The sequence below is a fragment of the Trachypithecus francoisi genome, unplaced genomic scaffold (genome assembly GCF_009764315.1).
Source record: "Trachypithecus francoisi isolate TF-2019V2 unplaced genomic scaffold, Tfra_2.0 Lachesis_group14, whole genome shotgun sequence".
Classification (NCBI taxonomy): Eukaryota; Metazoa; Chordata; class Mammalia; order Primates; family Cercopithecidae; genus Trachypithecus; species Trachypithecus francoisi.
In genome coordinates, this window is record NW_022681459.1 from 52,925,671 (window position 1) to 52,997,489 (window position 71,819).

The window sequence follows — 71,819 nt, forward strand, 5'->3', positions numbered from 1 at the left end:
TGACTGCCAGTGTGCAACGGCGTGATGACAGAGCCTCGCTGCATTTTGAGCTGCGGATTCTCCAGAAGACGCGTATCCTTCAGATGTTCACGGCCACATGTGTGCAGCTTCTTCTATAAAGCAGCTGTGCACATCGCCTGCTTGTCTCTCTTCTCTCATTGATTTATAAGAGTTCTTTATGTATTCTGAGTGTTAATCTGATTCCTGTTTTATACGCTGCAATATTTTCTCCTGCATGTAACCTGTCATCTGCTTCATTTACAGTGGCTTTTTTTTTTTTATAACACTGTTGAAACATTTTACATAACCGAATGTTGCTTGTGATGTCTGGGTTTAAAGTTTTGATTTAGAAAACCTAACCCACTCCACACTTGTGAGAGAGTCTCCTCAATATCTTCCAATGACTGCTTGCTTGGTTCATGTTCCTTCCAGAGCGTTCATGTCTCTGAGCTCCATTGGGGGATGTCTGAGCTCCGTTGGGGGATGTCTGAGCTCCGTTGGGGGATGTCTGACTTTATCTCAGGCAGCCTCGGTGGGAGGCAGGGAGGGGCTTCCTCCTGTATGAATGAGGAGACAGTGGCTCACAAAACCCTTTCTTTGGCTGGGTGCGGTGGCTCATGCCTATAATCTCAGCACTTTGGGAGGTCGAGGTGCACGGATCACCTGAGGTCAGGATTTCGAGGTCATCCTGGCCAACATACAGTGAAACCCCATCTCTACTAAAAAATACAAAATTTAGCTGGGCCTGGTGGCATGTGCCTGTAGTGCCAGCTACTTGGGAAATGGAGGCAGGAGAATTGCTTGAATCTGGGAGGTGGAGGTTTTAGTGAGCTGAGATCGCACCATTCTACTCCAGCCTGGGCGACAGAGTGAGACTCCGTCTCTCAAGAACAAAACAAAACAAAATAAATCCCCCTTTTTTCTTATTTTCTCAAACCATTCAGATGGACTTATCAGAAGGAAATGGAAAGCCTAGAGCAGAGAAGTCTGTGTTACTGCCTTCTGCAACCTGAGGTGGGGCTGAGGGCACCGAGGCTGCACCTCCTGGATCCCTTCAGCACAGGGACATCCATCCACTGTGGCCCTGGCTCCAGAAGGGGACCCCTCGCTGGTCCAGAGCATTGAGGTCACCCTGCCCCCGCCCACAGTCCCAGCTCCCGAGATCAGCTCTGGCTGCCTGCTTCTTTGTGGGGTCTGAGATGCTCTCAGCAGAGCTACTGTCCCACCACCGTCATCCACATCCACAGCTCCACAGCTGATGGCCTCCCTGTGTCCAGTTCCTTCGCATCCACCCGGGCACCCGCCCCTTCCTGAGTGCCTGGATCCTGCAACTCTCCTAGGCATGCTTGGTCGGAGGGAGGTGCTGGCCCCCACTTACAGGGCAGACAGGATGCCTCCAGGGCGTGGGCCCTAGCCCTGCTTGGCCTCGGCTCCATCCTTCCTGGTTCTGCCTCCTAGCCAGGGCTGAGGCCACAGCCATAGAGGGCCTGTCTCCAGTGTCCACTGGGGGAGGAGGTAGCAGAGAAAAGCAGGTTCCCCAGGCTGTGCCCTCTCCTCCCTGCCATCCCTTCAGTTCAGGAACGTGCCAGGGCTCATCCTTGGCGCACAGACTCGACACAGAGGGCCCAACCCTGGTATGCAGGCACACGGGCCCCAAGGGAGACCCTCCTGCAGCATCCCAGCCATAGTGACACAGAGGGCCCAACCCTGGTATGCAGGCACACGGGCCCCAAGGGAGACCCCTCCTGCAGCATCCCAGCCATAGTGACACAGAGGGCCCAACCCTGGTATGCAGGCACACGGGCCCCAAGGGAGACCCCTCCTGCAGCATCCCAGCCATAGTGCATCTGTCCATGAACACAGGCTTTGGCTTCAGTTTCCCTTCTCAGAGAAATACTGAGCAGAGATGGTCACGCCTGCTGCTGGGGAAACGGAGGCCCGTGGTGTGATCAGGCGTAGAACTGTTTGTCATTGGTTGCCTGGGCTTTGCTGCCCAAGGACGGAGCACAGGGAGCCACGTGTGGACCTGAGCCAGGCATGGATCTGAGCTGGGTGTGAGCCTGAGCCAGGCAGTGTCCGGGTGAGTCCCATGGGTGGTCTGGACACTTGGCGATGTTCGGCCCACAGCGGACCCTGTTCTTAGACCACCAGGCTTCCCACCGGGAGAGAGAAGCAGTGTTCCTGCAGCTGGGGTGGCCGTGGGGCTCCCTTGGCTCCTGGGGAGCAGCAGCCAGGCTGGGCTCAGTAGACACCTCCTGAGCACAGTGAGCTGGGGGTTCCAGCTTCTGCCTCTGAGTCTCTTTGACGTCTGCTTGCAGCTTTACACTCAGGGCACTTGGGAGAAGGAAGGATGGAGGGGGGTCTCCCTCATCTCACGGAGCAGGCCACAGGCCCAGGGTGCTGGAGACTCTGAACCCACAAGCGCCAACAGGAGCCTAACCCACCATTCTGACAGCCCCTGCTTCAGGGCACACACACCTGTCTGCAGAGCACATGGCTGAAACGCAAGCGGCTGCGGGACGTGAGGAGGCCTCCCCACAGGCACTAGGCCAGGGCAGGCTTCCTGGGAGGTGACCAGGGACAAGGGCAGCTGGAACTCAGCTCCTGCCTACCTGGGGCTTGGGCAGGCACACAGGGCGGGCACTGCTCAGTGGATCTTCTCACTCCTGGGGGAGTTGGAGGGAGCCCTGCCAGCCCTTCTCCTGCCCATGAACCTTGGAATGGCCTGGGGCTGGGGAGGGACCATGAATGGAAGGCACCTTGCACCATGACCCTTTGCTGGAGGGGAACACGGAGGTCCACAGCGGTGTCTGTGACCAGGGCCAGCCCCTCAGTGATGGTCAGGTCTGCAGGCTGGTACGGCCCTGAGTTTCTTGCCTGTCCAGGTTTCTGCCACCATGTGCTGCAGGTCTGAGGTCTGGGGGGAGCCCTCCGTGCATCTGACAGATGTTCCCTCCTCCCCTTCCCAGCCCAGCCTCCTGAGGAGCCAGCGAGGCCCTGGTTGGAAGCTGGGCCAGGTGCACGCTGGTGCCACTCAGCTGAGGCGAGGGGCTAATGGGGACAGATTTCAGGGTAAGAAGAGAAACAAATCCATCTGCCTCCTAACCTGGCTACGTCAATCAGAATCTGCAAAAATTACAGAGGGCGGCTTCCTCTTGGAGCCCGCCTAGGGGAACCCCCGACCGGCCCCTCACGGTCAGGAACCAGCCTCACTGGCCTTCATCGCAGCCTGCCTCAGCCCTCCCCCTGCCTGGAGGCCCCACCAGGCAAGTTCCCACCACAGCCTGGCCCACTTCAGCTAGGGGGCACGGTGGGGGCTTGGCCCACAGGCATGCCCCCCCCAGAGTGACACATGCCAAGAAGGACGCTGCCTGGAGGTGAAGCCTTGAGGGGCAGGGACATCCCTGTGGCCCCTGGCAGTGCCAGCATCACCCCACATCTGGGCCTGAGCCCCCACGTAATGTCTGCCATGCTGGAGTCAGAGGTGAACAATCCGGGGTAGCCTCGTCCTGCAGACCTCTGAGGGGGACAGTGAATGCCAAGAGTGAAGCCCGCAGATCTGTGGAGGACAGAACGGAATGAACCCTGGTGCCCACCTCCTGTCCCACCCCATCAGCACTCGCACAGCCGGGCTGCCAGGTACGGAGTGGACCACCTTCCACGCAGCGGCTTTAGGCTGCAGGTTACATTTGTATCCAGGTGTGGTGAGGCCGACAGGTCAGGAGAGGGCTGTCACTGAAGAGATCATATATTACTCACAGATCCAGAGAACAAGACACCCACGCCAGGCAGGGCCACACAGGAAGGCTCCGGGGTGGCCACAGGCAGAGGGAGCTGGGGGAGCTGCGGCAGAGCCTTTCCTGTGGCTTCTTGGGAATAAACGCCAGGCCGGGCAGCAGGACGGATGGGTTCACAGGTGGGGAGTTTCAATGATTCCAGCTGGCTCCAGAGCATGGGAGCTGCCCCTAGTTAGTACCTGGCCCTGGCAATGAGGGCAGGGACCTGGTGTAGGCTCTGCTCCAGGAGGCAGGTAGACTGTGGGCTCAGGGTTGGGGGATCTGCACAACAGGAGAGTCCTTTGCCAGCTCTGGCACAGGCTAACCTGGACTGGAATGCACAGTCCCTCCCTCGTCAGCAGCACCCGTCTCCCGGGGTCCATGCGTCATACACGGAAACAAGGAAACGAGGTGGATTCCCCCCCACGGGAGGGTCTCCTCTGGCCTCCTCCCGCAGCCCCTACGAGGTGAATCCCCCCCACGGGAGGGTCTCCTCTGGCCTCCTCCCGCAGCCCCTACGAGGTGAATTCCCCCCCACGGGAGGGTCTCCTCTGGCCTCCTCCCGCAGCCCCTACGAGGTGAATTCCCCCCCACGGGAGGGTCTCCTCTGGCCTCCTCCCGCAGCCCCTACGAGGTGAATACCCCACCACGGGAGGGTCTCTCCTCTGGCCTCCTCCCGCAGCCCCTACGAGGTGAATTCCCCCCACGGGAGGTCTCCTCTGGCCTCCTCCCGCAGCCCCTACGAGGTGAATACCCCCCCACGGGAGGGTCTCCTCTGGCCTCCTCCCGCAGCCCCTACGAGGTGAATTCCCCCCCACGGGAGGGTCTCCTCTGGCTCCTCCCGCAGCCCCTACGAGGTGAATTCCCCCCCACGGGAGGGTCTCCTCTGGCCTCCTCCCGCAGCCCCTACGAGGTGAATACCCCCCCACGGGAAGGTCTCCTCTGGCCTCTCCCGCAGCCCCTATGAGGTGAATACCCCTCCACGGGAGGGTCTCCTCTGGCCTCTCCCGCAGCCCCTACGAGGTGAATACCCCCCCACGGGAGGGTCTCCTCTGGCCTCCTCCCGCAGCCCCTACGAGGTGAATCCCCCCCACGGGAGGGTCTCCTCTGGCCTCCTCCCGCAGCCCCTACGAGGTGAATTCCCCCCACGGGAGGGTCTCCTCTGGCCTCCTCCCGCAGCCCCTACGAGGTGAATTCCCCCCCACGGGAGGGTCTCCTCTGGCCTCCTCCCGCAGCCCCTAACGGCGATCACCTTGCTTCCTGGATAAGGCCAAAGGGGGCTGTGTCTCCCCCTCCTCCCACCCAGGCATGGGACTGAACCTGGCGCACAGCTGAACACATCGCCCTCTGAAATAAATGTAGAGAGGGCAGTGTCGGTGGGGGCCGGGCCGCTCATCTCCCCGTCATCCAGAGCATCTGCAGAGGCCGAGCTGCTCCGAGGATGCCGCTCAAGTCACAGACAAGCCCGAGGTCAGGTTGCCAAGGTGTGCAGCTGCGGTGGTGACCTCAGAAAGCCTGCTGTCCGGGAAGGCAAGAGAGACGGCAGCTAATATGTACACCCCTCAGAGAAGACGTCATTCTAGACCCTTCCACAGACAACCGTGGCCTGGAAATCCTAAAGGTATGAACTGGGGCGTCGCCCTCTTTCTGACACCCTCCCCGCTGTGAGGTGGATGTGTGGGTGATGGACGGCAGGGCCCACTCGCCCACTCAGGACCTCCTGAGCAAGGAGACCCGGATGCCCTCCAGGTCCTGTCCACGCCGCCCGTGATAACGACGGGTTGCTTTTCAGTTGTCCAAAAAAACACATTTTTTTCACAAATCCCAGTCTCAGCAGGCTGTCTCTCATGTGGCCTAGTTAGTGAGTCCTTCCTATTTATGGAATAAAAACCCCCATTCATGGATGGAACGCCTCTTTGCAGTCTGTGATTTCTGGGTGTGGCCGTTGTGGTCCCAGCCTTGGGAGAGTGCAGACCTGGGGCCCCCACACGTGGCTGCCCTGTTCCAGTAAAGTCCAGGCTGGCGGGAGGCTGGGGATCGTGTGTGCTTGTGCGTACCCCTACTCTGGGAGGCTTGTCTCTGCCATCTGTCAGGGGCTCATTCTGAAGCAGAGGGGGACTCCCACATGCTGTCTGGTGTCTGCAGGTGATAGTGGTGGTGAGCTGGGCCCTCAGGAGCACGGCCTGCCCACCGTGGTGGCCCTGCCTGAGACACAGCAGGACCAGCTGCCCCCCAGCCCACCTGAGTGACGCGACCTTCCCATCAACCTGCACGCCACCAGGCAGAAAGAACACCCACCCCACGCCCTGTCTTCTGCCTCTTGAGTCACCAACCACAGGCCTGTGGCCATGAAGCAGGCTGCCCTGTGCTGCAGGGAAGGCAGGAGAGAACTGAAGTCCCAGCCCCTCGCTGACTCCATGGGGAAGAAGCAGGGCCAAGATCAGAACACAGTTTGGGGACACAAGTTTGTCTACATGTGGGCAGGAGTTCTCCAGACTCCCTGTCCACAGAAAGTCCAAAGGCCCCGTCTGCCTCGCATGAAAAACGTTAGAATCGTCCCGCGCCCAAGAAGCAGCAGGAAGGTCTTTGTAAGACCCTGAGGTTGCCACTTGTCTGGTCACTTCTCTACAGGCTGACCTCTTCCTCATGGCCATGAGGGGACAGGCGGGGACCCGCAGCACGCTGGGCAGCTGGCAGACCCCACCTTCCACCCGGCCGGCGGCCTCAGCTTCTGGGGAATCATAGCCGGTCTCTTCCCGGAGAGGCCTCGGCTGGCCAAGGGACCACGCCTCATCTGCACATCCCAGTGTGGGCGCACACGCCAGCCTTGAGCAGCCTGGACCAGAGGGCGCTCACTGTGTAACTTTCTCCAGACGAGTGTTGATGGAGTTAAAATTGGATTTCTGCTCTGATTGATTATCTAATGTGATAGAAAAATATACAGTCTGGGAGCAAATTTAGATTTCAGTGAAAAATTAAACTGTTATACCAAGTTGCCCACTGAAGCATTAAATGCATTCTCTGTGTAATTATATCAGCAGATCGCAGTGGCGGTAAGGCTGTCACTCCAGCTGCCTCTCCAGAGGTGCTCAGGACAGCAGCCGCAGATGGCCGGCACCACCGCCCAAGGCTTCTGGAAGGCAGGGGCCCTAATTGATTTCATTGGCGTCTTTTCCATGGAAAGCCTGCTGTCTTTCTCTGGACTTGGGAGAAGAGACCAGCAAATACCCTTCCTCAGAACCCCTGGAATCAAGTGGCTCCAACATCTATGGGTGGAAATGAAGAAAGAACCAACGCGGTAGGAACTGTGGGCTTTCGGGTGCCCAGAGGCTTTTGGTGTGTGCTGAGTGACCTGCAAAACCAGGAGAGGAAGCCCTCTGTAAGTGACAGAGCCCAGGGCACCCTCTCCACAGAGACTCAGAGCCTTAAATTCTTGCCATCAGCAGCCTGGAGGCTCCTCAATTTGTCATCTCAGTCATTAGTGGTACAGTAATTAGGTTTTGGGGTTTTTTTTCCCAGGCCTGGAATGTAGGATCGATAGCAGAGATGAGTTAACATAATTGGATTCTGGATGGGTCTTTTCCTTCTCCCTTCGTCATCTCTAAGTGAAAGCCTCCTTGTGCCTCCCCCTCTGCCTGCCACGCTTGCCCTCCCCAGCCACTCTAACCTGGAGCACCTAGCCCCACCTTTCCTCATCACCTCCTGCGGGGCATCACGCCTATTTCACAGACTGGGTTGGGTTCTGTGTGCTCCTTTGTCAAACTGTGAATACATGGAGAGATGAACATAAAAAATCACAAGGTATGGCTGGGGGTGGGTGAAGACATGAGGGAAGGCAGCTGCCTCAGCCATTCTCAGAATCCCATCTCTGGTTTGAGTTGGAAGGCGGCCCTTTCGTGATGCTGCTCTGGCCACAGCTGGGACATAACACTTGGCCACTCCCTGCAGTGATTGGAGCCACTTCTTGCTCCAACCACACAATGACTTCTGCTGCCTCTAGCACTACCTGAATGGGCTTTGACATGAAAAGTATTAGGGAGGATTAGAATAAATAAGACACGCCACAGCCATCTGTGTGCCTCACACGTGCACACACACATGCTCTCACCATCTGGGAGGGCACCTTTTCATGCCAACCAACTCCAAGGAGTGGCTAGAACATTTTAATATTGCTGGAAACACACTTGGAGCCCTGGGGTTCACATCTGCCTCTCTGGAAGGAGCCCCGTTTCTCAGGGGACACAACAGGGAATGTGCTGGATTTTCCTGGAAAGGTGAGAGGCAATTAACTACGAGAAGGCAGGTCCTTCTCTTACATCTGTTATTAATCCTCTGCTATTGTTTGCTCAACAAATCGCTCTGATTGGGGGTCACAGGGAGTTCAGAATTGCTAGGCAGCTCTCAGAAGTGTGGCTGCCTCCTTCTGACAACTTTCCCCAGGAGGAACTCCTGAGTCTGTAGGAACCCAGGGCTCACGTGGACTTGGTGCCTTTGGACTTACTCAGTTTTGTGAGCAAAATGACAGAATGGGTAAAGCTCACTGGATTCTAGCCTAGCACCAGAAAGGAGCATGGAGTCAGGGAGAAGCAGCCAGTACGATGCCTGACTCCTGGCCTCCCCACTGGCCCATGGCTGGACTGGGGCTGAAGCCTGAGACCCTTGACCACAGCCTGGTGTTTTCCCAGGACCCTGATTCTGCTCAGTGGGTTTAGCCAAAGTGTGCCTCAGTCACTGTATGAAGGTTCTTCAGGGAAACTGAACCAGTAGGATGTACATACAGAAGGAGATCTTTTTTAAAATAAGGATTTGGCTTATACAGTTATGAAGGCTTAGCAGGCCCACCACATGCTGTCCACAAGCTGAAGACCCAGGGAAGCCCTGGTGTAATTCAGGGTGAGACTGAAAGCTTGAGAACCAGGGGAGCTGGTGGTGTGAGTTCTAGCCTGAGGGCAGGAAAAGACTGATGTCCGAGATCAAGCAGTCAGGCAGGGGAGCAAAACCTCTCCTCCTGTGCTTTGTATTAGGCAATGCCTGCCCACACTGGGGACAGCCATTGCTTTACTAAGTCCATCCAATCGAACGTTAATCTCATCAGAAGCCCCCTCACAGACACACCCAGAAATGATGTTTCACCAGTCATCTGAGCACTCCAGGGCCCAGTCAAGTTGACACATAACATTAATGGTCACTGCTACCCAGTTGCCAAACAATAATGATGATGTTGTTGGTGTTGATGGTGATGGTGATGATGGTGGTGGTGATTGTGATAAAGGTGATGGTGATGGGAATGATGATGGTGATTATAGTGATAATGATGGTGATGTTGGCACTGCTGATGGTAGTAATGATGATGGTGATAGTGATAGTGATCATGGTGATGGTCATAATGGTAATGATGGTGATGATGATGGTGATCATGGTGATGATGGTAAGGATGATGATGATAATGGTGATGGTAATGGTAAACGTGGTGATGGTGGTGGTGATAGTGATCATGGTGATGGTAATGATGACAGTGATGGTGATGATGATGGAGATCGTGGTGATCATGGTAAGGATGATGATGATGATGATAATGGTGATGGTAATGGTAATCATGGTGACGATGGTGGTGTTGATAGTGATCATTGTGATGGTAATGATGATAGTGGTGGTGATGATGATGATAGTGATGATGATGGAGATCATGCTGATGTTGATGTTGATAGTGATCATGGTGATGACGGTGGTGGTGATAATGATGGTGTTGATGATAATGGTGATCACGGTGTTGATGGTGGTGTTCATGGTGATAATGTGATGGTAATGATGATGGTGATAATGGTGATGGTAATGATGGCGATGATAATGGTAATCTGGTGATGATGATGGTGATTATGGTAGGGATGGTGATGATAATGGTGATGGTGATAGTGAGCATGGTGATGATGATGGTGGTGTTAGTAATCATGGTGATGGTAATGATGATGGCAATAATGCTGATGGCAATGATGGCGATGATGATGGTGATCATGGTGATGATGGTGGTGATTATGGTAGGGATGGTGATGATGATGGTGATGGTGAGAATGGCCGTGATAGTGGTGGTGTTAGTAATCACAGTGATGGTGATGATGATGGAGATCATGGTGATGATGATGGTAATGATAGTATGGCAGTAATAGTACCGAGTCAGCCTTTAATAGCCATAGACAGCTCAACCTTCATCAAGTCCTTCTTACACCACATCCAGTCTCTCACTTTAGCATGCCCCGGGTGGACACATTCTCCCACATAAGAACACAAGGCACAAACTGGGCCCTCTTCCACTCAGCAGCTCTTCTGAGATTCACAGTGGTGATCTTCACCCCCCTGAAGCTCCCCTGGTCCCCACATCCCCGTGTCCCACTGACCCCACTAGCCCTGGGTGACCTGGTCCTGCCACTACATTGGTTGCCCTCCTTAGAGCAAGCGTCACTCCAAGCTCCTTCTCACATTCATTCAGTCAGTCAGTCAGTCAGTCAGAGGAGATGGGGGAGAACAGGAGAGGCCCCAGGGCAGGTGTGGGCAAGCCAGGAGCACGTGGCCTCCTGGCCCAGCTGTGACAGTCCCATCCTGGCAAGACCACTGTGGAGTGACCATGTGGGATGGGTAATGGTTTGGACTTTGAGGCCAGCCTTCCCTCAAGGCTCCCCTAGAGCTGAACAGCAGCAGAGCCATGACATCCCCATGTCATGGGGCTGGCTGGCTGCTTAGAACCCTCTGTAGACCCCCAAAAGGTAACAGCTTGCAGAGTTTGAGGCCTCAATGCTCTTCCCCTCTGAATAGAAAGGGATTCGTACTGAAATCTACCCACAAGCACACCTTCCATATGCTCAGGGACTCTGCTGAGGAAGCCCAAAGCCTGTAAGGCTGACCTGATGCTCCAGCAGGTCCAGGGCTGTTTGCCCAGCACTGGCAGTAGGTAACTATTTGCCTGCCCTGCTTCACCATAAGGAACCCCCAACCCTGAGCCTGCCAAGCCTCCCAGAAATCACGTCAGAAATGCCTTCTCAGGAGCTGCCACACACCCATAAAGCTGGAATGAACAGATTCTCCATTCTGTTTCCTAGGAGAGCCCACATTTTATAGGAGACCCATGGTGTTAGCCCCTCAAAATTATGTCCTCCATGTCCACATCAGGAAGATGTGTCTACAATTCTCAGTAAAATGAACAGACTGACAATAGCAGGTGGTGGAGACAGTGAACATTCCCAAGGTCTCTGATTTTACTGGCAGAAGTATAAACTGGAACGAAGCCTTGGGAAACTCTTAAGCATCATTCCTCAAAGGTGAGCATCACCTGCCACATGACTACCAATTGCATTTCTAGGTTTCACTAAAGAAGACTCTTGAACGTGGACTAGGGGATGTGCACAAGAACCTTCCCCTGTTCTTTTCTTTCTCTTTTTTCTTTCTTTCCTTCTTCTTCTTCCTCTTCTTTTTTTTTTTTCTTTTTTTTTTTTTTTTTTTTTTTGAGATGGAGTCTCACTCTGTCACCCAGGCTGGAATGCAGTGGTGTGATCTTGGCTCACGGCACTTCTGCCTCCCAGGTTCCAGCAATTCTTCTGCCTCATCCTCCCTAGTAGCTAACAGGCACCCACCACCACACCCAGCTGATTTTTGTATTATTAGCAGAGACGGTATTTCGCCATGTTGGCCAGGTTGGTCTTGAACTCCTGACCTCAAGTGATCCACCTGCCTCGGCCTCCCAAAGTGTTGGGATTACAGGTGTCAATCACTGCTCTCGGCTCCCTGTTCTTCATAGTAGCAAAAACAGGATCAACCACTCAGGCACCTGCAAACATTTTCTAAAAAGGACCAGATTGAAAATATTCTGGTTTTGCAGGTCGTGTTGGCTCTGTCACAACCTCTCAGCTCTGCTCTGCAATGCACAAGCAGCCAGAGATAAAGCATGCAAGACTGTGCCCCAATATAGCTGTGTTTACAAAGACAGGAGGCAGCCAGGTTTGTCGCCCAAGCTGTCACGTGTCGGCCTGTGACGTACAGAACACAATGGTCAAAACAAATGAAAAACAGCAATGTAATGAATGTTAGCATTCAAAATTTAGTGAAAAAGTATAATTGCTCACTACATGTTACTCTTTCATAAAGTTAAAAACTGCCAAATCCCAACAATATAACACATGAATGCCTATTTAGAAAGACACATAAATGGAATAAAAGTACATACAAGGGAAGAATGAACACTGCACTCAGGCAGAGGTTGCCCTTGGGGGAATGGAGACATCTGGGGATGGGTTAGACAGGACCATGTTCTTAGACAGATGTCATGATCAAGATCCCAGCAGTGACCTAGGGAAGTGTGTTTTGGGGCTCTTCTTAGATTACTGCAGAATGATGGATCCTGTTCTTTGTACTTGAGATGCACCAAAAAGAGAAAGAAAGGAAAGAAGAAAAGAGGGAAGGAGGGAGGAAGGAAGGAAAGAAGGAAGGAAGGGAGGTGGGAGGAGTGAAGGAGAGAAGAGGGAGACAGGGAAGAAAGAAGAAAGCAAAATAAGAGCACAAGAGAGAAAGAGAGGGAGAAAGAATGAAGAAAGGAAGGGAGAAGGGAAGGAAGGAAGGAGGGAGGGAAGGAAGGAAAGGAGGGAGGGAGGAAGGAAGGAAGAAAGGGAGGGAAGGAAGGAAAAACTCCAGGTAAAATAATACAACAGGACAAAGACTGGCTGGAGCGGGCACAGGACTGCCCTCAACAGCAGGCAGTGTGAGGGTGGCCTCTGCTTATCAGGTGTCCGGCAGACCTTCTGTTTTGCTGTGAATTCCTCTCTGGTCTCTCACTCAGCGCAAGAACAAGAGACAGAAGCTAAAGACCCACAGCCCCAGGGAGGTGGCCTGCAAGCAGGAGTGCTGAGCAGTCCTCCTGACGGCCACCTGCCCAGGAACAAGACTCTCGGGGCTCTGAGCGAAAGGGCTCTCGCCTGTCACTGTCTAAATGGGCTGCGCAGCAGAAAAGAGTCTGTCTCTTCCTCATTAGGACACGTTTTTATCAGCTAAGTGCTTTTCAAGGACTTAGAATGCCCTGAGATTTTTCAAAGGCTGTGGGAGGGGAGCGCATTTTGCCTTTCTTATTTATCAGCTGTCGGGGTATTGGGGGCAGGAGAGTGGCAGCTCACAGATCTCTCAGAGCATCATTTCACTCTGTGGCTCCAGCCTCATCTCCCCACCACAGTTCCACTCACAAGAAAGAGACCTTAACACAAATGCATTTCTTGGGCCTGTGTGTTGAGTCAAAAAACAGCCATGAATGATAATGATAGTACGTCTTCAGATTAGGAAAACACTTCAGGCTTTTCCAAGCCTTGCCACGAACAGTTTCTTTTTAATCCTGACCACAGTCGGGACAGGGAGAGACAGCACCGTGCCAGCACTGGGTCACATGGACAGTGGGAATACTGACAAAATTCCCAGGAATTCTGGGCTGGTTGCTCACAGAATTACAGTAAATCACATAAGCTTAAAATGAAATAAATTAGACTAAAAACAAGGGTAATGGAGTTTATAAAGAACTTCTATAACTCACCATCAACAAAAGCCAAACAACCCAATAACAAAACGGGCCAAGAACTTGAACAGACATTTCTCCGAAGCAGCTCTACCGAGAGAGGGTGGGTAAATGCAGGTAGGCAACACACAACCACGTTTCCGCCAATGGACAGCAGTGGTCCCGTAACATTAGAATACTGTGTTTTCACTGCGCCGTTTCCACGTTTAGATAACAAATCCTTACCCTTGTGTCTGAACTGTCTGCAGCCTTCAGGACAGTCCCACGCTGCACAGGTGTGTACCCTGGGAGCAACAGGCTGTGCCACATCACCTAGGTATGGAGGAGGCCGTGCCATGCAGATTTGTGTAAGTCCAGACAACGACTGTGATGTTCAGACGAGGACAAAATCCCGAGGATACACTGGCCAGAATGTGCCCCTTTCGTTAAGTGACACATGACTGTACGTGACAAGACGTTCGACATCAGCAGTCGCTATGCAAATCACAATCGAGAAGAAATAAGACTGCGCACCTGCCGGGATAATGCTCATCAGCAAAACGGACAGTTGCATATGTGGGTGAGGACGGGGAGACATTGGAGCCCTCACGTTTTGCTGGTGGAGATGGAGAACGGCAGCCTCTGCAGAAGACAGGCAATTTCTCCAAAAGTTAAAGAGTCACCTCTTGACCTGGCCTGTCCCACTCCTTCCTTGGCACACATCCAGAGGAGTCGAGCCCAGGGATTCAAAAAGGTATCTTCATGTTCACAGCAGCATTTGCCACAATAACCAAAAGGCGGAGACAGCCTGAGAGTCCACCAGTGGGTGAACAGAGAAACAGCATGTGGTTTGCACCCAACGTGGAATTATTCAGGCACAAGACAGCAGCTGACAGGAGGGATAAACCCTTTTCACTCTACATGTGGAGCAAAAGGCCCAATGCAAAAGGGCAGCTGTGGCATGTTTCCACCTGCATGAGGCTCACAGGAAGGAGAGGCCAATTCACAGAGGCAGGACGAAGAGTGGTGGGTGTGGGGGCTGCTGCAGGGAGGCTGTGGAGAGTGGGTGCTTAATAGGGACAGAGCTCCAGTTTGAGAAGACAGCAAAGTTGTGGAGATGGAAGATGGTCACAGTTGGACAACATGAGGAATAGCCAGGCATGGTGGCTCACGCCTGTCATCCCAGCACTTTGGGAGGCCGAGGCAGGCAGATCACCTGAAGTCAGGAGTTCGAGACCAGCCTGGCCAACATGGCAAAACCCTGTCTCTACTAAAAATACAAAAATTAGCCAGGCATGGCGGCACATGCCTGTAATCCCAGTTACTCAGGAGGGTGAGGCAGGAGAATCGCTTGAACCCAGGCGGTGGAGGTTGCAGTGAGCTAAGATCATGCCATTGCACTCCAGTCAGGGCTTTTCTTGAGACTCAGTCTCAAAACAAACAAACAAAACAAAAACAACTCCAAAAACACATTAAGATTGTATTGAATACCACTGAATTATAACTTAAATGACAAAATTTGCATTATATATTATTGTGTATTTTATTATATATAGTATTACTTTTAAAGTTAGTATATATTTATATGGACTGCATATCCTATATAATGTATTGTACATAAGCAATTATACCAGAAAGTCACTATATTTGCTTTTTTGTAATCTGCTGTTTTTCTCTTCCTAATATAGTATGAATGGATTTCTACATTCAATATTTTTTGACATTGCATAATACATTGAATGTGATATATATATATATATATATATATATACACACACACACATACATGTATTTTGTATACCCACAAAGCTAGATAGAAAACATATGGTATACACACACACACATACACCTATACACATATTGAGTTTAAATCCAGTCATCCCATCTCACCAGTTCCTGCCTTTGCAGTGCATCTTACCACGACCCGTGTCCATGTTGTTCACATCTGTGAGGTCCTGTGTATCTGTTGTATCCAACCTCCAGCAACCACTGACTCCATAGCCCTGCACAGACAGGCCAGAGCTGGACTCAGGGACGCAGCCTCCTCAGAACTCCAGTGCACCTGCCTCCTCCTTCCAGGAATATATGTTTTATAGAAATGTTGACAAATCAGCCCAGGTCACCCAGAGGGCAGGGAGGTCCCTGCCTAGACCCCCAAGCTGTGGACGCCTCTGGGATTTCCACGTAGTAACCATCTATACTTCAGAGCCAGCGCCATTTTTATGGAGGCTCCAAAGACTCACACAGGACTCACTGTGAACGGCATGATACTGAGTGATGAGTGTCTCGCTTAACTTGACTCACACTTGTGTGCTGAGCCACACACAGTTGCTCCCGTTGAACCACTGGCTGACCTGTGCAGATGGCATGTGGTACATCCTCATACACAGAACTTTGCACTTTCATTTCAAAGAAATAGGTGGTGTCCTAACTGAAGGAAACATATGTATTCCAGGAAAGCTTGAAAGTGCAGAATTGTACACGAAACAGACATTACTCGGCAGTAATTCCGCAGTCTTTCTTAACAACTGGCACATATTCTTAGAGGCGTCTTTCCATAACAATATATCATGTCTCCCTAAAATTAGAATTGTGTTTTCGATCTTGTTTACAACCAGGTTTTATGAAATTTTCCTCTTTTCAAAAAATAATATATATATATCTTACAGGAAACACAGAAAAGCTAAAGAAAAAAAAACTAAATAAAAATGATTCTAAGGATTATTTGGGAGAATTTATGTGGACGGATATTTTGGAGAAAAAGTGAGTAACAAAGCAAGCCTGAAGATCCTTGGTAATGAAATGCCTTAACCAGCAGGCTGGAGCAAGTCCGGGGGCCTGGAATGGATTGGGAAGAGAGGCTTTTAGAAGGTGCTTAGAAACCATCAAAACCCTAATATAAAAGGAGAACAGAAACAAATACAGAAATCTGCCCATAAGTCACACAGGCTGCCACAGGGGCTTTCTACTCCAGGAGAAAAAGGAATTCAATACGTTGTCTTGAGCTAATTGGTAAATGATTTACATCAACTCACAGCTTACCTCAATGCAAACTTCCTCTGGATTAAAAAGAAAGGCCCAGAAGTCCTAGAAGTATGTGTAGGCAAACATTTCTAGAATCTTGAGGGCAGTGGAGAAGACTATTATAATAAGCAGAACAAATAAATAGAAAAAAATAAAAATACACATACAAAAAACAGACACATTTGGCCAAAAAAAAAAAAATAATAATAATAATGCGATTTCAGCACCCATCAAGAGGACCATCTGTTATTCATCACCTTATCAGTGTCCCAGTGAACATGTTTTTAGATCTTGAGACATTTCTGTTACAACAGAAAGCTTATCTGGTCCCAGTGGAATATACTTCACAAGACTGAGGTATATTTGGCAGTAGTAAAATGCTCTTAATGCAGCTGAATCTGATTTTCCATTACTTCATGTGAAATGTTCATGTCTGAATTCACAAACGAGGTGATCTGTTTCTTCTCAATTATGCTAATTTTATTCTCCTTGTCTGAATTTGGAATCATGGTTGTGTTGAGTTCATGAAAGCAAGTGGAAACTTTTTTGTTTGTTTGTTTTTGAGACGGAGTCTCACTCTGTCGCCCAGGCTGGAGTACAGTGGCACGATCTCGGCTCACTGCAAGCTCCGCCTCCACCTCCTGGGTTCAAGCAATTCTCCTGCCTCAGCCTCTCAAGTAGCTGGGATTGCAGGCAACTGCCACCACGCCTGGCTAATTTTTGTTTTTTTTTTAGTAGAGATGGGGTTTTGCCATATTTGCCAGGCTGGTCTCGAACTCCTGACCTCAGGTGATCCACTCGCCTCAGCCTCCCAAAGTGCTGGGATTACAGGCGTGAGCCACCACGCCTGGCCAGTAAGTGGAAATTCTCTGTGCCCATCCATTCTTCTGATCACTATGTATAAAACAAGCTTGTTTAACCCACAGCCTGTGGGCCGCATGCGGCCCAGGATGGGTTTGAATACAGCTCAATGCAAATATGTAAACTTCCTTAAAACATGATGAGAATTTTTTGAAAATTTTTATTTAGCTCATCAGCTATTGTTAGTGTTAGTGTATTTTACATGTGGCCCAAGACTATTCTTCTTCCAATGTGACCCAGGGAAGCCAGAAGTTTGGACACCCCTGATGTGCATGCTCTTAAACAAGTACATGAAAATAATTCGCAGCTTAATTTTTTGTAAAGACTCAATAGGGTCCTCGTGCTTTTAAGGGAAAAATGCCATGATTGCGTCCTCCATGTCCTCCTTGTGGTCACAGCATCTAATCTGGGTGATTTTCCATCTATCCTTGCATGTGTGCTGGAACCCACCGGCATGCAAAGAGAAAGAAAGAGAAAGGAGAAGGAAGCAAATAAAGAGACAGGAGACACCGAAGAAACCAGCCGTTTCATGGGAGACCCCACTGTAATCGTGGATGTGGGGAGTTGTCCTTCATTGCTTTAAAATTTCTGTGCTATTCTCCTTGCCCAGTTCCCAGATTTTGCCTGAAAGAGACTTGGATTTGCAAGAAATTCTTTTACTTACTTTTTTCTCAAAAAACGAATTTATTCTAATTGCTTCAGAAATTAAGGTTTATTTTCATTTTCCAATTTCCTATGTTGGCTGTTTAGCTTTTTTTTTTTTTTTCCCTTTCTGTTACATGTGAAAAGTAATTAACCTCTAGGTACAGCTTTAGCCACATCTGCTGGAATTGCATCATGCTATTCATTTTCATTTTGTCCACATCTGCTATAACTGGTTATACACTGTTCATTTTAATTATTAAAAATCATTATTATTATAGGAGTGTTTCCTTCTAGCCCTAGCTCCAGTGTGTGATCGAAATTTTATTGTATGTTGGTGAATGTTGTTTGTGTGGTTTTTATTTCTTGAATGAGCTGAAGTTTTCTTGGTGATTTTTTATAAAACATTTTTCAACACTGGGGAAAAAAGTGCATGAATTCATTCCTTTAACGCATATTTACCCAGCATTTACTGTGCCCTCGTGGAAAAGTCCTCATAAGTACCAAGCTTGATGCCATCTACTGCTTCTTTCCCTGGTTCCCCTCAGGGCAGCTTGGACAAAGACTGGGGATGTTCGGACTGTCCCAGCCAGGAGGATGCTGTCTTACCCAGTTGGTGGAGGCCAGAGGTGTTTCCAAAGAGACATCGCCACAACGAATCCTGTGGCCCTGGAGAGCCTCACTCCATGCTGTCTATAGAATCTCACATCAACTGTTAGTCAAAAGAATCTTAGCACCTTCCCTGACCGTGTCCATAAGTATCTGAAGTGGAAGTTGAGGCTTTCTGTGGGATTGAGGGGAGCTGCCCAGTGTGTTCATTGCAGCACCAAGAATGGATGCTGGTGTCTTCCAACTGGTGAACTCTTCATTACCCAGCCCTAGTGATTTGATTTCATACAAGATAATCCACCTGTTTCATGAATGTGCGAGTTATAACTGCCCATCTCTATGTTTAAACTGGGTCATTTGCTCAATGCTATCTTTTCTAAACTCTACTCCAAAAAGGCTTTTTAAAAAAAAAAAAATCTGTCAGCATCAGTATTTCTCAGTGGGAGGGGTGTGGTTGCAGCATTTACATTTTGGGCATAACCTTCGTATTTCACACTCCTGCTGACAGCTGCTCTTATGTTTTCATGGCTTTTGACTTTCTTCTTTTGTTTTCTCCATTTTATACACGCAAGTTTTATTTTAATCTACTGCAATGGTTTTGATTATTTACACTCAATTTATAATTTCTATTTGGGGCCACCTTTATGGTTCTGAAATCTGCAGGTAATGTTTCCATTTGTAAATTCACAAATAAGATGGTATTTATAGTAACATCCCTAGGTGAGTTAAGGAATTTTGAGTTTTGGATTACCCACACCCCTCTCTCATAATTAACTATACCTGGGATTGATGTATTTAGTATTAAGGCTCTCTTTCTTAAAATTTTTGTTTGCATCAAACGGTCCAAGCACACAGCACAGCTGTTGAGTCTTATGTCTCATAGATGTACACTCTGATTTATGATCAGACATCGCATTCCGTGGTGGTTTACCTGGGACAGAGGAAGTGTCTTGGCCTGGGAGCCACAGCCCTCTGCACAGAGTTCGCCCCGTCTGCACTCCTCCTGGGCGTTATCACAGACAAATAAACCCAACAGAAGAAAAGTTACAACTGAACACAGAAAAATATCAGCAATGCTCCCCCAGGTTCTTTCCTCCACCTTCTGCTTCCCCAGTCCTGTGTCTCAGTGTTGGTCACGTTGCAAGATGCAGGATCGCATTCCAGCTCCCCTCCCCAGGGACTCTGCACACCCCTCTCTAAGAGGAGATCCCTCCCCAGGGGCTCTGCACACCCCTCCCTGAGAGCAGTATTTTCAGGTACTCTAGAAGGAGAAGCATCCAGAGCCCAGAGTTTTCCCCCGGATTTCTTGGTAGTGCGTCCTCGCTAGAGCTCTTCGTGTTGGGCTGGGGAATCAGGTCTGGCTGCATTTTATTATTTCCAGGAAGGATTCCCCCTCCACAGCTGGCTTGGACATGTTAATCTCCAATACTAACACCCAGGACGATTCCGGAGGCTGTCTCTGCAGGGTGAGTGGTGTAGCATCCAGCCTAGCGACTTCTACCCCAAGTGTGCTCCCTCGGGACACCAAGTTTACCCAGAGGTGCCCAGCCTGGTGAGAAAGGAGACAGCATGAGGTCAAGACACCCTTGTTTCCAGCTCTTCCTCTTCAGGCCTCCCTGAGAAAGCACCTCCCCACGGTGTCTCCCTGTGGACTTTTGGGTATGACAGAAACCACCGTCTGCTCTGGCCTCCTGGTGCCTGAGCCTTCTGCGCCTCCTGCAGAGTCACTCCCATCCGGGAGCCCTGAGGGGCCGCTCCTGTGTGCCCTCCACCTGCTGGTGTGGAGCCCATGGATGTGGTGGATTCCATTTCCTCTACTGCTCGGTCTCCTGGACTCAACAGCAACCTGCATCTGGTCATTCCCTCTCCCCCAGGGCCAGGCCCCACATCTGCACACAGTGTTTTCTGATTCATATTAAATAACTCTTCTGTTTTGTTTTCTGAGTCTGTTTTCTTCTCTCAGGACTCTGCTTCAGCAAAAGAGTGTGTGCCCGTGTTGTGGGAGCTGTTTCCTCTCATGTCTGCTGGAGACCAAGGGAAGGTGCTTGCCAGTCCCTGGCCTCTGCCCACCAGCGTCATTCAGAAAGTGGCACTTCCAGGACCTTCCACGGCGGCCCCACCTCTCCCGTCTATACCTGGGTGCTGGAGAACCACAGCTGCCAGGACCTTCCACGGCGGCTCCACCCCTCCCATCTATACCTGGGTGCTGGAGAACCACAGCTGCCATCTGCACCTGGGGCCAGGTGGAAGGGGGAGCCCTTTTCCCACTTCCCACTGCCTGCAGAGGTCACTGCAAGGCAAGCTCCCATGAGCTGCGTCTCCATGGCCCTCACCCCCGTCACCATCTGTGTTGCGGAATTCTGTGGTCACTCTGCACCTGCCGCTGTTTACAGCACCATCAGCTCCACGGAATCTGCATTTCTCTGCAGGAACCCTGCAAGGGGGCCTTGGGCCCCAGTCTCTCTGCCTATGCCACCCTCCCTGAGATGTGGGCTCTGGGCAATGGGCCTCATGGGAGAGGGAGGGCACCTTGGCAGAGGCAGGGGAGGAGGGGAAGGTGGGCTTCTCCACCCATCCGGTCCCCTGAGGGGCTGCATCACGGCCCACAATGACTTCATCGTGGTTTTATTTCTTCCCCAGTTGCCAGCTGCGGTGGGCGCGGAGCACACACCTCTGTTGAGAGCCTCTGCTCCCGCCCCTGGTGTCCAGACCCATCTAGGCATGGAGACTCGGGAGCACGGGAGGTTTCTGTTCACAAATTTAAAGGAATTAATGATAAAATTCCTAATTTTTTAAAAAAAATACTGTTTGTAAGTCAACGTTTCTTCAGTGCACACACTGAGCATATAAAGTTTTAGAGTTCATCATTATAATGACTTTAAATACAAGTTAAAGAAGGCAACACATCACATCCCCTCCTTTTAATTTTGCTGCTATTTGGATGTCTCTGATCAATTTCAGGGTGGGGGGAGTACTCCCAAAATAAAATGGAGTGAAGATTTTCTTTTTCCTGGAGTAATTTATTTGAAATCGTTAAAATCACCAAGTTCACAGTCGTTACCTCCTGATGGTTATCGAGCCCGATTCTGCCTCCTAGCGACTGTCATCTGGAGGGAAATCAGCCCTCCTGTCCCCTCGGCTTTCCTGAAATTCAAGGTCAATGCACGCTGGCCTTGTCTGAGGATGGGACGCATTCCCAAATCGCCCCAGACCTTAGGTTCAGAAAATTCATAGCCTCGTTAATAGAAATCATTGTCAAACCACACAATTGACATCTCAGCGCAAAACTAAGCCTGTAGTGAGACCCCCTAGGTGTGCTAATGGATTGACTTAGTAAAACCTTCACTGAGTTTCTACTATGCGCCGGGTACACAGTATTATTATCACGATTATTATTACATCTATTATTGCCAGATGCAAGTGTTAAGGACAAACTGCCTTTGCTCTCAAAAAGGGCAACCGAGAATATCCTTACATAAAATAAATCAGCATTTACCGAATAAGAAATAAAAGTGAAAATAAGCACATCAATTCTGGCCATGTGTCAGGGCAGCATACAAAAGACTTCTGGCCACCTATGTGAGGTTGTCACACATGACAAAGCATCCCCCCGCCTCCCACCCAACCCATGTGTGCAGGAATCCAGCCTCCCTGGTTCCCACGGGTGCTGGCTGGGATGCAAACTGGGCGGGCAGATTGCAGGTATCACTGGCGTTGCAGACGCAGTGCTTAAAAGTGAGTGCACAATCAACTGATTGCACCTCCATGGACCTGCCTCAAGGAAATGGTCAGAAAAGTGTTTGCAGTGCTTTCTCATTGAAAAGTTAGCAAGCAAGGGCCGGGCGTGGTGGCTCACGCCTGTCATCCAGCACTTTGGGAGGCCGAGGCAGGTGGATCACCTGAGGTCAGGAGTTCGAGATCAGCCTGGCCAACATGGTGAAACCCCGTCTCTATTGAAAAAACAAAAATTAGCCAGACGTGGTGGTGGGCACCTGTAATCCCAGCTACTTGGAAGGCTGAGGCAGGAGAATCACTTGAACCCGGGAGGCGGAGGTTGCGGTGAGCCGAGATTACACCACTGCACTATAGCCTAGGTGACAAGAGTGAAATTCCGTCACACACAAACAAACAGACAAAAAAGCCTTATAAAATTAGAAATGGGCATTCAATCTGTGTAAGGATCCTTGAATCCACTCTTTGCTCACTCTGTATCCAAAGCTGAAAGGGCGTTCCCTTCTCTCTTTCTGTTCTTACGGTGTCAATCTCTGGAGTCCCTGCAACCCAGCAGAGGATTTGCAATGGGATTAAATGACAGCATCAGTGTGAATGCATAAATCCATTAAACAAGAAAATACTAACTCTGTGCCAGGGTCCACGTTAATAAGCCCACTCCCATGATCAAAGTGGTTTTGTTTTGACGGAGTCTTGCTTTGTTGCTCAAGCTGGAGTGCAGTGGTATGATCTTAGCTCAGTGCAACCCCCACCTCCTGGGTTCAAGTGATTCTCCTGTCTCAATCTCCTGAGTAGCTGGGATTACAGGTGTGCACCACCACACCTGGCTAATTTTTATATTTTTAGTAGAGACAGAGTTTCACCATGTTGGCCAGGCTGGTCTGGAACTCCTGACCTCAAGTGATCCACCCACCTTGGCCTCCCAAAGTGCTGGGATTACAAGTGTGAGTTACAGTGCCCGGCCCCATTATCAAAGTCTTGAGGAGAAACTAAAACCTTTTCAAGTTAAGCTCTCAATACCAAAAGAAAAATGTCCAAGAATAAATTTTATTATTAGTTATATATATGTTAATTAAAACCCTCTCTGAGTCCTCATTCTCTGCAGGTTTCCCTAGGAGGCCCCAGGTCTGGGTGGTGGGATTCCCCAGCAGCAGCAGCTGGGGCTATCCCCTGGGGATGGAAGTGGGTCCCTCAGGACCTCAGAGGCTGGGTTTGTGCCATTCTTTAGAGCTTTGTCTCATTTTCCAAGGTGTTCTGATCTTGGCCAGGGAAGAGGGATGTCAATTATGGAATCCCATCAGAGACTCCAGCACTGGGAACTTATGCCAACTTTACAGATGTGGAGACTCAGTCTTGAGGAGCTTTGTAGCATGGTGTCTGACCAAAGCCAGGCTTGAACTCCTGCCTTCCTGACTCCAAGGTCTGGTTCTTCCAGTCCTGCAGCAGCTTATAGATGGGGTGCATAGGGTCAGAGGGGCCCACATCGCCACTCAAGGGAGCCAGAGGCATGTTCAAGTCCAGGCTCTAACAGAAACCATCTTGAACCCTTGCACAGATGTACATAAGCAGGAGCCCTTGGTAACTTCCCCTACGTGCAGGATTGTGACATTGATGACTTTTTACCCAAAGAAGGACTTATTCCAATATCACTCATTTGACCAATGTGGCATTTCCCTGTTTTCCACTCACTGCCCTCAGCCAGGTCCTGACAAATATGGAATGGAAAGAAACGGCCGTCCTCAGATGGCTCCCAGGACGGTGGCCGGCTCCCAGGATGGCCACTCTGCTTCCTGCACAAAGGAGCCCACCACCCTGTAGGCACGCATTTTTTGTTAATGTTTTTTGATATTCATGTCTTCTGTTTATTATGCCAAGTTAGATAATCCCATCTTCAAAATCTTTCAAACATACCTGGCTACAGGCATTTCCAGTGGCCTGAATGAGAGTGAGCCCAGGCGAGAAGCACCGGCTGTGGGCCAGGTGGGGTGAAGACCAGGAGGAGACACCCATAGAGGATGATGCTGATGAAAGATTTGACTCAAAGAAGACACATTGTCCCCAAACACAGGAGCTGTGCGCCATCTGGGGCTTATTTCTTTGAGATAGAAGAAGGGGAAGCAGGCTCAGAGCTCCACGTTTAAACCCCAGGTTCAGTCCATTCCAAGGGTTTCAAATGCCCAACAAATGCCCTTTTTTTGGTAATGAAAAAATTCTCCTTTAAAACAGGAGGTGAGGATTCAGAAATCATTTAACACTCAATCCAATTCAACTCAACAAGGAGGAAGTGAATGTCCCCTGGCGGCTGCAATCATCATCCCTGGTGCAGAGAGGAAGCCTTTCCCCTGGTCCCCTGAAAGGCACCAAGGGGCCTCCTGCTGGTTGAGACTTCAGAAGAGCGGCATCTGCTCGTGGGACCTGTGTTGATCTCTTGTATTTATAGGTTGTTGTTTTTTTCTTTGTTTGAGACAGAGTCTCGCTCTGTCGCCCAGGCTGGAGTGCAGTGGTGCGATCTCGGCTCACTGCAACCTCCGCCTCCCGGGTTCAAGCGATTCTCCTGCCTCAGCCTCCTGAGTAGCTGGGATTATAGGCATCCGCCACCATACCTGGCTAATTTTTGTATTTTTAGAAAAGATGGGGTTTCACCATGTTGGCCAGGCTGGTCTCGAACTCCTGACCTCATGATCCACCTGCTTTGGCCTCTCAAAGTGCTGGGATTACAGACATGAGCCACAGCACCCGGCCTATAGATTGCTGTTTTAAAACTTCCAAAGAGCTTCTCTGTGATCTAAAGAAATGTTGAAAGTCTCTGTGTAAAGACTGCACATGCCAGGGCAGAGTAAGAAGAGCAAGGCTCATGGGAAGAGAGGAATACAGGTGGCTTCAGGAACAGCTGGATCCAGACACAAAGCCACCCTCAGTCTCGGTTTCCAGCAGCACCGTGCTTCCTTCACCGCACAGGGCAGCATCCTCCTCGCCACAGCAAGGTGGGCTGACAGTTCCTGCATGTGCACCTTCAGTTTTGGCTGCTGGAGCAGCAACACTGACCACCAAGGCTAAACCACCTTGGAAGAAAAACTCGTCGTCCAAGATTGAGTGAAAGGCTGATCCTAGGGCCATGATGCTGTGGTCAGGGGCAGGAGCACGCTGCTCTGGAGCGTTGAGGAGAGGCACTCACCCGATCCTAGGGCTGTGATGCTGTGGTCCGGGGCAGGAGCGTCCTGCTTCAGAGCATTGAGAGGCACTCACCTGATCCTAGGGCTGTGATGCTGTGGTCAGGGGCAGGAGCACCCTGCTCCAGAGTATTTAGGAGGGGCACTCACCCGGCTTCTGCAGAGTGTGAGCTGTGGAGGAACGGCCCACAGCAGCCCCCTGGAGGCTGCCCCCCGGAGCACCACACTGACCACCCTGTGTTTCTAACCTGCTGGGTCCTTGGGTTCCCCAGGAACAAGTATGCAGGAATAGGGAGCTAAGAAAGTGTATTTTATTTTATTGAGGGTCAAAAAAGTAAAGCAGTCAAGAGTCATTTTGCATGAGAGGATGGCCGTGTATGCTCTGTGAGCTCCGCCCGCAGGGTCCAGGCTCCCAGCACAACAGCAGACAGCACCAAGGGCGCCCCAGCCCAGCACATGCAGCTGGATGACACTTCATGTCTGCAGTGTACGAACGCCAGGAAGTGTCCAGTGTCACATCCAAAATGAAGGAAGTTTTATCCAAAGTATCGCTATGGTTATGTCAAGGTGAGGGGTGTCTTAGTTTGAGTTGCAATCACTAATTACCATAGACTGGGGGCTTAAACACTAGGCATTTTTCTGACAGTTGTGGTGTCTGGGAGGCCCAGGATCATCATGGTGCTGACTCGGTGTCTGCTGAGGGCCCCCTTCCTGGCTTGGAGATGGTGCCTGCTCGTTGTGCCCTCAGGGGCAGAAGGGAATCATTTATCTTGTGTCTCTTATTCCAAGGGCACTAATCCTATTCGTGAGGGTTCATGACCTCATCACCTTCCAAAGGCCCCATCCACAAATAGCATTACATTGCGATTACGGATTCAACAGAAGGATCTGGGGATTCACAATCATTCAGTCCATAATAGATGGAGAGAAAGGAACAGAGGGAGGGAGGGTGGGGTGGAGGGGGCAGAGGAAGGGAAGAAGGAAGAGGGAGGGAGAGAGAGACAGAGGAAGGAAGAGAGGGAGGGTGGGAAGGAGAGAGAGAAGGGAGTGATGGAGGGAGTGAGATGAATTTCCCATGAGTGATGCAGATGCCATCCCTGGTCCCTGTTGCGGAGGCTTCTGTAGAGGGGTAACCCTGGGTGCTAAGGAGACGAGAACCCCGTGTCCCTGTGCTCAGTACAGGGGCAGGGGCACCGCTGGCCTGCAGTTGGGAGGTCCTCCACAACCCCAGCTTCCAGGAGACAGGGCCGGGGCACTCTCATTCACCATTGTGTCCAGAGTGTCCAGATGTCTGCTGGGAACATGATGGTGCTTACTCAACATGGAGGAAACAGAGAAGGAATTTCAGAGAAGCAGGAGGCTCCTCTCCTGTCCCTGGCCCTGTCTCACTTCATGTGTCCCACACCTTTTCTGAAAGCCATCAGCCCATCCAGTTCCAGTCCTTCAACCTTTTCCAAATGTGTCGCAGGGCCTCCAGGAATTACCTTCAAGCTTTCTTTTAACAAGCATTAATTTTGTCTTATTTTTGAATTGGCTCAGCTTGAGAATGGGTGAGAATGGAGTTTTTCATTGGCCCTCCATGACACAGAAATCTTGTAAACGGGAAGGAGATTGTTGGAGTTAACACACGTTGTGTGGTTTTTGTATAGTAAAGGGAGTTAACGTTACTAGGTATGTTTAGATTTTGATAGGTTTAGTGTAGATATTATGAAATTTAAGTGTAATTGCTTAAAGAATAGAAATGATGTATACTACCTAAACCAGTAAAAAGCTCAAGAGAGAGACGTGTTAGAAGTATAGGTAGTACAAAGGCCTAAGTAAGGTTGCATAACTAAATTTAATCCATTGTTAATTAAAAGAAATGCAAGTAAAGAAATGTATTAGAGAAAGTATAGGAAATCTACCTCCCCAGGTGTCTACATATATGTGCAACATGCATGGTTGACAAGAGACATATCAAAAAGAACAAGACATGGAAAGAATGAAGAAAAGATATAGAAAGTATGAGAAAAACACTAGCCCAAGCAAGGCTGGAATCGCCCAATCATATCAGACAAATAGATATTAAATCAAACCACATTGTCAACAATAAAGAGAGCCACTCCATCATGAGAAAAGAAATTATTTATCAGGGTCATAGCATAATTGTGAAACTTAGTATATTAACATAATTTCAAATGGATGCAACGGATAAAATCTCAAGGAGAAAAACATGAATACAAAATCACGATGAGAGTGTTCGACACAACTCTCAATCCTAAAGTGGCTACACAGACCCAAAATTAGTAGAGAAGGATTCTTGTCAAGATAATTAATACGTTTTCTATAACAGCTGCTTCAAATTTGTGAACCTAAGAATCAAGCATTCATGAGACATTTAGAAAAATTACAACAATTACTAAAAAATAAGTATTTATGGACTACATTCTCTGAACTCCACATATTGAAATTAGAAATAATTAGAAAAACAGCCTCATAAATATGGAACTATAAAAACCTATTTCTGAAGGAATGGTAAATCAAGGAAGATTACGATCAAAATTTGAAAATATTTGAAACACAATGACCACATAAATGCTGCATATTGAGACTTCTGGGGTGAGTGCAGAGAATGCTTTGCCTAGGAAAGGTGAGCAAACTTTCTCTGTGGAGGGGCAGGCAGTAGCGTGCTTGAGGCCTATTGCAAAGCAGGTGACTCTGGTTACTAATATTTCAAAATAGCTAAGAGAATCAATGGATATATTAATTGGCTTGAATTAATCACTCCACGTTGTGCACATACATCCAAATACCACATGGCATTTCACAAGTGCAGACGGTGATCATTTCTCATTTAAAATATTATTACTAAATTTTTTTGTTTTTTTTTTTTTTGAGGCGGAGTCTCGCTCTGTCGCCCGGACTGGAGTGCAGTGGCCGGATCTCAGATCACTGCAAGCTCCGCCTCCCGGGTTCACGCCATTCTCCTGCCTCAGCCTCCCGAGTAGCTGGGACTACAGGCGCCCACCACCACGCCCGGCTAGTTTTTTGTATTTTTTAGTAGAGACGGGGTTTCACCGTGTTAGCCAGGACGGTCTCGATCTCCTGACCTCGTGATCCGCCCGTCTCGGCCTCCCAAAGTGCTGGGATTACAGGCTTGAGCCACCGCGCCCGGCCCTAATATTTTTTACAAATAAAAATAAAAATAAATTTGGCTTTGTGGGATACTCTCCGTTGCAACTCCTCATCTCTGCTGGGTTGGTCAGAAAGTGACCATAGGCAGTATGAAAATGAACAGGTGTGGCTCTGTTCCCATAAGCTATGGTTAGCAGAAATGCCTCATTTACATGAAAGTGTGTCACCTTTAACATATGTAGGAAGTAAGAAAAATTTTAAAATAAAACTTGACTTAAAACATCAGTCTTAAACATCAGAGAACGACAAAATAAACCCAAAGAAACTAATAAATAGAAAATCTGTAATTATGTCCTTAAATTTGTAAAAACAGACACAAAGAAATAACAGAGAGGATCGCTGTCTTAGTCTGTTTTTTGCTGCTGTAATGAAATATCACCGGCTGGGTAATTTATAGAGAAATGAGATTTATTTGGTTCGCACTTCTGGAGACTGCAAAGTCCAGGACCATGGTGCTGGCATCCGGCAAAGGTCATCCCATGGGAGAAGGATGGAGGTCAGGAGTCAGGGCCTGAGTCACAGCAGAAGAGGCCAGGCTCACTTTAGAAAGCCCACTCTTAAGGCAAGTAACCCACTCGCTCAATAATGACATAATCTGTTTATGAGGGTGGAGGCCTGATAGGGTTTGGCTGTGTCCCCACCCAAATCTCATCCTGAATTGCAGTTCCTGTAATCCCCACGTGTCATGGGAGGGACCCAGCGGGAGGTAATGGAATCGTGGGGGCGGTTTTCTCCATGCTGTTCTTCTGACAGTGAGTTCTCATAAGAGCTGATGGTTTTATTAAGCGCTTCCCCGTTCCCGTGCCTCTCATTCTCTCTCTCCTGCTGCCATGAAAGAATAACATGTTTGCTTTCACATCTGCCATGAGTGTAAGTTTCTTGAGGCCTCCCCAACAATGAGAGACTGTGAGTCACTTAAACCTCTTTCCTTTCTAAATGACCCAGTCTCAGGGATGTCTTCATTAGCCGTGTGAGAACAGAGTAATACAAGGCTCTTAATCTAATAACCTACTAAACACCTACCTCTTAATACTGTAGCAATGACCACTAAATTCCAACATGTGTTTTGGAAGAAAAACATTGAAACCACAGCGATCATGAGGACTAAAAGCTGTTACTTTATCAAGGAAAAAAAAAAAAAAAGATACTGTTCTAGCCAGACTGATTAAAGAGAGGGAGAGAGGAAAGTGACAAATAAGCATTATTAAAAGAGAAAACAAATCCGTAAGTGCAAATAAGATAGAGGTTTTAAAATAAGATAATACTATGAACAATTTTAACTCAATGACTTTATAACTTTGAATCAGAGACAATAATTCAAAATATAATTTACCAAAGCTACTGCAATCAGAAATAGACTAAGTACATAAATTTATAACCATGAACAAAGGTAAAATGTATTTTAGGTCAGGCTTAGTGGCTCATACCTGTAATTCCAGCACTTTGGGAGGCTGAGATAGGCAGATCAATTGAGGCCAGAAGTTCAAGACCAGTCCGGGCGACACAGCAAGACCTCATCTCTACAATAATAGTAATAATAATAATAAATAAAAATTTTTAATGTGAAAGTATTTTAAAATCAACTGGCATTTCTGTCCACAGCCATTGAAAATTTGTTTCCTCTCCAGTTACAGATAATTTCCATTTTATATCAAATGTTCAAGAAATTAGAAAAAGTTAGAAATATTCTTGACTCTTTTCATGAGACCACTATATTCTCTTAACATCAATATTATATGGGAAAGAAAAAAGTTCAATTGAGTTATGAACATAACTTCAAAAATCATAAATTTATGAAGCATAAACAGACCAAATCTAGAAATGTATAAAAAGTACTATGATATTCAACAAAGGTTTAATCTCAGAAATGCAAACATTTAATGTTATGTTAGAAAATATTGGTATATACCTTCCCACTTCAATAATAACACAAGCTAATATTCACACGGCACTTCCCCTGTGCCAGGCAGCTCTCTAAGTGCTTTGAGGGCATGAACCCATCCACACCACACCCTTAACTGCTGCACTGGGCTGCCTCCTGTTATAAGAGATGAAATGAGTACAGCAACAACCTCACCTTAGTCGATGCAGGAAAGCCTTTAATTAAATGTGACCTCCTTGAGTGATAAATAGAAAAGATTATTGGGCCGAGGTAGGCAGATCACTTGAAGTCAGGAGTTCAAGACCAGCCTGGCCAACGTGGTGAAACCCTGTCTCTACTATAAATACAAAAAGAAAATTAGCCAGGCGTGGTGGTATATGCCTGTAATCCTAGCTACTCAGGAGGCTGAGGCACGAGAATGGCTTGAACCTGGGAGGTAGAGGTTGTGGTGAGCTGAGATCAGCCTGGGTGACAGAGCGAGACTCTGTCAAAGCGAGACTCTGTCAAAAGAAAGAAAGAAGGAAGGAAGGAAGGAAGGAAGGAAGGAGGAGGGAGGGAGGGAGGGAGGGAGGGAAGGAAAGAAGGAAGGAAGGAAGGAAGGAAGGGGAGAGAGAGAGAGAAAAGAAAGAAAGAGAGAGAGGAAAGAAAGAAAGAAAAAGAAGAGAGAGAGAGAAAGAAAGAAAGAAAGAAAGAAAGAAAGAAATGAAAAGAAAGATGGAAAGAGAAAGAAAGAAAGGGGAAGGGAAGGGAAGGAAAAGAAAAGAGAGAAAAGATACATGGTTGGCTTAATTTAGAAGGAACTTCCTTTACTTCACAGTGAGTGAATATCCAAGTTCATGTGAAATGCTACAAATTTTTTAATTGAATAAAACAAAAGATATTAACACAAATCATTTTTGGTCAAAATAGTACTGGAAGAACCACAATACCACAAGTAAAATCAGCAAGTGTAAAAGATTAGGAAGGAATTTAAAGGCATCTTAGTTCTCTGCCCAGAGTTCAAAAAAACTATGGAAAAATAATAAAAACTCGAACGTGATGATTATTCATTTATTTACTAACCTACCTCTTACTGTGTCTCTCCACTACGGTGTTGGCACCATGAATTTTCTTCTGTTTCCTTCATAGTGTTTCTCTACCACATTTAATCGTCCGTACCACATGGTAGCATTCAGTGAGTATTTGCTGAAACACTTCCTTGGATATAAACTCTCACTGTGTCTCTCCTGATTATAAACCATTTCACAGCCCCCCAGCAGTTCTGAAGGCCCTGAGCCCAGGCGGGAACTCAGACTGAATCGCGACGTCATTCAGGCCTTAAAAACACGCATGGGCTCAGAGTGCTGCCCACTTGAGGCTTCCCGTCTGTGAAGCCATTTTATGTAAATTCTATGCAAAATAGCACCCTTTGCCCTTCTTCCCAGCGTCCTGCTTGCTGGGAGGCTCACTGGAGGCGCAGCAGGGAGCAGCCTGGCTTTTCCTACGGGGTCATCGGAAGTCTCGCTGGGAGAATTTCCCAAGATAGTTTGCTGTTTGCTCAAGCACACTTTTATATTTTAAATCCAGGCATTTGAGAAGGAAATCTGTAGCGTCTGAAGCATGAGTCTGCGGTTTTCAGCGGAACACACTGAAGGCCCTTCCCAAGATGGCCGGGGCTTCCGCCTGCTGCCCTCCTTCCCGTGGTGCTGAGCGCGGGCTGGGCGCGGCCGCGTCTCCCTGAGGGCGTGGGTTTGGGGGTCCCCCAGGCTGGGGTCCCAGGTGAGGGGTGCGAGCAGCAGCTCTAGCGGGGAACCGGGTGAGCCTGGCTCGGTGAGGGCGTGCTCGGAACACCCTCATCCCCGAACTTGCGTGATACAATGTTGTACAAGAAGAATTCAAAACCGCGAGAAGAGGAGGACGCGGCCAGACTGCACCGAGCCCCGGCGCCGCCGTGGGGAGAGGCCGGGCTGAGCGGGGCCGGCAGGGACACGCCCTCCTGGGCTTCTCCGGAGTCGGCCGGGGCCAGGCCCAGGACTGAGGCCGGACCGCGCGTCCCACCCCTGGAAACACCCTCAGGGTTAGTAACACAAGCTCTGGGTCCCCCGGCTGGGGTTGAGTTTCCTGAAAAGCAGCTGGCTGCATCCTGGAGCCAGGAAAAGAGGCGCACAGGGGCCAGGCGGGCCAGGGCCACGGAGGAGCAAGACCCCTGGGGAGAGGCCCGGGTCTAGGCCGGGGCCAGGGGAACGTGGTGGAGACCTCAAACATGGCAGAACGCGGCAACAGGGCGAAACAATTACACGTAGCGCTTGTGGCAGTTTCAGCTACACACGGGCAAACGCTGTGACTCTGCCCGCATTCAGAGTGGGGGTCTGTGTCTCCCCACAGGCTGCAGGGACCGGGCTCTGGGTAACCAACAGAAGGTAACAACGAGGCTGCTTTTCCTCCAGGCTGTTCGGTGCCGCCGCCGCCGAGGCGACTTGTTCGCTGACTCCTGACTTAGAGTCCCGTGTGGCCAGAGAACTCTGGGTGCTTCGGGGCCACCATGGTGAGAGGAGAGGCCACCCCACCAACGGAAGAAGCAATGGAGACGGTCTTTACGACCTAAGAACAGAAAGAGTTTCTCATACGCAATCTGAAAAGTAAATATTTATTTATTTATTTATTTATCTGTCTATCTATCGAGATGGAATCCTGCTCTATGGCTCAGGCTGGAGTGCAATGGCATGATCTCGGTTCATTGCAACCTCTGCCTCCCGGGTTCAAGTGATTCTCCTGCCTCAGTCTCTTGAGGAGCCAGGATTATAGGCGCCCACCACCACCACCAGCTAATTTTTGTATTTTTAGTAGAGACGGGGTTTCACCATATTGACCAGGCTGGTCTTGAACCCCTGACCTCAGGTGATCTGCCTGCCTCGGTCTCCCAAAGTGCTGGGAATACGTGGGTGGGCCACCGTGCTGGGCCAAAAATCAGTTTTTAAATGACCACATGAAAAGTAAATGTCCTGTATCACAGAGCATTTTTTGAGGAAAATGAAAGCCACAGACCCAGAAGATATTTGTGACACATATGAAAAACAAAAACTCATTTTCGAAACATATACAGCATTGCTATGAATCCTTTAAAAAAATGATTTCATCTCTACAGAAGCCTGAGTGAAGGACAAGGACAGATCATTACAAACCAGGGAGCTTGAAGAGCTAGTTAACAAGCACAGAAAATATGTTCCCCCACACTGTTAATCAAGAAAATTAAAACTGTAATGAGATGCCACATCATATCCATGGGATTACTACAAGTAGAAAGTTCCACAATACCCCTTGTTGACGGAGCAGGGAGCGGCAGAAGCCTGCAGGAGATGAGACTGTAAACGTGCAAGGACACACTGGAGAAGAGTTGACAGTATCTCACATATATCAAGCCGAGTGCTGAAAGAAGAATTGGTTGTCATAAAGAAAACAGAAGCCCAGCCTGGATGTAGCTTATCCCTTCAAGGGAAAGTTACAAAGAAGTTCAAATGAATGGGCCGCATCTCTGTGTAACAATTTGGATCAATATCAAAGACACATTTGTTAAAGCAAGGTGTACGATGAAAGGTGCAACATGAAACCATTTATCTGTTTATTAAAACACAGAAAACCTAACTCCACCTGGCTTATGACCACACCTGTGTTAGAATTTGTAAAAAGGAAAGGGAAGGAAGCTGGCTACACGTGCACTTTTGGAAAATTTCAGCCCCTGAAGGTCTGGGGCACCAGGCAGAGACCACGGCAGCCTTCAGGGATATGAGGCCAGTCCTTCAACTACATTTGCAAGGTTTTATTTCTTAGGAGAATATTTAAAGCAAATATTTCAAAAATGACTAAATCTGAGTGGTAGGGAGTCGCTCTTTTATAGATTATTCACTTTTTCTTGGGCTTGGAATGTTTCATTTTTTAAAAGGTTAAATGAGATGCTGCCTTTCCAACAGATAAAGACTTAGCTGGTATCTCTGTCACTGCCCAGCAGTGCCTGAGGATGCGGGGGCAGCTGCTCAACACGGAGGCCGGGCTGGTCTGGTCCACAAGCTCAGGTTCTCATCCTCTGCGCATGCATCTGCCTCCTGTCCGTCTCTGTGCACACGCTTGTATCTGGATACAGAGTCTTGCGCCCTGTGTAGATGCACAGATGTGTGCATCTGAGTAGATGTGCTGGTTCACCGTGTGAGCATGCACAGACACTTGTTCACAGTGTGTGCGCATCCGTGCAGAGTGTACATCTGGACAGGACCCTGTGCTCCCTGTCTCTGTCACTGAGATGTTTCCTAGCTGTGCACAGAATTTACTCTCCTACTGGAGGGCTCTGACTGAAAGCCCTGATGGGGCAGGCCTTCTCTTGACGCTTGGTTAACGTATACCTCTTCCATCTGTGTGCCCACATCTGCTCTCCTCCCTCCCTCCTTCATAGCACTTACCCCTCTGATATGGTTTGCTGGTGTCCCCACCCAAATCTCATCTTGAAGTGTAGTTCCTATAATCCCTACGTATTGAGGGATCCCGTGGGAGGTAATTGAATCATGGGGGTGGTTGCCCAGATGCTGTGGTTCTCGTGATAGTGAGTGAGTTCTCTTAAGATCTGACGGTTTTATAAAGGGCTTTCCCCCCTTTTTCTAGGCACTTCTCCTTGCTGCTGCCACATGAAGAAGGATGTGTTTGCTTCCCCTTCCGTCATGATTTTAAGTTTCCTGAGACCTTCCAGCCATGCTGAACTGTGAGTCAATCAAACCTTTTTCCTCTATAAATTACCCAGTCTCTGCTATGTGTTCATTAGCAGTGTGAGAATGGACTAATACATTCTCCTAATGTAGTGTATATGTGTTTGCTCATTTGTCACTACCTGTCCATCTCCAGTCTCTAGAATATGAGACCTGTAAGAATAGGGACACTGTCTATACCAGGTGTTCATGGCTCAGTCCCAGTGCGTGGAACAGCATGAGGCACCTGGCATGTGCTTGACAAACATTTGCAGGGAATATATGTGCATGAACCTGCATGTGCAGAAACAGGTGCATAGGAACATGGATTGTGGACATGCATGTATGTGCGTGCATATGTATACCACTATGTGTACATAGCTTATTGTGTATTTGCAGTGAGGTTTTCAAACCTCTGTCTTGTGTCCGGGATTTCCTGAAGACACCATCACAGTCAAGTGGTCTGCCTGGTACTGAGCCATCAGACCACCCAGCATGTCCTCACCCACATGGACAGGTGACAGGGGGCTCTGAGTATGCCTCAGTGCACCTTACGTGCCTGTGAAGGTTGGGGGCCTGAGTGCAGCTCCTGTGGCACTGCCCATGGGCAGGGAGATGCCTCCTCAGTGCTCCTGACCCTCGGTGGAGGAGTGGCCAGCGTGTCTGCTGGCAGTGCGTCCACACAGGTGTCCTGCACCCGAGGGGCAAGTCGGCAACAAAGAAAAATGTCTGTCTGAAGGAAAAGGCAAAGCAACTGGGATTTCTGCGAGAAAATGAGACTGCATGTGGCACTGTAAATCCCCTTGCTGTTGAACTTCTCGCACCCCCCAAATACACCCTTCATATTGACATGTCTAGAACCTTAAACTGAACCAAGTTGAAAAGTGAGATTAATTAGGGCTGAGTTAACAGTTAACACATACAGTGAAATATTGAATGAGGCTTACTGAACAAACAAGAATATACAGAAGTGGAGGAGACAAAGAGGATATTAAAAATGCAGAGAGTGATGAGGCAGATAGCTGCGACAAATAATGAAAAATAGTAAAGGAGATAAGGCAGATACTGGAGGAGCAAAGAGTCTCTGAAATAGATATCGGTATCGAAAGATGCTAAACACGCTTCTAAAGAGGCTTTCTAGCCGACACAGGGAGCTCACTGATGGATGAAGTAGAAACATTTTTAAATGGAATCAAACAGGGCAAAGCTGGAGAAGAAACAGAAGTAGGTAAACCAGTAAATTAACTTTCCTTGCGTGTGCTGTATACTATTTGTGAGCGAGCAGTGAACTCTGTGGATCCCTGGAGGGGCTGGGGGCTGCGGTGGGAGGGTTTCACTGCAATGAAGCAGAGGTGGCGCCTTTGGACCTCTTCTCCTGAACCTGCAAGGAGAGATGCAGAATATTCAAAACGTGAAGATGCAACAATTCAAATGAGTGTGCAGGTTTTCAGGGTGGTTGCTAAACCCAAAAAGACCAACAGCTTCGGGCAAAAGACTGCAGAAAGACCAGCTTTACATTTTTACTGAAGCAAAGGGAAATTTACCCTGTAAGCCTTGAAAAATTCCCAAAGGGATTCCTGTTCATTCCTGTGGATCCTAATGGGCCAGCATAGACCTGTTAGTCAAAAGAGGATTTACCTACATTGTGCACTCGTTCAGATTGGCAGGGAAGTCAACGCCACTTCCAGATGTTTGCAGGGCATGGACCCTGCCCGTTCCCACGCCCTCCGATGGCTGTTACACAGGGATGCCCACTTCTAGACAGAAGCGATTCATGCAAAATGAGAACCATGACCACGGAAGGTTTTGTGCATTTGGTTATTTCAATATTTAAGTCTATGCGTGAATGCTCAGGGTAAAAATGCTTGGAGCTTAACTCAATTAAAAATGTATACATTATTCATCTTCTATGGACTGTCCACCATGTAACTTAGAGAGCTGAGGGGGTAGAAATACATTCATTCATTCACTGTCTCCTTAAATATTTACTGAGCACTTGTTGCATGTCGAATAACTCCGTGTTATAGGTTCCTCATGGTAGCTCTGCAGGAAGGGTGCAGTGTCCTGAGGGGCTATTGGGAAAGTCACTTTGGGTTGAGGGATCTGGGAAGGCTCCCTGGAGGAGGAGGTGTTGGACTACAGCGATGGGAACATGGAGGAGCTGGAGAGAGACATGGGTGCCAGTCAGCACAAGAAAGACCCACACAGAGAAAGTCAGGTTGGGGTGAGAGTGAGCCCCCGAGCTGGGAGCTCAGCCTGAGAGCATGGGAAGCCGCCGAGGAGCTGGGAAGCCAGGCTGAGTCTGACCCCACTGATTCAGATTCCTCTGTGGGCTTGGGGAAGGCCAGAGGCAGCCGCAGGTGGGGGCTTTGGTGAAGGGAGCGAGAGTGTGAGCCGGTGCCATGTAGAGAGGACAGATGCAGGGATGCCAGCCCAGGTGCCATCGGCCAAGAAAGAAAGGTCCAGCAGGTGCAGTATCAGAGGAGGGTCCCAGAGGAAGGCAATGGGGACAGTCCCAGCTTCTTACCTTGGCCACTAAGAAGATGGTGATGCTCTGAGGGTGATGAGGCCACAGGGTGGGAGGCAGGAAGAGGAGCCTCCCCCTGCAAGCTCTGTTAGGGAGGCACACATCAGTGGCTCCCCACCACCCTCTGGACGAAGCCCAGAGCACTCGAGGCTACTGGGTGTCCCTGGTCCCTGCTCCGCCAAACAGCTCTCCTGTCGCTGGCCTAATCTCCATGGCCGGGCATTCTGAATCCACACATCCAGCTCCCAAGTGGTTCACAGGCTCCTAGCCCAGGCCATGTGTGTGTGCTGTCTCCCTGTGGGAGCAGGCTCCTGTCCTAGCCCCATGCACCTGCTCACAGCTCTGCCCTCAGCTTAAAGGCCCCTTCCAGGGTCAGGGTCCCAACTGGGAACCCCATTCTGGGCTCTGCAGGTGCCTCCCAGCACTTACTCCTCACAATGCTCTGTCCGAGGGTCTTAGCCTCTGGCTTGTGAGCTCACAGAGGGCCGTGCCCTTGCACTCACCTTCCTGTTCACCTGCAGGGCCAGGCCTTGTGCCGGGCGTAGAGGTGAATGGGCACACGCTTCCCATTTGCTGGGGAGATTCTCGCTCTGCTGGCTCTGCCTCACCCCTGGGGACTCTGCTGGCTCTGCCTCACCCCTGGTGGGGGCTCTGCCGGCTCTGCCTCACCCCTGGGGGCTCTGCCTCACCCCTGGGGGCTCTGCCGGCTCTGCCTCACCCCTGGGGGCTCTGCCGGCTCTGCCTCACCCCTGGGGGCTCTGCCGGCTCTGCCTCACCCCTGGTGGGGGCTCTGCCGGCTCTGCCTCACCCCTGGGGGCTCTGCCTCACCCCTGGGGGCTCTGCCGGCTCTGCCTCACCCCTGGTGGGGGCTCTGCCAGCTCCTCAGAACCCTGAGTGCGGGGCACGCCGTGGCCTCTGGTCCGGGCCAGATGACGTAGTGCAGGCTCTAGGCCCCGGGAGGGACATGGCACTTCCTGCATCAACTCTGTCGCTGGCCTCACCAAGGCTTCCCTCCCCAAGTCTCAGGGGCTGCGGGGCGCCCCATCGTCTCCACAGAACACGTGCGTGGGCCTCCAGGAGATGGTTAATAGAACAGAGAGGTTTTAGGGAAGTTTATTTTTATAGCTCTTACATTTATTTATGTTTATCAAATATGTACCCATCACTCAAATCTCTTCTGAGCATTTTCAAAAATTAAATAATTGCATATAAAAATACTGACCTTGATGTTCAGTGTGTGTGGGTAACTCCCCAGGCCCAGAGACGTCAAGAGGCAGATGTCACAGCAGCCATGGCTGCTCAGGGGGCCGGGGATGCGGGAAGGGGGTGGCTCTCAAATAGTCTTGACAAGCAGCTGAATATGGTTGTGTCAGATCTGGAAAGTGCAGCCTGAGAATTTGAAATTCATTCATTCTCCACCCCCCAACCATTTTTTCATGTATTCATTCATTCAGCACACCCTGAATGAGCACTCTTTTATTTGATACCTATCCAGGGGCACTACACAGGCTCATGACCGTCATACGCCCAGTCTGGCCCTGTGGTGTGCCTGAGCAGAGAACTGTTGGCAGGTGGGTCACTTCCATCCTCCATGATAAATGCTGAGAAAAGAAAGATCAAGGGCTTCAGAGCCCATGGGAGGGATACAGACGGGGGCTGGGCAGCTGCTAAGAAAACTGCCTGGGCAACAGGGTGGCCGAGACCATGAGAGGGGGAGAAGGACCCAGAGTAGCGGAGGAATCCTTGCTGTGGAAGGCCCCATGTGAGCTGCGTGAAGTCAGAGTCGAAAGCAAACCCATCTCCTCCTGACAGCGGGACCCAGGAGGCAGGACAACCTGCCAGAGAGGCTGAAGGAGGTTCTCTCGCGCTGGATCCTCGACAAGAAAAAGAAAGAGGGTCTCCCCTGCTTCCCTCGCCAACAACAGCTGGTCTTCCAGAGGTCAGCTGTCTCGTCCCTTGTCTTCAGAATCTGGTGGAGTTGGAGGCAGACACCTGAGGTCAGGAAGGGAAGGTGAGACCCAACCCAGGAAAGCTGAGTCCTCCTGAACCCTCAGGGCTGGGGTGAGGGGCCAGTGCCCGACCCAGACACCAACACAGCCCTGCAGTGAGAGGCGATCTCAGCAGATGGACGGGCACTGCCCGGATGATGAACTGGTCAGCACTGCAGTGGCCCCCTTGGCCTAATTTGTCCACCTGAAGAGCTGCCAGGTCTCCAGTGACCCTAGTATCATGGCCAGGAGAGGAGCAGGGTGACCTGAGGGTGCAGAGAAGGTTCTGCTGTAATCAAGTCCCCCTGCCAGGTCAGAGGGCTCAGAGGTTTGAGACGGGAGGGATTTCCTGTTAAAGCAGCAGGATCCCTGTGGGCCCAGAGGGAAACAGACATGGTGGGCGTCCCATGGAGTGGGAGTGAACAGGAGCAGGAAGAAGGTGGGTGCAGCCCCCACATGGGCCTCAGGTCACACTGGACGTTTCCTCAGCAAGTGTCACCTGGGTGGTGACGAATGGGGGAGGAGAACAAGTGGAGCGCAGAGAGTAGCAGTGTGAAGCTGCACCACCTGGTCCCCACTTGAGGTAAACATGGCTTGCGCTGCCGGAGGAGCCCACCCTGGCTGCAGACATGGGGCAGCCACGTGAGAAAGGTCGGACTCAGGCCCACTCGCCTTCCACTTGCGTCTTAGGGATGGGGATGCCTGCGCCAGCAGCAGCCTTGCTGCCCCTTCGTACCCCAGTGCACCTGCCAGGGCAAAGCCAACAGGCAGTGCCAAGGACCTGAAGGGGGAGGCAGGCTTGACTCCGAGGCAGGGCACAGACACCAGATGTGGAGGAGCAGCCGAAACAGGGCCGGTGGCATCAGCCACCTGTGAGATGTGCCAACCAGTGAGCCTTGTTTAGTTTACCATTGCCATGGCAAGACCCAGAAGTTACTGCCACTTTCGACGGTAAAAACCCAATGACCCGGAGGTTTCTGCCCCTTTTCTACAAACTTCTGCATAAACCAACCCTTAATTAGCATGTAGTTAAAAGTGGGTATAAATATGATGCAGGGCTGCCTCTGAGTTGCTGTTCTGGGTGCACTGCCCACGGGGAGTCCTGCTGTTCTGGGAGCAGCCCCCTCGGCTACCGCAGCAATAAAAGCTGCTAACAGCACCAGCTCACCTTGGAATTCTTTCGGGGGCAAAACCAGTAACAGACCTGGGCTAAGCCCCCATTTTGGGGTCTGCCTGCCCCACATCAGACCTGCCCAGGGTTGCCCCACCATTCCTAAAGGAAGATAAGACGGGGAGGAGGCAGCCACCAGGCCAACTCTTCAGATTGCCCAGTGCCAGCTCCTTTGCATCCTGGAACCCGGAGAGGCAGGGCAAGCCCCAGCACCTGGGTGCTCACAGGAACCTGGGGGAGGCCCCCGAGAGGTGGCCACAGGCAGATGCTTGGGTTTAGGCACCTCACCCCATTGCCTGGTCAGGCCCCAGCCCCTGCTCACCTGGAAAGCAACAGGAAGGGACGTCAGGCTTCAAGCATGGAAGCCATGAGTGCGGAGAGCTGGAGTGGGAAGCAGCTCCCAGGCCTGGCCGAGGCCCCTGGCGTCTCCCTCAGAGGGGAGCAGAGGGAAGCCTCTCCTGGGACGCCACTAGCTTTGCTTCTGGGCGCTGCGCTGTTGCGTGAGTCTGTGTGATTCTGCTGGACTCCGCCTCGCTCTGCGTGGGTCTTCCCGCTGCCTCAGCCCCGCTGGCCTCTGGAATCCAGCCCTCCGGCAGCCGCCCTTCCGCCTGGCATCTTTCTTATCCTACCTTTTGTTTCCACCCAATGACTGTTCTTTCCCTCCTGGAAGTTACCACCAGGGCACCTCCAAGCCCAGCCCCTCTCTGGACCTCACTCCGCTTCACATCATTCCTGCTGTGGTCTGAAGGTTTCTGTCCCCTCAAAATGTATTTGTCAAATTCTCGTCCTCAAGGTGATGGTATTAGGAGGTGGGGCCTCCGGGGGGTGACGAGGCCATGGGGCCGAGCCCTCCTGGAAAGGATTGGTGCCCTTAAGAAAGAGGCCCAGAGAGCTCCCTCGCCCCTTTCACTGCAGGAGGACGCACAGCACCAGCTTCTGTGGGGCACTGGCCTCAGCTGATGCTGACTCTGCTAGCACCGTGACTTCCTGGCCTCCAGGACCATGAGAAATGAATTTCCATGGTTTATGTGGCATGAATTTCCATGGGATTTTGTTACAGAGCCCAGGCCGACTAAAACAATTCCCGGGCTCGCTGGAGAATCAGAAGGTGCATTTGTGTCTTAAAAACACCTTCAGTGGCACCAGCTTCACCCCCACAGCACCGGTTCTCATCACTCTCTGAGGCTGCCCTCACCTTCGCAGGCCGTGAATTGTTAAAGAGAATTTAGCCACAAACCAGGCAAGAATCTTTCCTACTTGTCAGCAGCCAGAAGGCTTTGTAGATAATATTCTTCTTTAAAATTCAGTAATTATGTATCTAGTTGCTACCAACCACAGAGAAAAATATGCGTATTAAAAAGTCCATAATTACATAATAAGCACTTACTGTCAATTGCATTCTGCTGCTGTGTACTCTCTGTCCCCTTTATCTTAAAAAAATTCAAAAACAATTACCACAAACACTAAAATAAATCAAGCACCAAGTGTCAGGTTAATGCAAAATTAGGAGTTTGCTTTGAGCACATAGATAAGTTTTAATTCAGATGCCATCAGTCCTAACCACATGGGATCTGTGGCCCTGCCAGGATCACTGGAGAGCTGGAAACACCTCGGAAGGGCTGAATGGCAAAGGGCTCAGGAGGACACCTGAGGAATCACCTGCTGGGATTGGAAGCTGCCAGAGTGTCAGGTAATTTGGGGGAGGTCGGCAGCCTCGCTGAGACTCAGCGTCTTCCCAGGGAAGGTGCAGTATTTACCTCATAGAGGTTGCTGTGGAAACTATATGCCCAGATTTCACCACAAAATCACGCAAAATAAAAGAAATGGGGTGAAAAACGGTGCCTCATCCCAGTTCTCTTATAGCTTCGTGGTCATATGACCCAGTCCTTGCCAGGGGGTGCCAGTGAAAGTGCCTCTGTGAATCCTGAGGAAGGCCCTTTCACAGGAACACGTTTGGCTGGTTCCTGCCTTTGCCCTTCACTGTCCTCTGTGGAGAACGCGGATGCAGTGCTGGAGGTGCGGCTGCCGTCTTGTGTCTTTGAGGCAGCCTAGGACTGGCTGAGCAGAAAGATTTGAGGAGGCCATGTCCCTGATGGCACCCGGGAGCCAATGGGCCACCCTGGACTGCTTCCCCCTTGACCGTTTTAGTAGTTGAGAAAAGCAACCTGACCTTGTGCTTCTCTCTTGGGAATTGCTCTTACTTGCATGTTAATGGAAGGTTGGTACCCAGCGGGTGTGCAATGGCGAAGCTGTTCTTATTTCAAGGTAGGAATGATGTCATCTTGAGTCTTTCACATCCTAAGCCTGTGACCCAGGCGTGGGGAGAAAATCAAGTCAGGCTGCGCGTTCTGGGCTTCTCTCTGCTGAAAAGCCCTAAGGAGTCGCCCTGCTTCCACTGACGGGACAGAAGCCCCACTGCTGGCTCCAGAGAGATCTCCTCATTCTTAACTGAGAGCGTACCCCTTCCTCCCTGACCAGACCTTCCGAGGAGCCCACTGGCTCTGAGGCGAGATTTGCACCTGGTTTTGAAGACGCTGAGCATCAGCTCCTTTGCATGCCTTGCCTGCGCGCTTCACTGCACAGGTGGGCTGGCTGCTCATCCCTCCCATCCTCACCAAGGCTGATCTGCCCTGAGTTGGGGGTAGTGCTCAGATGGCAGCTCTTTCTGTCTTCTGCGTGTCCTCCCCTGGGTGTTCCTCCAGCATCATATTGTCTCTCGGAGCCCTGTTCAGGACACCAAGTGCCTCCCTGCAGCCCTCTGGGCAGCGGAATTGGGCCAGGGCTCAGCTCTGGTTACTGGAAGCTTTCACCTGTCCACCTTTCCTCCCAGCATGCTACACAAGCATGACGGTGTTTCATGTCTGCCATGGCATAGGAACAGTGGAGGATCCCCGTTGGACTTGATCCAGGGAGCACCCTGGGGAAGGGACCTAGGAGCATAGAGGGCAGAACAACCTCCACCGGCCTTCAGCCTCTGCTCCTCCAGGTGCCCAGCGAGCAGCCTTAGGCAGCAGAGCACCTGTGAGGGCTTCTCCATCTGCCCCCAGTCCTCCCCAGACACCCACAACTTTCACTGTTGATTTGGACCTCAATCCAATGCCCTACTCAAAGGACCTCCCCCAGGACCCTTTCTACCACAGCACCTCATGCATCCTCTTCCGGGACTTGGCTCTATTTTTTTAACCACCATGGGTCACCCCGACTTGCGTTTATTAGCTCCATTTGTTCAATACCTCAGCCCACCACCAGAACAGAAGCCACCCAAGCAGGGATCTGGTCTGTCCCTGAGCTTGGAAGGTCACACGGCTCTCAGTGTTTCCTGAAGAATGCTTGTAGAATAAGTGGAGAAATGAATGAACATGTGAACAAATGAATGAGTGTATAAAAAGTACTTCATCCAACTTGCTGGTCTATCTCTACCGTCTTTCCCTGGCCCTTGCTCCCCAGCTGTCCTGGGTCTATAGCTCCCCTTTAGTTCCCTGTGCCTCTGTAGAGTATTCCACTGCCCAGGGCTCCACTGTCTCCAGCCTGCCAAGGCATGTGTGAGGCTTTCCAGTGGCTCTGGGGATGCTGGCTCTGTACCCACTCCCAGCACACTCTGTCTCTCTCTCCCTCTGCACCGGTTGACTTGAAGCTCCGAGTCCCTCACTGTGACCAGCACTTGGCCAGGATTCCTGTTGAATGGATTGATGGGTCAATGATAAACAGATGAAAAAAATACAATAGAATTTTAATAATGGCTTAAAATCCAAGAATAGAATGATTTTTTTTAAAGAATCCCACAGCCAAGTTCTGTGTATGGTAATTGAAGCTCTCCCTCTGCACCAGTTGACTTTAAGCTCCGAGTCCCTCACTGTGACCAGCACTTGGCCAGGATTCCTGTTGAATGGATTGATGGGTCAATGATAAAAAGATGAAAAAAATACAATAGAATTTTAATAATGGCTTAAAATCCAAGAATAGAATGATTTTTTTTAAAGAATCCCACAGCCAAGTTCTGTGTATGGGAATTGAAGCTCTCCCTCTGCACCGGTTGACTTTAAGCTCCAAGTCCCTCACTGTGACCAGCACTTGGCCAGGATTCCTGTTGAATGGATTGATGGGTCAATGATAAACAGATGAAAAAAATACAATAGAATTTTAATAATGGCTTAAAATCCAAGAATAGAATGATTTTTTTTAAAGAATCCCGCAGCCAAGTTCTGTGTATGGGAATTGAAGCCAGGGCCAGAAAAATAACAAATAAACAAACAAATCTGTCTTTTGATTCCTCTGCCCTGGAGGCAGCTTGCTAAGTCCCTGGACCCTGCAGTCTTCTGCTAATTTGTTTCCCTAAAGCTGCCAAGCACAGCCTGGCTGCAGTGACACGGCTGGGTCTGCTGTCACCTGGGTACCAGAGATGCAGGCTCCAGAAGTTGTTTCCCTCCCCAAAGCAAATGTGGCCCATGCTGCTCTGATTGTGCCAGCACCAGGAGCAGAGGCTGCTTCCAGCCATGGACTCGGCCTCACTAGGGGAAAGACTGGCTCCCAGAATGCAGTGCCTGCCAGAAGAGAGTCTACACAGTTTTGCACTGGAGTGGTTGTGGCAATGATGGGTTTGGGAGAGAAACCTTTTACCAACCTGTACAGCTCTTGCCCTCAACACACCAAGGGCAGCTATCTTCCAGCCTGAAGCCTTTTCAAAGATGCAGTGTGTGTGTGTGTGCGCGCGAGCACACGCGTACACCAGTGCATAAAAATGAATCTTGACGGAATTCAGATCAAGAAGCTCTCCCAGACCACAACTGCCTTTTTGTCTGGTCTGCAGAGCTGAGGATGGCTATCCTGAGGAGGCCAGGACCTCAAGTGAAGATGATAAAGGAAGCGGGAGAGGAGGAGGAGCTGGGTGTGAGAAAGCGGAGACCCGTGGGAGGGATGATGGAGAGTCCCAAACTGGACCGAGACCTGGAGAGCAGTGGGGAGCCCCCCGTGGCCACCATCAGTACAGAAATACAGAGCGCAACCAGCACCTCTGTAGGTGGGATGACTAGGTCTTAAATTCCACAGGGGCCTCCACTCGGAACCCCGGGTGTGCTGGCTGGATGAGCAAGATCACAGCATGGGGACTGGGCGCCCCCAGGGGCAGAGTGAGCAGGTGACCACACGGAGGGAGCCTCTGCGACATGGCGCTGGGCTGGGGAGTCCAAGTGGCTGCAGGGCTTGGGGGTGAGACCACACAACCCAGTTGTCTCATCTCCTTCCAAACTTAGTCTCAGATTTGGGGTCCTCCACGTCTTCACCTGGTATCAAATGCTTGTTAACGTCACAGCCACCATGCGGCAATCACGTGTGTGTTTTAACCCTCCCGATGGCCTGTGAGTCCAGCAGCAGCCCGTTTTATTTTTCATTCAGAAACCTGAGAGGTGAGAGCTGAGTCACTTTTCCAAAGTCACCGAGTGGCTCAGTTGCAGGGCCAGAACGAAAACCAGGGCTGGGGCCAGTCCCTCCACTTCCGCCTTCCAGCCAGAGTGTCCAGGGACAGCAGGAGCAGCCGTGTGGGGAAATTGCAGTGACACATGCATAAAGCAAAACATGATTAGATTAAAGAAATGCAATTCCCAAATAAAGATTCTCCGCAAAGTACCACAAGGAGAGAAAACCAAACACCGCATGTTCTCACTCATAGGTGGGAGCCGAACAATGAGATCACTTGGACACACGGAGGGGAACATCACACACCGGGGCCTGTCGGGGGTTGGGGGGCTGGGGAAGGAGAGCATTAGGACAAATACCTAATGTAAATGACAAGTTGATGGGTGCAACAACCAACATGGCACATGTATACCTGTGTATCCAGTCTGCACGTGGTGCACATGAACCCCAGAACGTAAAGTATAATAATAAAAAATAAATAAAGGGAAATTAAATAAGAAAAAAAAAAAAGAAACTCCAGTATGTTATAAGAAAATACCTTAAAATATCCTCCAGACAGCCCAGTGCCCGTGGCTTTCTCTGGTGTCCGACCTCACAGGATAATTTTTGTGTCTTACATGTCACAGAAGCAGTCATAATCACCCTCATCGCTGTGGGGCCTGGTGGGGCAGAGATGAGGGCCCTTCTCATCTTTGGGAGATACTGAAAGGCCAGTGCCCACCGGCCCTAACATTTCATTTCCACCCCCGTTTTCCTGTAAAGAGACAGAGGAAACGGGACAGCGGCCTTCGGGGTCAGCATTCGGGAGCTGCCTGGTGGCAGGCGAGGACCCGAGGCATTAGCAGCGTCCTCAGCTCCTGGGCCTGCTGAGCTCTGACCCACCCTCGGGTGGCTCAGAGGTGGCCGGTTCACTTCGAGTAGCCCAGGGAACAGATTCCTCCTGAATGAGTTTTGGAGAACAACCTGCACCCTGGCAGCTTCCCAGCAGCTGGAAGTAGAGGCGGGAGGAGACCCGAGGTCAGGAGTCTCTAAAGTGTTTGCCTTCTTCACTCTTGATGGAGAAAAGCCCAGATGTGACTGTGGTTGGACGGGGTGCTGTCACATGGCATGTGTGGGCTCTGGGCTCGCATGGCCATTCTGCCGGCATCCAGGGTACTTAGAGGGTCGCCCTTTAGCCTTCAGAGAGCTGCCTGGGAAGTGCTCACCTTGCGCACAGCTGCGGCCCCTCCAGCTGCAGGATTCCCCTCCTCCTGCTCCCCAATCCTTCCCACCCAGAACCCCTCTTCTCCCTCTCCTCACCCCTCCCACCCCCACCCCCTCCCACTCCCAGCATCCTCTCTCCCACCCCCGGCCCCTCCCACTCCCAGCCCCTCCCACACCCAGCATCCTCTCTCCCACCTGGCTCCTCCCACTCCCAGCATCCTCTCTCCCACTCCCAGCCCTTCCACTCCCAGCATCCTCTCTCCTACCCCGGCCCCTCCCACTCCCAGCATTCTGTCTCCCACCCTCCAGCCCCTCCACTCCCAGCATCCTCTCTCCCACTCCCAGCCCCTCCCACCCCCAGCATCCTCTCTCCCACCCCCAGCATCCTCTCTCCAACCCTGGCCCCTCCCACTCCAGCATCCTCTCTCCCACCCCCAGCCCTTCCCACTCCCAGCATCCTCTCTCCCACCCTGGCCCCTCCCACCCCCAGCATCCTCTCTCCCACCCCCAGCATCCTCTCTCCCAACCTGGCCCCTCCCACTCCCAGCATCCTCTCTCCCACCCCCAGCCCTTCCACTCCCAGCATCCTCTCTCCACCCCCAGCCCTTCCCACTCCCAGCATCCTCTCTCCCACCCCCAGCCCTTCCCACTCCAGCATCCTCTCTCCACCCTGGCCCCTCCCACTCCAAGCATCCTCTCTCCCACCCCCAGCCCTTCCCACTCCCAGCATCCTCTCTCCCACCCCCAGCCCTTCCCACTCCAGCATCCTCTCTCCCACTCGCAGCCCCTCCCACTCCCAGCATCCTCTCTCCCAGCCCATCCTTCCTTGCTCCAGTCTTGCAAACATTCCTCCCCCAGGCACCACCCAACTCCCATGGCGCCCTCTTCACAGCCTCTGAACTGGCTTCGTCTCAGTCATGTTCATAGGTCAAGATCATTCTTTTTTGTTTTTTTGTTTTTTTGGTGAGACAAAGTCTCACTCCATCGCCAAGGCTTGAGTGCAGTGGTGCAATCTCAGTTCACTGCACCCTCTGCCTCCTGGGTTCAAGCGATTCTCCTGCCTCAGCCTCCCGAGTAGCTGGGATTACAGGTGCCCACCACCACACCTGGCTAATTTTTGTATTTTTACTAGAGACGGGGTTTCTCCATGTTGGCCAGGCTGGTCTCAAACTCCTGACTTCAGGGGACCCACCCGCCTCGTCCTCCCAGAGTGCTGAGATTACAGCTGTGAGCCACTATGCCTGGCCCGGTTCATCCTCTGTGATGGACAAGGTCTTTCCACCGTGTGCTGAGCCACTGGGGCAGGGCCTGCTCCGCATCTCCTCCAGGCCTGCCTCGGCGAGCCCCATCACCTCCCTGCAGCCGGCGTCCCAGCAGCCAGCGGCTCCGTTCCCACTGGCCGTGTGGGGCCAGCAGTGACAGGAGCGAAGTTTGTGTCTTTTGCTTAAAAGGAATCTTAATGATTAACTTCCCGCTCTTTCTGGGTCCTGATAGCGGGACTGGGAGCTGCCTGGGCTGCCTTCCGCAGATGACAGGCTGCCGGGAGGAGCTGTGGGCAGGGAGAGAGCTGAACGCCCTGGCCGTCCTCTCTCAGGAGGATGCTGCACAGCGTGAGGGAAACCTCTGGGGTTTTGCACAGAAGCCTGGCTGGGTTGGCCAGCTAAACTCTGCTATGCCTGTGTCACATTCAGAAGAATATTTGGCTTCTCTTCTTTCTGTCTGTGCTGAAGTCGGCTCCGTGCCTCCCCTTGGGCGTAGGTGAGAGGTGTTGCAGATTTGGACTTGCTGGCTGGTGGAGTGCATGCTTGGCATTCGATGGGTGCTGCGTGGGGTCTGGCTCTGTGCCGTCCATGAGGCCCCCCGACTGGTTGCCCTCCCAGCGCTCAGTGTGACTGGATTTCAGGATGTCATGTGACTTCCTGAGTGTTTCTCTCATTACTAAGGAGCTGGGTCACCTTTTCCGCGTGGGCTGTCACGGGCCCTCCCCCTCCAGGGACTGAGCGTTTATGGTCTGAGCCTCCTTTTCCGTGGGGTTGTTTATTTATTGTTTATTTGCATGCATTCTTTCTATTGTTTGGATGTACCCTTTTGTTGCATGGTTGTAAATCACTTAATTGAAATTGCTTCTTTCATAGATGGGATGTGACGCGTATCATCAGAGGTGAGTCTTCCTCTATTTCTTAAGGGGTCTTTATTTCTTAACAGAAAAAAAACTATCCACTTCTTTGTTGATGACTCAAGTTTTTGTCTTGTTGATACTTTTTATTGTCTTTAATATTATTTCTTATTTTACCTGTTATGTATTTATTTTTATACTATTCCAGTTTTCTTTGGGTCTTTTCATGGTGTGACAGTTGTACCTCCCACGGCCGATTTCCTCTGGATACTCACGTTGTGTGTCTATAGCTCACACACACACACACACACACACACATCCACACACGCACAGGTATTTGACCTTTATTTTTTGGTATTGATTTCCGTGACAAAACAATGTCTGTGGAGTCTGTGTTGGGTCTGAGGAGAGACGGAGCGTGCCTTTATCTCCCACCTCTGCTTCACTTCTTGCTTTTGTCAAAATAGCCTGGGATTGTAGAGGCATTGTTTACTTTTCAAAAGGGCCATTCTCTAGAGTGTGGAAAATCAGTCCCTTCCAGCCAGGGCCGATAACTTTACACATAAACAGCTACGCCTCCTGCAAGAAACCCGAGGGCATTTATTTAGCTTGATTGCATACAGGTGTCTAGCAGGGGGAAGATGTATTGAATTTTTAACTGTCAGTTAAAATAGAGAGTATTGAACTTTCTATTTTGGTAGCCTTTCTGAGCAAGGTCAATACCATGTTATTTCAGTCTGGAGCTGAAGGTTGGTGACGTCTGTCACCTGTCACCCCCGAGCTGATATTCATAATCCAGGCAATTCTCTGTCTGGCAGGAGAGCACAGGAAACGCATCCCCTCAGCCTGCCTGATAGTGGGAGCCACAGGAGAGAGGCCCTGGGTGGGCGGGGAAATCAGAGAGGACACCGGACCTTACTGATGGGGTCTGTGCCCTGGTCCTGGAGCCTGCGGGACCCAGCTCTCCAACCCTGGGGCCTCGCCCGCAGCAGAGGCCTCCACCTGGTTACTGTCCAGCAGGGGCACTATGACCAGCAGGCCTGTGAGGCAGGCAAGACTGTAGGGGAGGGCCAGACTTTAGGCCATCAGAAAACTCCGTGCGTCTTGGTTCCCTTGTTTGTGACATGGCAACCTTGATGGGACACCCTGTACCCCAAAGATCTGGCCCTTGCCGCTCAGTCTGCACACACCGGGCCTGGCTGCGGCTCCGGGAAGGCTTCAAGGAGGAGATGGGTCCGAGCCTGAGCCTGGCCCTGTGTGAGGACTGGGATGGAGCCCCCCAGAGTGCAGAGACCCTGAGCCCAGGAAGGCTGGCAGCCGGAGGCGGCTCCACGCTGGCCCGGGGGGATGGGTGTGAAGGTCTCACTTATGTGGGGCAGCCGAGGGGAGGGGACAGAATTTGCATAGGCTAAAACCCAGGAAGGATGGGCAGGGATGTCACACACAGAGGTGGCATTTTAGCCTGGAGACAAGGGCTGCCCCTGGAGGTCTCTGAGCTGCAGACCGAGCGATGACAGTGGTCCTGCTCCCACAGTGAGACTCCCAGGGTCCCAAAGAAAGCGTCCTCTCTGTGAGGTCACTGCCTCCCACTCATAGCCAGGAGCAAGGCCCCCAAGCAGCAGTCCCCAAAGAGTGGCCTCTATGTCACTGTTGCCCCTCAGCAAGCCTCACCCAGGAAGCCAGGAGGAGGCCTTCGAAGAAGCCGGGTGGGCAGAATGTCAGGGCTGTTGGCCCCGTCCTCGCTGCAGGCAGCCTTCTCTGACGTTAGAAGTCACTGCCCAGGCAGAACCACCTTGGAGAGGGCGTGGCGTCTGCTCAGGAGCAGGGAAAGGCCGTGGGGCAGCGGGCTGCTGAGGAGGGCAGGCGTGGGGAGGAGAAGCCCCCGACCCGGCCACCCCAGGCCCCCTGTGACTAGGAAGGAGTTGAACTAGGGTCCTGCCTGCTGGGACACAGCCCTTGTACCTGCCAGAAGGTGAGTCCCATAGCTGGGTCCATGCCAGGAGCCTCCCAGGGGCCAGGGCTTCTTCCAGAAGATTGGGAGAAGTGAACCTTTTGATTAGTCATGGAGGTGTAGGGGGCTGAGTGGGGTGCTGATCTCAGCACCCCAGTGTCTGTCTGCACCATTTCCACCCATGTTGCCCAATGCCTCTCCACCCGACGTATTCAAGCTTGACTGAGGGCCCTGTCACCTGCCACTCCTAATCCTCCTGCTTCTTCCACAGCAGGTGAATGTCACCCGGATTCCCCAACGCCAAAGTCTGAGTTACAAATCCTGGGACATCAAGTCCTCCCTCCCGAGCTTGCTCTGGATCTGGAGGCGCCAGCTCTGAACTGGAGAAGGGCCTGCCGCGCTCTCCCCGTCCTATTCTAGCTCTGAACTGGAGAAGGGCCTGCCGCGCTCTCCCCGTCCTGTTCTAGCTCTGAACTGGAGAAGGGCCTGCCGCGCTCTCCCCGTCCTGTTCTAGCTCTGAACTGGAGAAGGGCCTGCCGCGCTCTCCCCGTCCTGTTCGTCTCCGCACAGAGCATGTTTCACTCTTCAGGTGCCTTGATCAAAAGCAGGGCCCATCTCAGGACTGTCCAGCAACCCTGAGGTCTGTAGGTCCCACCCTCCTCCAAGCTGCCAGTGTCTGCCTGGGGCCAGGTCACCACCGCCTGCCCGAGAGGGACCCAGAAGGGAGAGCTTGGCCGGGCCCACCACTCATCCTGTGGCCTCAGAAGCTCCACAGCCCCAGGTCAGACAGTCTCCTGGGAGCTGAATCAGGTTTGTAATTGCTTTTTTGTTTGTTTGTTTTTTTCAGATGGAGTCTCGCTCTGTCTCCCAGGCTGGAGTACGGTGGCGTGATCTCAGCTCACTGCAACCTCTGCCTCCTGGGTTCAAGTGATTCTCCTGCCTCAGCCTCCCGAGTAGCTGGGACTACAGGTGCGTGTCACCACGCCCAGCTAAGTTTTATATTTTTAGTAGAGGTGGGGTTTCATCATGTTGGCCAGGATGGTCTCGATCTCTTGACCTCGTGATCTGCCTGCCTCTGCCTCCCAAAGTGCTGAGATTACAGGCATGAGCCACCACACCAAGCCGTAATTGTTTTCATTGTGACTTAAATTATACTTCAGGCTCTTAATCCCATGGTCCCTGTAATAGGATGTCTGTGGCAAAGATGCTGCCCTCTGCCCCTTACAAACTAGAACACCGTGAGGCCCCCACCTGCTTCCATGTGAGAGGAGCCGCAGGTGGAGGAGGCCAGCTGAGAAACGTCCCATTTTAGGATTTTATGCACCTTTTGAAGTTAAGTACAGAATTGAGCGGAAATGACCCCCAGACGGGGAAGCCACTCCTGGGCAGAAGGAAACTGCAGCCTGGAAATGGAGAACATTCCAGAAACTGGCAAGGCTGCCCTGGAGCAGGGCTGGGGGCATCTCACTCATGAATCTCACACCCACGACAGAAAGAAGTTCACGAATCGGCACAGCCGAGGCCATTTCCCAACCCCCCATGTGTCAGGGGCCCAGGTCCTATCCGGCTGTGACCTCACAGAGCCACCAGCACTCAGGGCCCCAGGGCAAGGGTTGGGGGCGGACAGACTCCACCTGGCACGGTGGGTTCAGGGCAACAGCATCTCAAGCGGGGTGTGTGCAGCTTGGAGCTGGAGCTCTTCCATGTGGCCACCGACCTGGTGTTGGAGCTGGAGCTCCTCCATGCCACCACTGACCTGGAGCTGGGCAGCTGCTGTCACGTGCAACCTCAAGACGCCCGCGTGACGGGGAGACAGGAAGCATCACTCCCATCTTTAGCAGCAGGGGAAGGAGCTCAGGGTGGGCACACGACCCACCCAGCATCGTGGAGCCTGAGTGTCCCCCGAGACTGAAGATTTCAAAGCTGGCCACGATGTTTCCGAGTCATCTGTGGGCTCCTGTCTGTGAGATCCAGCATCTTACACTCCACACCCCAAGTCTCAGGGGAAAAGGGCGGAAAGAGACGTCCCTCTTAGGGAAACCAGGGAGAGAGGGGTGGAGATGGTCACCATCACCACGTGTGCTGCGTGTCCAGCTCTCCACATATGTCGCCTCTAATTACCCCCAACTAAATACAAATTATTGCTTCTGTTCCACAGAAGATAAAACTAAGGACCAAAGAGGCTCCCAGAAGTCCCACAGCCCCCCATAGGGTGCTGCTGGGTGGGAATTTAAATTGGTCTTTCTGTCTCCAGGGCTGGAGCCAGGCTCTGAAGCTGCTTTGCCCCCTCCGAGCTTCTTGCTCCTTCAGGGAGTCGGTCTCCCTCCAAGCATGCTGATCTCTCTCCTCCTTTCAGGAGGCCAATCCTGCCAGCCCCCTGCACACAGCGGATCGGTCCCGCCAGTCCCCTGCACACAGACTCTCCAGGAATGTCTTTCCCAGGCCCAGATGCTGGATTTCATCCATGTGGCCCTCAGCGGAGGCTGCGTTCCTGCTCAGCGCTCTGCCTTTTGGCTGCAGGGCAGCCTGGCGAGGGTGGTCTGCACCAACCACTTCCTTGCCCCTCAGCAGCCAACAGTGGCATTTGGGGATCTTGTTTCTGGAGAGCCTGTGGCAATGCGTCTCTCCTGTTTCAGGGACACACCAGCCGTCTTCCTCTGCAGCGCCTGGGGCAGGTCACACCGTCCAGGGGGTCCGCCTGGCAATGGCCAGTCTGTGTCCTCTGCCAGCCCAGGGTGTCTGATGTCCAGGAGAGGATTTGGGAGGAGTCTTTTGTTAGCAAAAGGTCACTGGGACACTCACTTTTGCAGCGCACCAAGAAGACAAAGGCTGTCCTCGGCGTCCGGAGCATCCGTTTAATTCATGCCCACAGCAGGGATAGAGCCTTCTGAAAAATGCAAACTCACGGCTCTAGACTGCTGGCTGAAGATCACGGGACGAGGAGGCAGGGAGAATTTACTGAGATTCCGGGCATTGTCTAAACTCCCTGCTCTGCAGTGCTGGGGGACGATGCAGGATTCTCCTGCTCTGCTGGCAGGGGTGCCTGCTCCGTCTGCCTGCTCACTTGCTACGGGGCGTCCCGGGCCTCCCTGCTCCTGCTAACACACTTCTGGTTGTCACAGCCTCCTCTGGCCTGGACTCACTTTCCTCCATGCCCAGCTGTCCAGGGGTTCCTACGCACCCTCCCTGGCTCGGGTCCAGGCCAGAGACCCCAGGGAAGTCTCCAAGGTGGCCCTGCTTTCCCTACTCCTTCAGAGCTGCTCCCACCCACCTGCAGGCCCCAGGCATCTTCTCCCATGGAGGCTACTGCTCTGCTTCACACCCACCCTGGCTCCCATGTGCAAGCCCAGGGAAGAATCTGCCTCGGGATCAAACCGAATCCACTGCCCATGTGTGGCATGAAGGCCCATGTACCCATCCCTCTGATGGGCGCTTCCGAAGGGCCCACTGAGAAGGGGCAGAGTCCCTGCCCAGGGCCCCAAGCATTCACTGAGGGAAGATGCCCCCAAGGCACCAGGCATCAAGGCGGCAGGCAGACCCACTCCCTTGGACGGCTGCGTGGACACCAGGGCAGCGGGTGACCAGGGCCTCGAGGGCTGCAGCAAGGAGGGCTTCATGGAGGAGGCGGTGTTTGGATATACCTTGGTGAACGGGAAGGAGTTGATGGGAGATGGGTAGAGGGAAGGCAGGGAGGAAGGAGAGGTGGAGGGCATGATGGTGGGAACGGCTGGGCATTCATGCTGACAGCTGGAGGGGGAAGGAGAAACGTGGCTTTAGAATTGGGCGAGGGGCACCCTGACCCCACTCATCCCCCAGATGGCACCCCTCTGGGGCTTCTGAGTCCAAGGGAATGCATCTGTTTAATATTAATAGACATTTTCCATTTACTTCCAAAGAAAGGCTGCAGGCCGGGCACGGTGGCTCAAGCCTGTAATCCCAGCACTTTGGGAGGCCGAGACGGGTGGATCACGAGGTCAGGAGATCGAGACCATCCTGGCTAACACGGTGAAACCCCGTCTCTACTAAAAATACAAAAACTAGCCGGGCGAGGTGGCAGGCGCCTGTAGTCCCAGCTACTTGGAAGAATGGCGTAAACCTGGGAGGCGGAGCTTGCAGTGAGCTGAGATCTGGCCACTGCACTCCAGTCCGGGCGACAGAGCGAGACTCCGCCTCAAAAAAAAAAAAAAAAAAAAGAAAGGCTGCAAGTCTAATTGTCACCATCAATGTCAGGAGCTCTTGTTGCCTTGTATTTCCCCTGACAATTATTTTAAGCATTGCCAATCAAATATGTGAAAGACAGCAAGTCAATCAGACACATAATTATTCATAAAAATGACTTTGAACTTCTATCAACAGTTCCTCTTCTTTAAATTGCCTATTTACACCCTTCATTAATTTTGCATTTTGCTGTTAGAACGTGTCCTGTTTGTTTCTGTGCATGCCTTACCCATGGTGAACATCTGACTTTGGGGTTTCTGCACTTGCTCCCAGGCCCTTCCTTCAGCAAGAACCAGAGCAGCCTCACTTTCAACACCTGTGAAGTTGTGGGGTGCTCGGACCTCGATCGCCTGTCTACTGCCTGTGATGACTGTATTCCTTGGGGTGTGTGTGACGTTCGTACACATCACTGCTGAGGCATCGATGTCTTGATGTCTGTGATGCAGATTTCAGAGAGCCTGGGCCAGCATTTCCTGGAAGAGTTGGCATCTGTGAAGATCACAGTTACAAACACACTTGAGAGGTCTCTTCTCAGCTGGCTTCAGAATTTTCATCTTCTCATGCCATTAGTAACTTACAGAATAAGCATATTACACTAGCAAAATGTGGCTTTTAGGATGACTGGATATAAAATAACAAAAAAAACCCACTTTTTTTTTTCTACACTAGCAGCAAACAGACATGGAACTGGATAATAATCTCCTATTCAAAAATGGCAGTGTAAGCTGTACACACTGCAGAGAACTAAATGAAAAAGGCACAGATCTCATAAGAAGAAAAATATAAAATGGTGCTGATAGCCTCAGAGAAAGACCTGAATGAATAGAAAGAAACTTGGGATTACTAGGAAAACCTGACACTATAAAAATATGATTTCTTCTTCAGTATTTTATTTATTAATCTAACTATGAAAAGAAAGCAATCCCAAATAGAATCGGAGTTTTCTTTGATATGGCACAGATAATGTTAAAATTCACCTAAAGGAACAGCCAGCTCTTTATCTGAGAATATGTTTTTAAAGAGCTAACAATGAGGGGGCACTCACCTTATCAGATAAAAAGCTCGATACAGAGCAGCTTTGGCTCAGGGATCAATGACTAGATGAGTGGAACAAGTCACAGAAATATCTAGCTGGGTGTGGTGACTCACACCTGTGATCCCAGCACTTTGGGAGGCCAAGGCAGGAAGATTGCTTGAGCCCAGGAGTTTCAGACCAGCTGGGCAACATGGAGAAATCCCATCTCCACAAAAAAATTAAATTGTCTGGGTGTAGTGGTGTGCACCTGTAGCCCCAGCTACTCAGGAGGCTGAGGTGAGAGGATCTCTGGAGCCTGGGAGGTTGAGGCTACAGTGAACCATCACTGCACCATTCTGCTCCAGCCTGAGCAACAAAGCAAGACCTTATCTAAAAGAAAATCTAGGTCCATTTTGTTATGGAAACTCAGCTAATTGTGGTTTCTTAATCTTATGGAGAAAGGATAATTTATTTTATTGGTATTAACATGACTGACCACTTGGAATTAAAAACATTTCTTCCTCATACCTGATTATAATGAGTTCAACACTGATCAACTATCTGTAAAAGTAAAATATTAAAAAGTCTTAGAAGAAAATGTAGATGGAGCTCAGCCTTGGTAACTCGGTGAAATCCTGTCTCCACAAAGAAACAAACAAAAATAAAGAATTAGCCGGGCGCAGTGGTGCATATCTATGTTCCCAGCTACACAGAAAGCTGAGACAGGAAGATCCCTTGAAGCCAGGAGTTCCAGGCTGAAGTGAGTGTGATCACACCACTGCTCCCCAGCCTGGGTGACAGAGCAAGACTCACAAGACTCTGTCTCAAAAAAAAAAAAAAAGAAAAAAAATTTAGAATAACATTTGTCTAGCTTTTGAACAAGGAATTTTCTTATAACAGAAAATCAAGAAGCCATATTTGAGAATATAGATACATTTGACTACACAAAGCTTTAAAAAAGAGTGGATGTCAAAAATTCTATAAACATTCTAAAACATAACATACATCTGTAATATATATTTTTATAACCACGAAAAGTTAGTCTTCATAATGGACAAGGCATTTCTACCATTGAACATGAAACATCCTAACACCAAAATATAAAATTAATAAAGGGTTTGAATAGGCAATTTAAAGAAGAGGAAATGTTAATATATATTCAAACTCAGGTTACTTTTATTAATAATTATATTACAGATGGCCTTACTATCTTTCATCCATTTGGCTGGCAATACAAAGAATTGTCAGAAGGCAACCGCAGGGTGACAGGTGCTCCTGACTTGGTGAAATTTAGAGTTGCAGCAGCTTTCTTTGGAAGTCGTCTGGCAATCCCTATTGAAAATGCACTTCAGTCATAATTCTTGCATTTCAAAGTTGCTCCTTTCTACACAAGAGCCCACAGTGAGGATGTCTGCATGCGTCTCTGGACAGTCTCTGCCTTGTCCAGCGCAGGAGCCACGAGCCACGGGTGGTTACTGAACACCCGACATGTGGCTAGTGCAGAGTTTTTATTTCCCTTCATTTCAATTATTTTAAACAGCCACATGTCATGCATGACCATCGCATGGGACAGTGCAGCTCTGAGCAGTCATGAAGCCAATGACCTGGATCTCAGCTAATGCTGCAGAAGGAGAATAAGAAAAAGAAAAAGAAAAGAAAGAACACAGGTTCCTCCACCACTGCCAGCTGGCTGAGCTTCAATATTAATGGACCAAGTGCATATTGAGTAACATGTCTGGAAACATAGTGTGCCCTCAGGGAGCTTAAACTCTAGCAGGGAGGACCCAGGTGTGAAAATGGAAGGTCTCACAAACAGGATGCAGTGAGCCAGGTGCCTGCCTACCAGACAGCCCGGTCACACAGGGTCTTGCGAGGAGACCCCACACCACACGCGCTTGATGCTTCCCTTCTCACATCTGCTCTGTCCTCCGTGAAGTTCTAGATCTGCACCTTTTGGGGCAGAGGATGATGACTTCCCCTGAACACTGTTCTGACCACCACAAGCCCTGCCTTGATGGGTCCCAACCCAGGCAGTGCTGGGACACAGAGTCCATCCAGCCATGAGCAGACCTAGCACCGACCGGGGGAGCTGATGCTGCTTTCGAGAAATTTGCTTCCCTGACAGTGTGGCCTTGTCCACTCTGACTGTGCTGGTTCTGTCCCTCTGGGCTCCTCCCAACAGGGTGAGGACACAAAAGGTAGGGTGAGGGTGGGCGGCAGGGTGAGGATATGTGAGGTAGGGCGAGGGTAGACACACCCTTCCTGCTCCTTCTCCTGCTCAGCAGCGTCCAGACCACAAAGGCCTCCCTCTCTTCCTCCCTCTGCCCTCCCTCCTTCCTTCTGTACCTCTATGAATTGAGGGGAAGGAGACTGTGGTACAGCACTGGATTCGACTCTGGGCCCTATGACCCACCAAGGGTTCTGCCAGCTCGGGCAATAGGAAAGCTATTGATTCATTTCTGCTTCTGTAAAACAGGAGAGGACATGTCTTATAGGGTGACCAGGAGGTTTAAATAGTAGAAGAAATGGAAAGCATGCAGAACAGGGCCAGCGACAGCAGGTGCTGTGTCACTATCAGCGGCTGTCAGGATGACGTCTCTGCGTCTCTGGTTCTTCATCTAGAACATGAGATCTTACGTGGGGTTGCTCTGCATGTTACAGGAGGGTGTGTGTTGGCAGGACCGTGGTCAATACGCATGCTCTCGTCACCCTCAGAGCCATCTTGCCTTCGTGGTCTGTGTCTTCCACCCACCACACAGTGCAGCAGAAGTGAGGGGAGCCCTGGACGGATGGTGGAGGTGCTGGTGTGCGACCAGTGTTCCAGGACATGGGCCAGTGGAGTGCCAGGGCAGAGGAAGAGGAGACACCCGCCAGGACATTGAAGGGACAGTGAGGAGGGAGGGGCAGTCCTGAGGAAGCAAGGGGTCAAAAGTGCAGCAGCCAGTGAGGTCAGGGGATGCAGGGGATGGGAGACGGGGCCTGGAGCGTGGCTCTCTGTCGCCCAGGATGGTCAGTGGCTGGAGAGTTTTACTGGCAAGGTGGATGCAGAGACCGGGCTGTGAGGGCTGCAGAGGAGTGGAAGCAAGAAGCATAGGATGGCTTTCCAGGCACTGGGGAATTGGGGAAGGGAGGAGGGAGGAAGGCAGATGGCAGAGTATCTGTCACCTAAAGAGGGGTGCAGAGAATGCGAGCGGTGCTGTCTTACTCTGATTTGGTTTTGAGGTTTTCACATTGATGTCTCTCAAAATGGGAAGAGCTTTGAGGCGGGACATTTGATTGACATTCAGAGGCGAAGCCCATTGAGCCTGGGGGCTCAGACCCAAATGTCTGCAGCTCAGGTCTGTGTGCAGGAGACTTCTAGGCTGGTGCGCGGATCCATTGGCCCTTGTCTCCAGCCCCGCAAGCCACTGGCAAGCCAGGCCGACCTCTAGGGGGTGGAAGCACGCCACTGCTGGAGTACTCAGCAGACGTTTGCCCTGGAGATGAGCTGGGTGCATGAGGTGCCCTGTGGATCTCACAGAGTCCTCCGCTTCAGGCAGGCTGGGCTGCTCCTGCCAGAGGTGAACCTGGAGTCAGGAGGATGTGCCCCGTGGGGTGGCTTCCCATGAAACTTCAGCGGCATGAGAGTCTTCTTAGCTGTGAAAACAAAGACAGGGCTTCAGTATGCTCCACAAGAACCACCACCAGTAATCACCACCCAGGAGAAGAGCTGCCCTCAGAGAACCCCCAACCGAGCTGCAGTTGGCTCCTCTGTCAGATGGGAGGGGGCAGCAGCTGCCTGGCTGGTCTTCAGTTCACAGCTCAAGCGTGGGCAGCACAGAAGCTGCACTCTCGCTGTCGGGGGTTGTGCCTCCCCTGGACCTGCCCACGCCTCTTCTACTGCTGAGCACTTTGCACTTTGCTGTAAACCAGCAGCCAACGGGTGCTGGGAATGTAAAAAGTAAATAAAATGTGTATTTCTTACACTTGCTGGGAAAAAAAAATCAATATCACACGGGTACTGATGCTAGACAGGCAACGAGATGCTGAGGAATGCCACGGGCCTGCGTGCCAGGCACGGGCGTTCTGAACACATTAGAGAAAGAACCTTCGCTTTCTTTATGGTCATATTTTTATTGAAGACTTCCTTCTGTGCCAGAGCAACACCATCCTCACTTAGCAACACAGATCAAATCCTCGTCCTTCACAAAATATGTAAAAACCAGTGAAAGTAGCATTAAGAGAGCTCTTTCCAGCCAGGAGGAAGAGGGCGATGCCTGCTGCTAATTCCATGGTGGGGGAACATAGCACCTGCCAGAGACTTCCCTGCCACAGGCCCCACCCAGGTGACCCCATCCAGGAGCTCCACTCAGGTATCCCTGTATGTGTCCCGTCCCAGGCACCTCCCTCAGGTGTCCTCCCCAAGTGTCCCCACCTGCCCCAGGTACCCCCCTGAGGTGTCCCCACCCAAGTATCCCCTCCCAGCTCCCCCGTACCGTGGCCCTGCCTCCAGTGGCCCCACCCAGGTAGGTGTCCTCACACCAGGGACCTCCCCCCAAGATAAGCTCCCCTGTTCTCCAGGGTGCAGCGGGCACCTGAGAGCTTCATCCCAGGAAGATGGGAGCGGGGGGCGTTCCCGCCTCAGTCCCACCAGGCTCCCCACCCACTTCCATCACTTCCATCCCCCGGGGAAGGGCCGGCCTGTGTCTTTGTGATGATGTCGCTTATCTTTGCCAAGAGGTCTGTCCTGCTCTGCAGTTCCAGCCTCAGAAAGGCAGCCCCCCTTCTGTGTGGCCCCAGCCCCTCACCTGTGTTGAACGTGGGCCTCTTGTCCTGGGTAACTCCAGAGTATCTCCAGTACAGTGGGGTGTGTTTTCCACCCTGGAGCTGACGGTGAGGGGACTGCAACCACGTGTCCGCCCATCACTTTCCTCTTGCCCTGGCCTGGGCCTGGCCTCTTGGAGGATGAGAGACACACAGCGCCGGGGTGAAACCAGCCGGCCTCGGGGTTTGGGGGAGACGGGCCCCACCAAGATCTGAAGAGCAGCCTTGCTTCTCCCACTGCCCCTACTGGCTGCCCAACCCTCCCCACTCCCAGGCTGCCCCCCACTGGGCCAGTGGTGTCCGTGTTCTGCCGTGGGCTGCTGAGCTCCGAGCTTACCTGTCACCCATGTCACCGCAACAGCAGGGAGGCGCCCCACCAGCACCGCCTCTGGGGACCCCCTGAGCTGCTCCTTCCTGCTGAGTAGGGCTGAATTCCAGCGATGTGCCACCCGATGCCTTTTTCTGCGGAAGAGCCAGGGCTCAGCCAGGGAGGGAGAGGTCTCTCGGGGAGTGGGGCCTCCCTGCACCCTGTGCAGAGTGACTCACCACCCTGCTTGCCAGGACTGAAGGGTCCCCAGGATGTGGGGAAGGCCCCAGGCACACTTGGATGTGGTGGTCACCTGAGCCCAGGACGCAGGAGCTTCGGCTCCGCTGCTCTACTGGGGTCCCCTTGGGGTCTGGGATCATGCTCTGGTGCCCTGGAAAGTCTCCTAAAGTGCCTGGGCCTCAGCCCCAGAGTAGGCTCCACACATCTCTGCTCTGCCCCGACCTGGCACCCCACCCATAGCAGCAGGTTTCTCTCACCCCACCAGCTCCAATGCTGCATGCACGGGCATGTACCCTGGTGCCCTGCCTCCCTGGAAAAGCACCTTGGCCACTGGAAGGGGCCTGCACTGCAGGCAAGAGCCATGGGATCTTGGGGGCTGATCCAACTGGCTGTAAGCATCCAGCCAGGAGATGCTGGCATGAAGCCCACCGCAGGACACCCGAGGGTACTGCCTCTGCCCAGGCTCCCCTTTGCTCTTGGCTTGCTGGGAAGGAGAAGTGGGAAGTCCCCTGCCCTGACCACAGAGCAACCGCACACTGCAGTGGACGTGGCCAGGGCACCTTCCAGCTGTCCTGGTGCAAAAGCCCCACAGGCAGCCTCTGACCCACGGTCTGAGCACAGGACAGAACACAGGTCCCGCGGGGCATATGGAACCGTCACAAAACCGGTTACCTGGTTCACATGCATAAAGAGTCAAGATTCGTGGTGGCATGGTGATGGTGATGGTGATGGTGATGGTGATGGTGATTGAGGTGGTGATGATGGTGATGGTGATGGAGATAGAGATGGTGGTGGTGATGGAGATGGTGGTGGTGGTGGTGATGGTGATGGTGATGGAGATGGTGATGGAGATGGAGATGGTGGTGGTGGTGGTGATGGTGATGGTGGTGATGATGGTGATGGAGATGGTGATGGTGGTGATCGTGATGATGATGGAGATGGTGATGGTGATGGTGGTGATGATGATGGTGATGGAGATGGTGGTGGTGATAGTGGTGGTGATGGTGATGATGGTGATGGTGATGGAGATGGTGATGGTGGTGATGGTAATGATGATGGAGATGGTGATGGTGGTGATGATGGTGATGGTGATGGTGATGGAGGTGGTGGTGGTGGTGATGGTGATGGAGATGGTGATGGTGGTGATGATGGTGGTGGTGATGGTGGTGATGGTGATGGTGATGGTGGTGGTGATGGTGGTGATGATGGTGATGGTGATGGAGGTGGTGATGGTGATGGTGATGATGGTGATGGTGGTGGTGGTGGTGATGATGGTGATGGTGGTGATAGTGGTGATGATGGTGATGGTGATGGTGGTGGTGGTGGTGATGGTGGTGGTGATGGTGGTGATGGTGATGGTGATGGTGATGGAGATGGTGATGGTGATGGTGGTGATGATGATGGTGATGGAGATGGTGGTGGTGATAGTGGTGGTGATGGTGATGATGGAGATGGTGATGGTGGTGATGATGGTGATGGTGATGGAGGTGGTGGTGGTGGTGATGGTGATGGAGATGGTGATGGTGGTGATGATCATGGTGGTGATGGTGGTGATGGTGATGGAGATGGTGATGGTGATGGTGGTGGTGATGGTGGTGATGATGGTGATGGTGATGGAGGTGGTGATGGTGATGGTGATGATGGTGATGGTGTTGGTGGTGGTGATGGTGATGATGGTGATGGTGGTGATGGTGGTGGTGGTGATGGTGATGGTGCAGCCATGCTTTCTGCTTTCTGTGAGCTTCCTGAACCCCACCAGAGCAATGCATCAGGAGTCTGTTTCAGTTGTGCTATTTCAAGTAATTTGAACTCCGATATCACTAACAGGCAGGAACAGACTCCCAAATTTACCTGCATGCATTGAAGCCTGGAGTGTGTGGCTGGCCACAGATGCAGGTGCCACGCAGGTGATCTGTCGGCCAGAAAGACCTGCCCAGCTGCCTGAGCCCCAAGACAGGGCTGCCTGCTGGAACCCACGTGTCTAGGAAGCTGGCTCCAGCCAGCCCCAGTGGGATTCTTTAACTAGGACTTGAGGAGACAATCAAAGGACACCTAGGCCCACACTCGGAAACGCGCTCAGACACTGGTCCTCAGTTAAGGTCGGCCCTGAGGGTGACGACCAGCCGAGATTCACACACACCAGCTGGGTGCTGGGTCCAGCTTTGAGCTCATCTGGAACCAGGCAGAGGAGCAACTTCCGGCTCAGACCCGGGATCCAGGATTCCTCTCCTTGGCTGTTGCCAAGGTAGTGCCTGGAGTCTCCTCGGTCGTTCCGGTTCCATTTCCACCCGTGTTTCCTGGCGCCACAGCCCTTCTCACCACCACATTGCCTCCAGGCTCCTGCACAAGGATTTGGTGGACTTTTCCGTGAGAACCTGAGCTGAGCTCCAGGAGGCTGCTCACCCGCTGTCCTATCCTGGGTGCTGCCTCCTGTCCCTTGAGAGGGCTCCGCTCGGGCCAGCTGCCTCTCCTTCTGGCACGTGGCACATGGCAAACCCAGCCCATGGCAGAGGGGACTGTGGCCGAAGGTAGAGCTGGAGGGTGCTCCCCTAACAACTGGGGGCATAAAATCCTGGACCCTCACACAGCAGAGACTCACCAGGAGAGCTGGCAGGTGGCCGGGCCCCTTTCCTTCCAAACCTCTCCCCTCATGTGTCTACCCCATCCTCACAGTTCTCTGCAGCACCCCCCTACCAAGCAGGAAAGCTGCACCAACCTGGAGCCTTCCACAGTGATTCAGAGGCTGCTTCAGCCCTCATGGCCAGCTCTCCTCACCTGCCTTTCCACACTGACACCTGGGGAGGGTAGGAAACAAGGGCTGCCCAGGCTTGGGGTGCAGTGGGATCTGTGTGTGAGCTTGTGGAAAGCAGCAGTCCTCAGGGGCTGCCTCCCTACTCATCAGTAACATTAGAGGGTCCCATCGCCTACTGATGGGGAGAGGCTGACCTGCAGGTGGAACCGTGAGAGAAGCACCCAAAGGTGGAAACGGCCCGGGAGGGCAATTCTGTCCTCTTCTCTTCCTCTTGGAGAGTCCAACAAGGGCTTGTGGCAGCCACCACCGCAGCCACCCCAGGACCCTTTCACCTGGGACCTAGCTCAGCTTTTCCCCAGCCACCCTGCAGCAGAACCCTTACCAGGACAGAGCCCATGGTGCCCACTCTGCCTGGCACAGACTCCGGCCCTCAGGGGCTCCTCTCCTCCCCTCCTCTCTGTCCACACCAAGGCTGTGGCTGCAGGGAACCAAGCCAAAGCCCTTCCCTGTGTTTCCCTCTATGCTTTGCACCATCCAGTGGCCACACTCAGGAGGGTTTGCCAGATCTGTAATGCAGGAACAGAGTGGCAGAGCCGAGGCCCGGCCGAGGGCAGTGGAGTCCGGCTCCCTGCAAGGATTCCAGGAGCACCTGCACAGCCTCCCCACTCCAGGCTGGGTCACGTCAGCGTGTTTGAACCCTTCTCAGCTATGCAGCATGAGTGTGGGGTAGGGCAGGGCCTCTGCTGCTATGCCGTGGGGGTTGGGAGCAGGGGCCTCTTCCTCTGGCCTGGATGTTCTACCACCCTGTGGTGCTCAGGAACCGTGCAGGGTGCTGCTGGCAGAGACAGAGAATCCCTGGGGGTGAGGTCTTTGGGAGGCCCCTCCCAGCTTCCACTGTCTGCGCTCCCCACAGCCCGGACAGGCTCAGAGCCTGGGAGACCACAGGCTGCCAAATGAGGTGCCAAGCGGGGCATCTGTTCTCCCGAGCCGTCTGCCCGCCTGGCCTTCTTGCTGTTTGCACACACAGAAAGAAGAGGATGTCTCCATTTTGCGCCTCCGGGGAGGTGTCAGTCACTCGGAGGGAGTTGGTGGAGGTCTCTTCAAGCACAGACCGTGGTAAATATTTGGTTGGCGCCACAATTGCCACCATGAACGCGCCTCCTTGCGGCACTGAGGAAGGACCTCGGAGGCAGGATGCCCTGTGAGTCTTCCTTGCTCACAGCTGCCCTGATGGGGTCCAGCCGGCCTCCCACAAGGGGTTGATGATTCTCTAAGGATCCAAGGAACCGGGCCCCCCACCTCAGCCACTGACAGGAGGACACACCGAGTTCCAGGCAGGGGCTGTCACCAGGCGGCTGAAGCCAGGAGGACCAAGATGCTGCATGTACCCCAGGTCTTCTCCCCAACACTCTGGAAGTCAGGCCAGCATGCCTGGCTGCACCTGTCCCGTGCTGTGGAAGGTCATGCTCCTGGTCGCCCTGGAAATGGATCCCACAGAGCAGAGGGACTCACCTTCCCTGGGTGGAGATTAGAGCCAGTGGATTAGTGGGTGAGCCCAGGGCTGCCAGCGGAGACAACTGGGAGGTGGAGTTCTCCGGAGACCGGAGGAAGACGAGCCTGTCTCTGTGGATGCGTTTGCTCTTCCACTGACCAGAGGGCACAGCCCCACATAGCAAAACCCCTTTCTCACCAGTGTGACCTGCCTCATCACTGAGCGATGTGCCCAGTCTCACCTCCTGAAGGGCCAGTGGCAGCTCCTGGGGTGGACAGCTCTTCAGGCCACACCGTGCAGACAGCAGAGGCCATGGGGCTCCTTGCAGAGGCCATGGGGCTCCTTCCAGCAGGAGAAGGTCAACTGGCAGCCGTGGGGACAGTTTCCATTTCTCGCAGGAGAAGCCCTGTCCTCCTCAAGTCCAAGCTCCAGCCGGCGTTCGTTGTGTGGCTGCTGGGGACCTGCAATGCAGGGACCATCTTCACAGAGACCTCGCATCCATGGTGGCCCTGCAGAGCGGGCAGAGAACAGCGGGCTGTGGGGGACCCTGTGCTCCATGCTAGCTGTGGGAAGTGGGAAGGAGAAGGTTCCTTGTGGCTGCTGCTGAGCACAAGGGATATGCTTGTTCTGTGCCCCTGGCCAGGCAGAGCAGGGAGGTTGGAGTAGAGAAAGCCTCCCAATGATAAAAATGACAAAACAATGATAAGCATTTAAAGTGATGGCTGTGTTAATTAGCTTGATTTAATTATTCCACATTTTATTCATAAATCATAACATCATTTTATAACCCATAAATGCAGACAACTATGATTTGTCAATTTAATTTTTATATGTATTATATATATTATATATTGTATATACAATGCATATATTATATATAATATATAGTATATTATATTTTAAAAGTATGTATTATATAAATACTTTTTTTTTAGATGGAGTCTCGCCAGAGTCTCGCTGTAAACTTTGCCTCCTGGATTCAAGCAAGTCTTATGCCTCGGCCTCCAAGTAGCTGGGATTACAGGCACACGCCGTTTCGCTATGTTGGCCAGGCTGGTCTCGAACTCCTGACCTCAAGTGATCCACCCAAAATGCTGGGATTACAGGTGGGAACCTCTGCACCCAGCCAATTTACAGTAATTTTTTAAAGTACCTGGGGTACATGCATGCTGTAGTGAACACTGAACCAGCCACTGCAGTGCAAAGTGCTGGGTGTACAAGAGGCGTGCTTGTGCTGTGCAACATTGTAACAAATCCTGAACACGGGAAGCAAAAGGAAGCACAAGGATCACAATATGCCTGATTCTGATAGTTTAACTTCAGGCAGAGGAACAATTTTAAGTGAATTTTAAACAATAACTTGTGCATGTTTAGTGGTTATACCCTCACTCTGAAAATACCGTGACCCCACCTTCCCTTAACTGCTGGGTGTAAGAAGCTCCGTATTATCTGGGACGTGTCAGGCAGCTCTTGTTTAATGGGTGTGAGCTGCATGTCCTGCCTGGAAGGGACATCTGTTGGGTTTTGTTCCATGAACACCTCAAGGCCCAGAGCCATGCACAGAGCCTGGTGTCCTCTGTGAAGGCACGGTGGTCCCAGGGGCATGCGTGTGGGTGAGGAAGGAGGCTGAGGCTAGTGCACCCCAGTTCCTAACCTTAGGGTTTGCTTCCAGGAAGGAAACCTAAGAGGCCACACAAGTGCATAACAATACACAGCTGTTGCGTTTTAGCCATAAAGAAAAAGAGAACAATTAGTGAAGCCGGAAGGAGGCCCAGCATGGGGCCCGACAGGCACTTGTACTGGGCCCAGCTCTGTCCCTGCTCCACACCTGTAGCTTGGGGTTCCCGTCTGTCCCCAGGGACCTGCTGCCTAAGGGGGTGGGTGGATGGGGGGCCCACTTTGTGGTCAAGAATGCTTCTTAGGCCCGGCTTTCCTCCTGAACCGCAGCATGACGGGAAGGCAGAACGCTTTCCTGATGATAAGACTGATCCGTGACCTCAATTTCAAAACTTTCTGTAAAGCAGCGGGAGTTGGGGCAACCCAGTATTGGTTTAAACTCAGATAAATAGTTGGCATTATTTTCAAGTTTATAGAATATATAAATATATCAACACTATGTATTATCTTATTACATATGCACATGCACATTTCATAACCCATATGGGAGGAATATGAATAAAGATGTTGGTCAGCGGCTCACCAGATTCTTCTATCTAAAGCACCCTCTTAGCTCTTGTTGGTCATGGCCTGGGTCTATTTGCTTTTTCATTAGGGATTGGAAATGCTGACATTCTGGTTCCGCCATCTTTTCTCGATTCGTTAGCTATCGTTATCCTATGAAGAAGACATTCCCTTCACCAGCCATCTGGGCACCCTGGTGCATTCTGCACAGGAAACACTGATCCCTGTGGGATCCTTTCCTCTTACTAGTTTTCTGAAAAATCAGTTGATTCTTTAGTTTTTCTTAAACTGACCTATGTTTTAAGAAGGCGATTATGAACTCCCATTCTTAACGTATCTAATGTGCTTTAATTAATTGTAGTTATTCTCTTTGATTCTCAAATTGCCGCATCTTTACAAGTATGTACATAAATACCAATACATCTCTGTACGCACGCAGCCCAAATGGCCATGCAAAGCGTGTTACTATAGACACACGCACATTTAATGGCACGTCTCAGCCTCTCCCCATGCAGCAGACACTGGCTCATTTAATCATCAAGGTCAAACCATGGAACAGGTTCCAGGATTATCACATAGGGGAAACTGAGGCACAGAGCGTTTCGGCTTGCCCAGGGCAGTGGGCCTTTGGGGTCTGTGCTCTCACCCTGGGTTCTGCTTTTGTGCATAACCGCATGGGTGTCATCCAGGAAGGGAGCGGCGTGGCTGTGCACGTCCACCACCGAACATCACTCTATGGCTGACACCACCTTGAGGCTCAGGGACAAAGCCAACCCCACTGAGGAAGGCTCAGATCCATCAGCACAGGGAGGGAGGTGTTTGGACGAACGGAGGCAAGATGGCGCACTTCCGGGTTCTTCATCTCCCCCAACTTTTCCCGCACGCGCGAAAATGCAGCCGACGCCCGGGAAGGTGCAGACCAACTGGGCATGCGCCAGGTGACGTCAATCTGAAGAGACCAAGATTTACCTGGTCGCACCTGCGGAACGCCCCCGGACACGCCCGTGCCCCGCCTATCGCCCGCCCACTCCCAGAAAAGCCGCTCCGGACCAGTTCCACGCGCGGACTTCCCAGCTTCCCCACTGCGGTCGGGACTGCCGGAACTCCGTCCGAGGGCAGCATGGAGAACTCTGTGGGCCTCATTCGCCGGAGGCCAACAGACCTCTCCTCACCCACCTTCTTCCCCTGAAGCTAGGTGACCAAAATAAACTTGCAGTTTTGCTCCTACCCTTGCCTAGTCGCTGGTTCCTTTGCGCCCGCTCTTGTGGTCTTAGAAAAACAAGTCGCTCTGGTGGTCTTAGAAAAACAAGTCAGTTGGTGCCGAACCCGGGAGGAGACCCCTCCTCGGGGCCCCCAGGGCCTGGGGAGCCTCCTCCTCCTCCTCGCTCCACGCCGCAGACGGACCAGGACCTGAGACCCGCTTCCCTCACTCTCACGGCCTCTCTGGGGTAAGCCCTTGTCTCCTCTTTACCTCCCTCGGCCAGAAATCCTGCGCAGGTCCGGGGTCCATTTGGAGCCACCAAGTGGCTCGGGAGACCCGTTCAGGACGGAGACGTCCGCCTGAAGGTAATCTCCACTTAGGCTTCAAGAGCCTCTCGTCTGTCTCTGCTGGTTCCAAAGGACGCTTTGAAGCCAGGCAGGGATCCATTCCCATGTCCATTGGGTCCATTGTGTCGGTAAAGAGGAAACAAATGGGAAACCCCCAGTCCAAATTTCCAAAGAGCACCCCCTTGGGGTGCCTCCTAGCCAATTTAAAAACCTTACAGCTTGAACAAGACCTTAGGAGGAAGCGGTTAATTTTCCTTTCACTGTGGCGTGACCGACCTCAGCAATTTCTGCCAGTGGCTAGGCAAGTGGTCTGAAATTACGTACATACAAGGCTTTTGGGCCTTACGCTCTCGTCCCGACGTGTAGCCGGTGCTCTTCGGCCCAAGTTATGCTAGCCAAGGACGCCGGCTCACAGGAACCCAAAAGAGAGTCTTCATTCCTTTCTGTTCAGCCGGAGGATCTAGGGTTTCCCTCACTTCCGCCCTATACTTCTCCTCCTCCGCCCGGACTCCTCCTTCCTCTTCCTTACCTACTAGTAATCCACTCAGTCCCGTGCTTCCTTCGGGGCCCCCAACTGGCTGTCTGAGTCTCCTGTCTCTGCACACACCCGCTCTAAGTGCCCTGCTGATGCCTCCACTCCTGCCCCACACCCTCCTACAGTGTTAGCGCCTTTGCGAGAGGTGGCTGGGGCGGAGGGGGTAGTCAGAGTACATGTCCCTTTTTCATTGGCCGATCTTTCCAAAATTGAAAAGCGTTTAGGGGATTTCTCAGCTAATCCCACCGTGTACATAAAGGAATTTAGGTATCTTTGTCAGGCTTATGACGTAACTTGGCATGACCTCCAGGTTATCCTAACCTCCACCCTAAACCCTGAGGAGCAAGAGCGCATCGTAGCGGCCGCCAGGCAGCACGCCAACCAACTACATTTAACTGATGCCACCATCCCACTAGGGGAGCAAGCAGTCCCTCGGCAGACCCAACTGGAACTACCAAGCAAACCAGCCTGGGCGCCGTAGGCGAGACATAATGGTTCAGTGTTTGTTGGCTGGTATGCAAACAGCCTCAAACAAAACTGTAAATTTTAACAAATTAAAAGAAATTATACAAAATCCAGAAGAAAATCCAGCCGCATTCTTAAATAGGCTGACTGAGGTTCTAACCCAATATACCGGTTAGATCCGGCCTCCCCCACAGGGGCCACCATTTTGGCGTCTTATTTCATTTCTCAATCAGCTCCTGACATTCGTAAGAAACTTCAAAAGGTAGAGGATGGTCCTCAGGCACCATACAAGATCTGGTTAAATTAGCCTTTAAGGTCTATAACTCCAGAGAGGAGACGGCTGAGGCAGTGCGACAGGCACGCCTCAAACAGAAGGCCCAACTCCTAGCAGCGGCTTTACAGCCCAGTCGTAACCCCAGACCAGAGAGTACACACTCCGCAGACTCCAAGGCTACGAAAGGAGCCTGCTATAAGTGCGGCAAGGCGGGACACTATGCCAATAGGTGTCCGCAAGGTCCCCGAGCCCCAACGCAGCCTTGCTGTAAGTGCAAGGCGTCAGGACATTGGGCCAATGAATGTCCTAAGCCTCGTCCACCAGCAACCCCTGCCCTGCTTGCCAGCAGGGAGGACACTGGAAGTCTGATTGCCCCACCCTGAGAACAGGTGCTGCGTCTCCACGTGACCCCCTTTCCCAGGATCCTGGGAGCTCCTTCCAGCTCCTACATCTGGACGACAATGACAACTGAAGGTGCCAAGACTCGGGGACCCCCATCACCCTCGCAGAGCCGCAGGTAAC